Source organism: Urocitellus parryii, chromosome 13, assembly GCF_045843805.1.
Source record: "Urocitellus parryii isolate mUroPar1 chromosome 13, mUroPar1.hap1, whole genome shotgun sequence".
Lineage (NCBI taxonomy): Eukaryota > Metazoa > Chordata > Mammalia > Rodentia > Sciuridae > Urocitellus > Urocitellus parryii.
This window is the reverse complement of record NC_135543.1, coordinates 61139599-61204998: the sequence shown is the minus strand read 5'-3', so window position 1 is coordinate 61204998 and position 65400 is coordinate 61139599. Positions and strand designations below refer to the sequence as shown.

The window sequence follows — 65400 nt, the reverse complement described above, 5'->3', positions numbered from 1 at the left end:
GCCAGAACATAATAGAGCTGTCCTCCTCTGAAACTTCATGAGCCCAGTCTTTACTGTCCATAGTCCTGTTGGCATTCTAACTTCTGAGCTTCCACCAGAATCACCCGTTAAGCTCTGCGTATAGCATTTCAAGATGGGACCTAGTGCCTGTGTGACTTTTTTTTCACTGCAACTTCTTCTCTGTTGTAGAATACATTTCTTTTTATTTGACAGTCTTTATTGAATCAGCACCAGGTACAATGAATACTAGAATACCTTAAAAGCAAACCCACCTTTGGAGCGTAGCCAGGCTGACCAGGCAGCAGACTGGGCTTTCTGGAATGTTCCATTATGTGTTTCTGGTTGGATGCAGGAACTTCGTTCTCCTGCTGTCATTCAAGGTCCAGGGGGAAGGGCTTGAGTCATGGAGAAAGCAAAGACTTCAAAACAAGGTAGATGGACATTGTCCCAGCATGTATAATGAGAAACTTCTGTGCTAGGACTGAGGAGACCCGTGAAGTGCCAGGAAGGGACCTGAAGGAGTCCTTAAATCTTGCCCACGGCTCCTTTGGTGGAGCATAAAGACAGAGCTGCTGCTGTGTTCCTCCCTCCCCCACACGCCTGCAACTTGATGGCTTCTCCCTCTTTAGTTTTGGGACTTCGCTGTTACATTAGCATGACACAAAAGAAGGTTTTCTAGTACAGCAGAGGCGGGAGGAGCATCAGGTGTATCCACAGTATCAAAGTCACATCTGCTGTCTGTTGCGTCCTCTGGCGTCCCTGAATTTGCTGTGCCCACAGGCCCCAGGCATCCATCCTGTCCCTCTTGGCTCCCACAGTGCTTGACTTGGGTGGCTGAGCCGACACTTGGCAGTGCTGCTAAGAGGCACTGAGCTGTGGGCAGTCTTCTGCCAGCAAATGGCTTCCAGAGAAGGGCTGCGTGTACGGCAGAGCCTGGGCCTTACGGGAACCATGTGCCCACCCTTCGCATCCTCCCCAGCTGTTTAACAGGGCAGAGGTGTACACGTGTGTCCCCAGCGCAGGTTGTCAGCATTATCCTCAAGTCGTCCCCTGCGAGACGAGATGTCTGACTTATCACTGTATCACAATGTCCCAGAGCCCGTCAGAGAGAACAAGATGATGGTTAATTTGTCAGCTGCACCCAGGACAGCATGGCAGGGACGCTGATGGTCTGCCATGGGCCATGGCCATCTCTGCAGTCACCACTAGCCCTGAGGTCAGAGCAGGGAGATGGACAGGGATGGCTGAGTGCCAGCTATAAGCGGAGAGGGCCAGGGCCTCCTCTTTGAAAGGCTACCTTTCTGGAAAGCCCAGCCAACTCTGCTTCCCTCGTAGGGACTTTGAAAAACCTTGCCCCACATGACCGCCTGTGGTCAGGCCTTAGGGTGAAGAGAGGCTGCACAGCAGGCGCCATCTGCTTTGGAGAGGAGGCTGGGAGGCGAGGCTGGTGGCCCTGCAGGCTCAGCCAGGCTGTTCTGGGTGTCTGCCCCCTGGAGGGCCCCCGAGGAGGGCGTGGGGCGGGTTCTGGGCCTGAGCCTGCTCACCACGTCGCCCTTCCTAGGGGTGACCTGTCGTGTGGATGCCCCTCACCTGCGCTTCAGCCAACAGGGATGATCTCTTATACTCCTGAGTCTTGGGCGACTGGAACTGGGCCTTGTGTTCTGATTTGCCAGGTCTGACCATCCTGCTTTCTCCACTGGCAGATGGTCCAGGTCAGGATGACCAGGATGACCGGAGAGGCTGGTTGAGAAGAGCAACCAGGACCACCAAGTGTGGGACCAAGTGCAGGGCACCCCAGGACCTGGTTGGAGGGGAGGTCGGAGGGGAGGTCAGAGGGGTCGTCAGAGGGGTCGGAGGGAGGTCAGAGGGGAGTGGGAAGCAGAACCCTCAGTTCTCTGCCCCCAACTTAAAATGCCTGTGTGAACAGCCTGATTCGGAGCCAGGGGCTGCCATGATGTGGGTAGGCAGAGTGGGCCTCCCCAGGGGTCGTGAGCCTCGACACAGGGCCAGTGAAAGTGGTCAGACGTCCTCGTGCTTTGAGAAGTGAGTGCCATAGCAGCACATTCCTCCTGGGCTTGGCTACCAGAGTCTCCCTGGGAACCAGGTCTCAGCCCACCCAGACCTACAGATGGGGTCTGCATCTGAGGGGGTCCCCAGCCACTGACACACAGAAACATGGCCGGACGCTCTCCTCAATCACCAATGTCGCCAGCTTTCAGAACCAGCTAACCTGGGGTGGAGCTGGCTCAGCGGCAGAGCACTCGCCTGGCATGTGAGGCCCTGGGTTCGAGCCCCAGCACCACATAAAACTAAATAAATAAAGGTTTCATCCATCTAAAAATAAAAGCAAACACAACAACTAAGCCACCCAGCAGAGCCTGTGGTCCCGCTGCCCACCTCCCAAGCCCTCCCTGTCCCCTGTCCTCCACACCTTAGCTCCTGGGGCCAGGCTGGCCCTGCACTGTGCTGGCATCTGCTGGGGACAAGTCTGACTCAAGGATCTCTGTTAGGAACTGTGAACTGAGCCCTATTTTCTCATGAACAGGTCAAAATGCTACTCGCAGCTGCCTGGCAGCCAATTAGTGACAATTACTGACATCCAGTGTGGAACAAACAGTCACACAGCACAGGAACTGACTGAAGCTGGGGGTGGGTGGCGCACACCTGGGATCCCAGTGATTCTGAGGCCGAGGAAGGGGGATCTCAAGTTCAAGGCCAGCCTCAGCAACTCAGTGAGACCCCGTCTCAAAATTAAGAAAGGGGGCTGGGATAGTGGCCCAGTGTGTGGCACTGGGTTCCATCCTTAGCACTACATAAAACTAGCTAAATAAAGGCGATATGTCCATCTACAACTAAAAATCATCAAAAAGAATTAAGAACAGTCGGGGGAGGTGGCTCACTGAGAAGCCACCCCCAAACCCACGTTGAGCTTGGAGTTGCTCTTTTCCTCCCTTGCCTCATCATCAGTTCCATCCTGAACTGTCCACAGAAGCGTCCCTGCGCACCAGGGGCTGGGCCTGCCCATGTTATCTCTCCACAGCGGTCAGCAGTCTTGATGACCACGCAGCCCCTGAACTGTTTGGGGACTTTTGCCCCAACCTTCCCAGGCCAGGCACAACCTGCTCCTCTGGACATAGACTGGCCCAATGTAAAGGGGAACTTCTGTCAACCAAGAGAAGGGAGCAGGTGTCACACCAATGCCCAGAGAGGATGATAAGCCCCAAGGAGGCGTCCCTGCCCCATGGCTGCAGACCCCCGAGGCAGGCATCCCTGCCAGAGGCAGGCACACTGACCACTGTACCACTCAGGTATGGCTGACCCTGGGAGTCAGAGGGTTCTAGAAGAAACTTGACAGGTACCGCTGGGACTTCAGGACACAGCTCACGCGCCCCTCAAACAGCCGAGCAGGTAGCCTGGCTTCCTGGGGAGTTGGCAAGGGCCACAGGGAACCCGTCCAGGTGGACACACTTCTTCCTCCCAAACAAGGGGAGGGCAGGCAGGTGCTGCCAAGGGAGGCTGGGGGTGGGAAACTGCAGTCACACCAGTTCCTGGGGGACTGAAAGATGTGGCTGTCCTCTCCATCCCCAGAGTTTCTCAAAAGCCCCGAGTGGCTCAGGACGGTCTCAGATTAGCTCCCGCATTAGACCCTATTATGCATTCATTCCCATCTGTATTATTTACATGCTGGGGTTTTTTTTGGGGGGGGGGGACCTGGAGATTAAACCCAGGGCCCTCGACCCCTACACCCCAGCCCTGTTTTGGATTTGATTTAGAGACAGGGCCTCACTGAGTTGCTTAGGCCTCACTGTTGCTGAGGCTGGCTTTGAACTTGCCATCCTCCTGCCTCAGCCTCCCGAGTTCAGGGGTGACAGGCGTGGGCCACTGTGCCCGGTACTATATGCTATGTTTGTTGTCCTTGGTACTGGGGAGAGAACCCCGGGCCCTTTACCACTGAGCTACCACCCAGCCCGTATTTGAGATAGGGGCTGACTAGGCTGCCCAGACTGGCCTACAACTCGCTTTCCTGCCTTGGCCAAGTGGCTGTGATGACAGGTGTGGCCACCATGCCAGCGCAGACAACTGTTATGGGAATGTCACCTTTTTATGTTTGCTGGTGTTTCTGCATCCTGGATGGAGATTTCATGAGCTCTGGACACATGGCCCCTCTCTGCTTGGTTCCATGCTGCTTAGATGCCCAGTTTTCTCTCTCAGCAGAGCCTGTGCAGTGAGGGCTGCACAGTGGACAGGACCCAGCGCCCCTTCCTGAAGGAAGGCCATCCCTCAGCTCACCATACACATCACAGCCACCAGCAGACGAGGGGAGGCCAGAGAGGGGCTCGTCAGCTGGCCCAGCATGGGAGAACCTGGGACGCGCTGATGGGAGCTGCTAAATGACGCGGTGCCTGTGTCCACTCACGTGGGAACTGAGGTCACACGGGGAAACCAAGAGGGGACTGGAGGGCAGCAGCACCAAGCTAGAGAACCGGCCTGGGCACTCTGACACCCCAGGCATGAGCTCTCCACGCAAGTGCACGTCCCCACTGCCACCTTCTAAAAGGCAGCTGTGCAGGACACAGTGCAGTGCACAGGGCCGAGTCCTGAGGGCATCACTGTGGGAATAGCAGGAAGCCCGCACCTCGGATCTCGGCTAAGGTACATCGGGAGGCCCCACTGCGCTCTTGCTCTGACACCGCCCTGGGACCCAGTGGGACCCATCTGCTGGTTGGCATTCGCCTGGACGCCCCCCACCCCAAGGCCCATGAAGCAAGAACAAACCAAGGCCGGTCACACGGGAGGCAGCCGGTACCTCCCCACCCCACCCAGGGTCCACTTCCTGGAGTCCCCACCGTGCATAAGCAGCACCACTACCAGGGAGTGCCGGGCTTTCACCCTGGGCTCGGGGGACGCCAGGTGTACACACGGCACCTTCTAGAAGCACCTCTGATGGCCTCCTGTGGGAAGGGCAGGTACTGACCCTACTTTACAGACGAGGCCGAGACGCCCGGGTTAGCATCCTGTTCTGGTCACCTGAGGCTGCGGAGGGAAGCTCAGGAGGCCTGGCCTCTGCCAAGAGGACACCCGAGCAGACAACACAGGCAGAGTCCAGACAGACCACCGCGCTATTTAAAAGACCAATATTTTAATCTAGTTTCCCCATTTATACTAAATCATTAATACAGGTCACAAATTGCATTTATTTGTAGACATCTAGAAAACAATCCAAAGTGTAAACGCCTCTCTGTATAGATCTTATTAATAAACTTTATTTGGACAAGAGAACTTGTGCCTCGACAGTTCCAACAGCATGATTAAGACTGCAGCACTCCCAAGAGTGGTCACAGGTATGTACAGCATGTGAAGAAAAGTCGCCCCTCGGAGCTGACCATGATCAAGTTAAAAACCCCGACGTAACAATATGCGTGCTAAGAAATCTCCTTCAGTCATGACCAGCATGAGAAACTCCAGGACAGAGACATCAGCAAACGTCTGTAAGTGTGCACAGCAATATGCTGCATCTGAGTTAAAATCAGACTCCACTGCAGTGTCAGCCTCAGCCCTCGGGAGACCCGCCCACAGCCTCCTCCTCCTGCGCCCAGTGGGACTCTTGGCCCAGCGGCAGACAGCAATGCTGAAGGTCTTCCGCCTGGGTGCGCGTGGCCTCTGGCTCTGAGGATCTCAGTGACCAGGGAGAGAGCAGCGCAGCTCTGGGGGAGCCAGTCCCGGCCACAGGGGAGACGCCTGCGGTTCAAGTGTCGTCAGTCAGGAAGACGAAGGAGTTAAGGCTTCGGTGACAGTTATAATCCTCTGAGAAGTTACTTCCCTTGAAGTCAAGATAGTCGTGTCTACTGGACTGCTCTTGACTCACCCTGCTCTCCGTGTGGGCCAGGCGCCTGCGGTGGAGTCTGCAAGGGGAGGGTCCATCCTCCCTCCCTCTGCCCCGCCCAGGGCGCAGCCTCGGGGAGGCAGGAGGACTCGGGCACCTAGTAGGTCGAGGAGGCTGTGCTCGTGGCGTCTTGGGAGACTTTGGTAGTGGCAGGGTGGGTGCTGGCAAAGTACTTGACGTCGCTGTCGTGGTCCATCTGCAGGGCCATGATGGTCTGCTCTACCGCTTCCTGGTAGCAGCTGGCAGAGGCCAGGAAGTACTCTGCAAGGACAGGCGGGCATCGTGAGCCACCGTCAGCAAGGAGGAAGTCCAGCTACCACCAACAGGGCCTGCCTACCAGTGTCGCACAGGCCGTGCGGTCACGCACGGCACTCACATGTCCTTATGACATGGGGCATCTCATTTAGAGCAGCTGGGGAGGATGGGGCAGAGAGAAGTGAAGGGAGGGGGTCCAGGGGTAGGAAGGACAGCAGAGTGAATCAGACATTGGCACCTGTGTTCACACTGACCACATGACCTGTGTGACTCTACAGCATGTTCCACCACAAGAAGGAGAAGCTATACTCCATGTAGGTACAATGTGTCAAAATGCAGTCTACTACCGGTTATGACTAATGACAACAAATTAGGGAAAAAAGGAGAAAAAGAACAGCTAAGGAATATGAAAACTAAGAAAGACATGAACACAATATGCCCTTTGTAATCCCAGCAGCTCAGGAGGCTGACGCAAGAGGAATTTAAGTTCAAAGCCAACCTTAGCAAAAGTGAGGCCCTAAACAACTCAGTGAGACCATCTCTAAATCAAATCCAAAATAGGGTTGGGGAGGTGGCTCAGGGGTCAAGTGCCCTTGAGTTCAATTCCCTCCCCCACAGCCCAAAAAACTGCTTTTTAGCCATTAAAACACTGCCAACACCCCCCCCCCAACACACACACATACATTCTCTCTAAAAACCAAGCCAAACCCTTCTTCTCTAGCCATTTTATCCTTTTACATTTTTACGTGTGTGTGTGTGGGGGGGAGGGGGGGGCGGGGTGCAGTGTGTGGTACTGGGATTGAACCCAGGGGTGCTCTACACTAAGCTATATTCTCAACCTTTTTAAAAATTTTAATTTTTGAGACAGGGCCTGAGTTACTGGAGCTGGCCTCCAACAATTTGCCATCCTGCTGCCTCAGCCTCCTGAGTTGCTGGATTACAGGCGTGCACCACTGCATCCAGCTAGCCTGGCCCCACAGCCACACGGTGTGCACAGGCAGCAACTGGAACACAGCCACATGCCAGCACCCGCCCCCATCACTGTTTTCAGCTGTAAAAATGGTAAGTGCCCAAGATTAAAAATTTAAAAAAAGCACAGAGCACTAATGAGGAGCCCATTATGGCTGCGCCCCATGCCCTGCTACCAGAGCACTCCTATACACGTGGGGCTCCTGGCCATCCTGAGCCTGGTGCCCGCTGCACGCTCCAGCCCTCTCCACCTACCCTTCTCCAATAGAGTCTGTCTCAGGGTCTTGGCGAGCAGCACTCGGACGTTGGGGACCCTGTCATTCGCCAGGGTTAGCAAGTGTGGCATCAGATGCACAGCAAACTGCTCCATGGGGAGGCAGTCGTCCTCGATGACAGTCTGGAGGAGGGCACAGGAGGGAGTCGGGGCAGGCTCTGGCGCACAGGGCGTTCGGGAGCGCATGGACGTGGGGTGCCCCACGGTGCAACAGCGTGCATACTGTCACCAGGGAAGGTGCCCAGCTGGCAGGGAGGGAAGGACTGGTGGAGATCAGGAGCCACATAGAGGCCATTGGTGGGCTCTGTCCCCAGCAGTGAGGAGGCAGGGGTGAGGAAGATGGGGGTGGCCAGCCAGGGCGCCAGGCCGATCCCCAGGGGCACCCCTGGGCCTGCTCACCTGGCAGACGAAGACAAAGGCTTGTCGCCCAGACCACTTGGGGCACCTGCCAAAATTCTCCACCAGCTCATTGATGAGGTCCACGCCGAAGGTCGGGGGTGTGGCCATATGCAGCTTCTTCACCATCTCGCTGACCTGCAGGGAGCACGGACAGTGAGGCCAGCCTCTGCTGAGAGCCGGGGAACGGAATCTGCCAGGAAGCCAGGGCGTGCACCCACCAGCTTGTAGGAGATCCAGCGGACCGAGGAGACCTTGTCTGCGCACAGACTCAGGGCTATGGGACGCAGGTAGTCATAGACGTCCCGGGGGCTGTACAGCTCCAGGAGCAAGGTCAGCTGCCTACAAAGACGGACACCAGGACATCAAGAGCCAGCCAATGTCCAGACACAGACGGCAAGTAAACACAGGCCACTCGTCTCAGACTGCACCACGGGACAGAGCCACGCCAGGGACACAGCAGGCCTCCCCACCCAGACCACCACAGCCTGTGGTCGCCAGGATGCACACTCCGCACCACGGCTCGAGGTGATGTCTTCCCACAAAATGCCAGGAGCACAAAGCTGTGGAATTCTGGGCCCTCTGTCCTGTGGCTTGTTCCCATAGGTCCACACTGGAAGCATGGCCCCTAAGTGACAGAGATGAGGTGGCGGCACCTCTGGGAGGTGGCGCCAGGGGCAGATGACCAGGTCATGGTGCGCTGCCCCCACCAGTGGAGGCCCAATGTCTCGTGGGAATGGCCAGGTCTCCCTGGCCTGGTGAATTCCCAGAGGGTGGTCATCACAGGAGTAAGCCTGGCCCCTTGGCCTCTGGCTCAAATGGTGGCTCATTCCCTTGCTGTTCAGTGCCACGATGTGACAGAGCCAGGCAGCAGCACCCACCATTTACATTGACCAGCCTCCAGAATTCTGAGCACATAAACTCTCCTTTACACACTGGCCAGCATCCCGTGTTTTGTGATAGCTACACAGGACAGACTAAGGCACATGAGGACTGAGAAAGCGCAAAGCCCTTCCTGGAGTATTCAGCTGGAGCCTGGCACATTTCCCACAGGACGAGCTGAGAAACCCCAAACATGTGTGCTCAGTAGGAAAGTTCAGCAGAACAGGGGGTCTATTGTGCTCCTGTCACAACAGGGGGCCACTATGCACCTGTTGGGACTCCAGCAGCCTCCAGGGATGACCGCGGAGCCCCCCCCCCAGGAAACTGCATATCCTGTCTGGGGGAACCTGAGGACCTCTAGGACATCAAAGAGCATTACTTCCCAGAATGAAAAGTGGGACACCCCAATAGTCTGGCCTACGTAACGTGTGGGTGGAAGAGATGCCTGCTGCCACAGGTGAGACGAAGCCACCGGAAAGGCAGTCGGCTTCCCAGGCCAGGTGTGGGCTTGCACAGTGGCTGGAAGGTGCCGGACACAGGTGCTTGCCTACTTGTAAACTGTCGCCCACAGGGTCCTCTCCCCTGGGTCAGGAGGGAGGTCCCTCAGGTGTCAACAACACTGGGTGGCACAGGGCGCTCCGGGGCCTTTTCTCACATGTAGGGAAAGCCTCAGGCCCCTGAGGGAGGCCATGGGCATAGGCTCACAGGAAGCGCTAGGGAGGGCGGGCACATGCTGCACCCCAGCGGGGGTGGGAAGCCTTCCTGAGCAAAGGCCCCTGGCTCACGTCCAGCCAATGTCGCCTGCTGCAGGGAGAAGCCCCAGTTACCAGGGGGTGGGGGTGGCATGCTAGCAAGAGGACAGGCCAACACCACGGAAGGGTGACATGCCACAGCGAGCCTGGGGGCCAGGGCGGCTCGCACCTCTCTCACAGCAGATGGAGCCCTACACCCCAAGAAGTGCCCAAGGAACTGCCAGAGACCTGGCCCTGCTCCAAGCGGGAGAGAGGAGGGCAGCCCGACTTACTCAGCCAGCTCCGCACGGAAGCGCCAGTTCCTGCTGTTGTCGGTCACCAGGAACTCCTGCAGCTGGTACAGGTACTCTCTCCTCTTGTCAATGTGAAGGAGCTGCGCACAAAACACAGCGTCTCACTCACCAGGACGAGGAGAGGTGCCGCCCCTGGCCTGCTGCAGAGTGGACTCGAGTGTGGCTGCCCAGTGCTCTAGAGATGCAGGGCCCGCTGGCACCGTGTAGCAGAGGTCCTCGACTCGATTTCCCAAGTGACCCACTTGGCCTGCAGAGCCACTGTTGCTCTGGAAGAAGTCTTGGCTCCCTCGAGGCTGCGGCAGGCCTACACTACCCTTGGGCTCCCCTCACATGCACCCCGAAACAGTGACTACCCCCACATGTGCGACAAGGCCAGTGAACGCCCTGTCGCACAGAGTAGGTGCTTAATGAAGATTTGAGCAAAAAGATAAACGCACCCAACAACTGCTCTGCCCGTGCCTACGGGCTGACCGAGCGCAGACACCCGCCCCACAGGGGCACAGCCGGAGGACCGGTGGAGCCCGAGGAAACGCTGACGACACCTGTGGGCGTTGCTAGAGCCCCCTGACCAGGAGTCATTCCCAAACTATCCCACGAGTGTTGTAGGACACAGGAGCGACCAGCTGTCAGCACTGCACAGAATGAGCCTTCACGCCAGCCGAGGAAGCGATGTGGAAGTGGGAGAAGAAGGGCCAGAGCCGGGCCAAGCAGCTCTGCACCACCTTCCACAATTACAAGTACTGGACAATTCACTTCAATTTCAAAAGCAAACTCAATAATTCAGAGCAAAACAACTTCTTGGCTCCTGTCTCCTGAAAAAGCCCGACAGACAGGTGCCCAGGAGCACAGTGCACGGTGGGCTCGACGCACAGGCCTGCCCACAGACAGCTCCACACTCCGGCCCCCACAGCCCAGGCTCAGACAGACACGGGCCACAAGACGCCGAGTAAGTGAATTCTAAGTCCGAGGCCACACTGGAGAGCGCTTTGAAAGGGAGATGAAAGGACCGCGCATCTTTTCTAGGGAAAAAGATGTCAAGACTTCAACAGCATCTGCTCAGCAATTTCTTGCTGATCCCAAGGGTGAAAGGTTCATAATGCAGGAATCGAACGGACGCCATGACCAGACACGTCACCAGTAATACAAGGGCCGACACCATGTCACCCTAAGGCAAAACATGGAAAATAACTGGCAACTCACCCAGGAAGACCAGGTAGACATATGCCTGTGAAAGCCCCGGCTTAATCAAAATCAAGCTGCATGGCAACACCTAGACAAATCCAAACCAGGGGGTAACATGCAGAACACCCAGCTGGACTCTCACAAAATGTCAGTGGCACTGAGAAGTCATGTGACCAGGCACAGAGGCACCCACCTGTCATCCAAGCAGCTGGGGGGGGCCAAGGCAAGAGGATTCCAAGTTCAAGATCAGCCTCAGCAACTTAGCAAGGCCCTAAACAATTTCTCAAGACCTTCTCTCAAAATATAAATAAATAAATGGCTGGGTTTGTGGCTAAGTGCCCCTGGGTGCAACCCTGGTACCCCACCAAAAAACAAAACAAAACAAAAAAATAGGGAAAATGTTTTGAGGAAGAGCTAAAATATTTAAATTCAACATGTGCTTTCTAGTTGGACTTTGAATTAAAGGGATAAAAGCTATAAAGGACATTATTGAAACAAAAAAATTTCAGTCTGCTCTGTATAAAATAGTATAACAAAGTCAGGTTTTTTTTCCCCAAAAGCAGGATTATAATTTCTTCCATATACAATTACTTTTCTTTCTTTTTTTTTTTTAAAGAGAGAGTGAGAGAGGGGAGAGAGAGAGAGAGAGAGAGAGAGAGAGAGAGAATTTTTTTTTAATATTTATTTTTTAGTTCTCAGCGGACACAACATCTTTGTTGGTATGTGGTGCTGAGGATCGAACCCGGGCCGCACGCATGCCAGGCGAGCGCGCTACCGCTTGAGCCACATCCCCAGCCCCTACAATTACTTTTCTAATTCAAACTACTTTAAGATGGGTGGTGGCAGAGGGGCTGGCCCTGGGTTCCATCCCCAGGACAACTAGTTCAAGGTGACAGTCTGAGAAGCAGGCCATCTGTGAACCCAGGCCCCCACCCAGGACAGCAGAGGGCCAGTGTCAAAGGAGCAAGCACTCCTGGAAGGCCACAGAACACAAGCCCACGGTTCCTAAGAGGTTAAACGTGTATCTTATTCTACAACGCCAAAAAAGAAAACGGTACATGTTTGTACACATTTGTTTAAAAATGAATGTTGGCATAAATTTGAATGAAAAAGATTAAATGACATGAGCAAACTTTATCAGAATGAGGCTTTTTTTCCCCCTCAAGTCACATCTTACCACCAACTCAGGGGTTGGTTTCCTTATAAAGGAACACACAAAAATCCTGCTGATCACCAAAGACACAAAACATAAACAAAATTTTAGATTTATATTGGAATTTCATTATGTTTTATGTGAAAAATTTTAAAGTTACCTTCAGAAAATCATGCAAGTGTTTAAGGACACCTATCCTGACTTCATCGAGGTCTTTTAAAAATCCATTAAAAATTGGAACCAGATCCGCAGCTGTCAACTGATCCCCAAGAATAACCGCAAGTTCATGGATGGAGAATGCTAAGGTTCTTCGGACTTTCCACTGCAGAACAAAAGCTACGTTAGCAAGTTAAATACAAGTGCACAGTACTTTGAATATTAATCTAAAAATATAAGAGCAAACACATAATAGTAGAAATAATGGATGCTAAATTTTAAACATCTATTATGAGAATTAAAAAAAATATATATTTTTTTGCTTTCCATTTCCCTTTCATTTATGAAGAAAATGATGCTTGGGGGAATCCCTAATGGACCAGTTTTGCCACTCTGTGACCATTAGGTCCTTGATTTTCTGATGTCCACAGGACTCAAAGGCTACCTGGCTCCATCCCACTTGAATCTTCAGAAGTTATTTCAAGTCTTAGATAAAAACCAATAAAAATTGTTTGTATGGAACTGACAACTTAAATACAAAGAATAGGAAAATCTTTTGTGTACAGCCCTTGGAAAAGAACTCAACAGAAATCTCATTTGCTAGGAAACTAAGTTAAAAACATCTTTTCCTCCACATGGCCTTAATTTAAAAACTGACACTGTGACTTAAAACTTCACCTACAGAAGCATTTCCACCAACAGCTTCACAGCAGCCCCTACACTTGACTTATACCCATTCGCTCAGGTTCACACATAACAGGTGGAGGCAGAGATGTCTGATGAGGAGAGGGGACAGGCGGGCACAGGAGCCCCGGGAATGTTGTGGAATGGAGACCATCAACTCCAAGGCAAAGGACCTAGTACTCTACGGAGATGGGGCCCCTGTGGTTCCATTCAAATGAAGCCCTTCGATACACTCCTGAGGCCAGATGCTGGAATCCTGATGCAAAACACTCTCTGACATGACCTTTAAGCTCACCCATATAAGATTGACTGAAACAGAAACTCTCTAGGCTTTAAAAGCCAAAAAATGTGGGCCTTGTGTGTATAGGGTGCCTGGTCCCACCTCAGCCTCACCCACCTGCATGTCCGAGGCCAGGGTCTCATAGGTCTCTCGCAGGCAGTGCCAGTTCTGCCGGCCAAGGGTCAGGGCCACGCCCGGGAGGCTGTACGCACAGTGCTTAGCAATCTCAGTGTCAACCGTCTGTGCACGAGAGGGGTCCGTCATAGACAGATACTGATCTAGCAAAGCCTGAGGCACAACATCCTAATGAATAAAGAGGACAGTAACACATTTTGAGCATTTAAATGTACTTTCAGCAGTTTAGATATAAATCAGGTAAAAATTACTTATTTTTTTAAGGTACTTTTTTGGTTGTCAACGGACCTTTATTTTATATGTGGTGTTGAGAATCAAACCTAGGGCCTCACGTGTTAGGTAAGTGTTCTACCATGCCACTTTTAAACACTTGGATTTTAATGTTGAATTTTAGGCTATTAGTAATTGCAAAGAGATAAGAAACACATACTAAGGAAAACGTGTGTGTGTACTAAGCAAAACTAGAGCTAATTAAGATCTTAAACAATAAACAGCATAAAGACCAGTTAGAATTAATTACTAAATTTAAAAGCTAAGTTACAGATAAGGCCACACTGTGGTGGCCTGGGATGATCCTGCTTCTCTTGAGAGGTGAAAAGGGGTACCCGTGTGCTCACAGACCTGTGAAGGCCTGTGAGGGAACCTGGCGGGGATGGCCCTGGGGGAGGTTCCTTGCTGCGTGTCCTCGCCCAGCATGATCCCCCCAATCCCACCCAGCGGGGCTCACCTGCACTTTGGCCCGCCTCTCCTCCTCAGGGCTGAAGCCACTGCTGGTGCTCATGTCCGAGTCGTCATGGGCATAGTGAGGAGTGGAGTCCACGCCCTGCTGAGAAACAGACATGCTTAGAGAGCCCTTCTCCTCCAAGTTGTCCTCATTAAAACCATTTTACTAGGCTACTTACCTCTCAAGGCTGCCATACAGATAGGAACACATATCAACTCTTGAGGTTTTTAAGAGTCTCTACACACATGGCCTTGGGCTGGGTGCAGCTCAGCTCCGTGCAGAGCGCTTGCCTCGCACGCCCAAGGCCCTGCTTGATCCCCAGCACCATGAGCACACACAAGCCCAGCCCCAGGCCCGTGAGAACCTCCTCTGCTTTAAAAGCAAGCTTGCTAAGAAGCTGCTCAATCTGTGAATGTTCACTCCAGGAAAATGAGAGTGATTAAAAAGTCCATCTGAGGGGCTGGGGCTGGACTCAGTGGTAGAGCACTCTGCCTAGCTTGTGTGAGGCACTGGGTTCCCTCCTCGGGATCACATTGAAAAAAAATCAATAAACAAATAAAATAAAGGTATTGTGTCCATCTACAACTAAAAAAAATACTTTTTAAAGAAGATTTGAAAATAGTTTTGCAATGGACTAAATATTTTGAATTAGCTCATTCATAAAACAGTACTCCGAGGCTTCTTTCAGTCAACTGTTCGAGAGGCCACTGGGTGTCATACACAGTGTCTCTTCTGTTTGTTCTTGGCTCTTTAATATCTAATTCAGAAACATCTTCTTTTAACCACAGAACTCCCCTTCACACAAAGCCAACAAATAAAAAACCATCTAAAATGCAGATATAGCACAGCAGTCAAAACTCCAACAAACAGTTGGCATTTCCCTCCGTGTTCTGCAGATCTCTGACACACCAGACATCACCCGACAAACACTAAAGCAAATGCACCAGAGCTCCAAGAACCTGCCGTCCCCAAAGAGTAAGAGCGCGCTTTCCTGAGCTTATCACTGGAGCCACTAGGACCTGGGGCCACTGGATTCTGGCAATGAGTGGCATATTCCCTCTCTGCCTTTAAACCACCCAGGGAGAAGGGACAGAGCAACTGCCGCTGGCTGCTGGGGCTGTCGTGGGAGACCAGGGAAGGACCATGTGGATTCACAAGAGCGCAGTGATGACGAGGCTCGTAACAGTACCCACCCTCACACTCGAGTCCAGACAATGCCACTGGCCCTCCGCAACGTGGCCTCAAGTCCCGATCTTCTCAGAACACTGTGTTGCTTGCTGCAGTGAAATGGTCCGACCAGAAACAAAGCACCTCTCCAAAAAGAAAAGGGAAGAGTTAATTATTCTTAATAAAGGGCTTTGTTTCCAGTAAGACTATTTCACTGCAGTGAGCTACGTTAGCATGAAGCCCACCATATGGCCCCAGGCAGGACTGGGGCACTCCCCAGGCATTCACTACGGCACAGCGTCACAAGGACAGGACGTGGACAGTCGCTTTTACTCTGTGCAAGAGGACGTGGTAAACCGGCAGCCCCTGAACGTGCTAACTAGACGTGATTAGCCACAGCCATCCCCACCAAGGCCGCTGAGGCAAACCGCTGTCGCGCGGTCAACACCTCGTGGTTCGTTACCTCAACGGCATCGCAGATTAAAGGCACAGAATCATCTTGAGTTAGTTTACAATTTGGTAGCTCATTTATACCCGGTTCATCTTGCAGGTCACTTCTCTTTTCCACGCTGCCGGTCTCCTCGTGAGCATCCAGACAGGAAGCGCGCAGTGCAGCCGACAGCACTTCCACTTGTGCTGCAGGCAGAAGAGGGAGACAGTAAGCGGGGCAGGCTCTGGCGTGCTCCTCCTCGGCACAGCACGTGGCACCATCAAAGGATGGATGTGTTTTTACACCGCATCAAAAAGCTGAAAAAAATGTCTACTATTATAAATCATTAGTCCCTCCAGGGGAGACCACCAATATGCCAATAGGCCTCCACGGGTCAGACGCGCCACCCGCTACCGCACACCGCTACCTAGGTGCTGGAGGGACTCGAATCTGACATGAAAGGAGTCAGTCGAGAGAGTGGACCACCTCTGGTAGTGTGTGAGCCCGCTGGCAGGACAGCAGCCCGCAGACTCTGCCAACATTACAGCGGGCACTACATAGGCCCCTGCGCATGCTCCTCAGAACATTGAACACCTCTCCCATCTCATTCCTCTTCACTCTGCTCTAGTTCTTCTTGACACTGAAAAAGAAGCCACATGTCCCAAGACCAGGGACCCTGTAGAAACGCTGTCTTCCTCGCAGCAAACCAAGAGGACAACTCAGCAGCAGCGGTTCTTCAACCTGGCGACCGCAGTGCCTCCCTCAGCAAGGGATTCACAGCCACGGAAAGGCATCCTCACTAACCCCCCACTCTCGCGAGGGTCAGCAAATGCACTGCTCAGCACCTACTCCAAGTAGCACTCCACTTGAATACAAAGTTCGTGTTCAAAAAAATGATCAACAAGCATGTGACATGGCCTTCTAGCGGGCTGCAGCACTTGGACAGTGTGCCCTGTCAGTACCTGGCAACAGGGATGCGAGGTGCGCTCAGAGGGAGCCCTGTTCTCGCAGGTTGTCATGGGCTAAGTTAATAAACCGTGGTGCTGACTCCTGCAAGTTCTATGGGAGCATGCTCTCGCTCACTCTTCTCAGAATCTCAGTGGCAATTTGTAGGCTCTCTTTACAGACGTTTCTGTTCCTCCTGGCGTCTTTCAAGATTCCCCAGCTGAAGCACAACAGCAGCACAGCAGGCCACACCATATACCATTACACGGGTGGCTGCTGCCAAGTGAGGCAGGCACACACCTGGCCATCGCCAGCACCCTGGAAGTAAGTGTGACACCAGCCTCTTATGGAACATCCGACACAGGTCCCTTATCTAAGTGCTCTGCATCCTTCCCATTGTCATGTGCGTGTTGGTGCATTTTGTAAGTTTTTATGTTCATAAAAATGTAAATGAGTTACACTGTGAACTTACCTTTTTCAGAAAACTGAAATGGAACCTAGAGCTGCATCCTCAGAATTGAAGCTTAAATTCTCCAACCAGAGAAAAAGGCAGAATCTTCAGCTTCGCTACTGCTGGGATTTTAGGAGGATCTAAAGGGCCATGGTGAGGAACTTAAGGAGACTTTCACCCAGGTTTGCCTCTCACTCGCAGTGCAGACTGAAACCCCAGGACCCAGAATTAGGGACTCAGAACTAAGAGTCTGTGAGCAAAACTGAAATCTATCTGTTGCTTGCTTTACCAAGAGTCTCAGGCTGCTGCTCTGAGAGACAGCTGCTGGAACGGTGTCTCTCCCCCCAGGACTCTGGAGTTACTACAGGGACAGCCGATTCAGTGTTCTGTGTCACCCACACCCAACTACTGTCATTCCCAATGGAAATGATCACTCCAGACTATGAGGGTTTAGCACATCTAACTCCAATGACAAACATAGAGCACTCCGAGAGGGGAACGGGGCCATTTAATCACACGCCCAGCAGGTTTTTAGGTGGCACGAACCATGAATCTATGAAAAAACACAATCCCCAGAGACACATCAAAGAGATGGGGACCACCTGAAACCTTCAAACTTTGGTCTTTTCCTGAAGGGACTGGCACAGCTGATCTAATCCTTTGGGATCTCCCACTCTCCACAACCATGCTGTGATCATTAGAAGTTCCTAAGGCCAACAGTAATTTACTGATTTTAAACAGTGAACAACACAGCTTTTCTGATAAACTCTCAATGGGCCTAATTCTTCAGTTGGACCCAAACTAGAAAGAAATCAACAACTTTGTGAGCAGATCTTATGCAGTGTGTGGACCTCATTGTGGCAGGTCCAGCCAAGGGAGGCATTCTGCTCAGTGGCTGCTCCCTGTTCCACCCTGGATCTGCCTAGCCACCCTGCAAGTCAGGTGTCTCACCATGTGGGATCTACACAGAGATCCTCCCACAAGGATCTATCTGCTCTAACCAATAAAGGGTTCCCACAAAACAGGACTCCCAATGTTATCTAAGAAAACAAGCTAAATGTCATACCCCAAATCCACAAGGCAGCAAAAAATATCCGTGCTCACAGGAAGGTAAGATGGACATCAGTGAGACCGTGAAGTGAAAGCTGCCTTAGAAGAAATCCACTAAGTCTTGCTGTCCCCAGAGCACAGCTACAAGGAAAGAGATCAGATGGGACTGAAGCCGAGTGTCCATGAGTGTCCTGAAAGGGCTTCCCCGGCAGACAGTGGACAAGCTCTGTTGTGAGAGCCCCTACAAAGCCCAATAAGAAGAAATTCACAAGGCCACCAACTCCCAGGGTGTGCTCCCTGGTGAGAACTTTGTTTTCAATCTCAGATTAAGTTCTACCTTTGGAACACGTCACTGTTTTCTGACAGTTTGAAGGAATGACTGCCCTACAAAGGCATAAGTAGAAAATAAAAAGCACCCCAAATTAACATCCATTCTTTTAAGGCATTATTTAACACAGAGTATATGTGCCCTCAGATCTCAACAAAATCAAGCACTCAAAAATTCTGCAGCCTGGAGCTGGGGTGCAGCTCAGTGGCTGAGCCTCTGTGCACTATCCAGCACACTCAGGCCCTGGTTCTACCCCCAGCACCACACCATCTGCTCCTCTGCCTCAAATCCCAGGATCGCTGTCTGGTTTGCAGCTGCCGTCTCCTAAGTCCTGATACAGTGACCATCTCAACAGGTGCTCGGTCAGTACTACTGAAGGAAGGACCAACCTGCCAAGGAAATATGTGCAGCAATCCTTGCCACAGTGGACAGAACAACATGATAACTGTTAATCTACCAGGTCACAGAGCTGAATTAGATTAGATCACAAGACAGTATCTACACTGAAATCTCTCAGCTGTAGCTTATAAAGTTACAATGTAATGTTAAGTCAAAAAGTACAGTATTAGCCATCTTCAGAAACGCGGATCATAAGCTAGGCTCAGGAGGCTGAGGCAGGACAGTCACAAGTCCAAAGCCAGCCTCAGCAACTTAGTGAGACCCTGTCTCAAAAAAAAAAAAAAAAAAAAAAAAAAAACCCATGGGACAGGCCTGGGGTGTAGATCAATGGTAGAGCTCCCCTGGGTTCAACCCCTAGGACCAAAAAAGAAAGGAAACAAAGTCATATCCTGGAAGGTGCATTTACCCAAGTCTTTTATTTTATTTTTTAAAAATATTTTCTTAGTTGTAGTTGGATACAATATCTTTATTTATTTTTATGTGGTGCTGAGGATCAAACCCAGTGCCTCACACGTGCGAGGCGGGTGCTCCACCACTGAGTTACAGCCCTAGCCCTTACACAAGTCTTTTTTAAAAAGTGAACTATGGAAGAAGCTATTTTATTTGTTGAAAAATTAAAATTCATTCAACACTTCAATTAACAATTTAAAAGTGCCTGCGAGTGTCTGAAAGCCAACAGGCACTGTAATAAAACGAGAACTCCCAGGACAGGCTCGAGGACCAGCTGGCAATTTTTTTTCATAAAAATGGAGTTTAAGAAAATGAAATATGAGGTACTGAAGTTTAATACTTTATCAAATTTAAGTGGGTAATTAATAAAAAAAGACAAATGAAAAGCGGGAGAGAGTGAAGGCACTGGTGGCTCCCGCGGCCCTAGTCTGGGGTCTAATTCTGTGCTTGATTCTCACTGGGGTAGACAGGAAAGGAGGGGGACACAAGTGAGATCTGGGTCAGGATTTGTGTTTGGCAAACAAAATAAAATCCTCAGCCCTTGCTACATGGTGAAACTCCATAGCAGGAGCTGCGACTGAAGAAGGAAGCAAACAAAGTAAAGCTCCAAGGCTTCTGTGGAAATGACCTCCTGGGAGGGAAGACCATAGCACCCTGCTAACATTCAGTCTTCCGCTCGTGCTGGTTTCAGAAAATAAGAGGAGTGAACTAGTGACATGCCACAGGGCTGATCCTGGTCAGACTCCAGGGCTCCGTGCCGACTTGGCAGCATTCTGGAAAGGGCAGAGCAGCACCCAGAGGGTGTGGAGGGAGCGAGACTCACCGGGGTGTGGCGCTACCTGCCTGTGCTTCCCCATCTAACCCCGTCCAATCAAAAGCATGACTTTTACTGATAGAAATTACACCCCCATAACTCTTATAAAATAAATGTTAAAAAAAAGAAACTGATTACTTTTCAATTAATGTTCAACCACCAAGTGCAGGAGTTAGCCTTTAATCATATTCATTTTTCCCAAGTGTAAAATTATAATAGAAAGTTGCTTAAAAAAAATCACAATAAATGAAAGTCAAATAAAGACAATTGCTAACTTGACCATGCCAATGCAATTTTCAAAGTTCAAACATAATGTTTTCTACATTTTAAAAGGATACTGATGCTATCATTTTATCTGCTTCAGAAATGGACATTTTTCAATATTGGGCAAACTGACAGTTTAGAAATTTTAGTTTTTGGAACAAACAGGGAAATAAAAAAATTCAGAAAGTAATATAAGATCCGAAGACTTGTACTTATGGGATCTTCCAAAATCACCTTTTGGTTTAAATAACATTTTGGCTTTCCCCAAAGGGCCCAGGAATCATCAGGAAGGCCATGTCTTCCCAGGGGCAGGGAACGTGCCTCTTCCCTCACTGGCTGGGCCCACTTGCTCCACCCTCTTCCTACATTCCAACAGGCAGGGCAACCGGCAGAGCAACAAACCCTGCACACTCTAATAAAGAACACGGTGATGAGCCTACCTTACCTGAGAGCTTCGTAACAAAACAAAACAACAACAACAACAAAACCCAAACACACCTATTGATCTTAAAAGGAGGGAATTATTCTAGAAAAAGGTTTTGAAAAGTCACATTTTACATCAATTTTAGAATAAAGAAGTAACCTAACACCTGCATACCTTTAACATCTGGATCATCTATATGGGGCTCCAGGTTTTCTATCATTTCTTCAAGTTCCCTCCTGGTGGCCATGGTGATATTTGGAGAACATGACACAGGGACTTCGGGTGCTGCTTCTGGGCTTGGGCTTTTCCCAGAGTCCTGCTCTAGCTCCGTATCAAGGTCTATTTCAGGAAGAGGAGTCCTCCAGAAATGGAAGGAGTTGTACAACTCCTGATCTAAGAGAGCCGAATCCTGCGAGCTGGTGCCAGCCTCTGGCCGGAAGGTGGATTTGTAGTGACCAGGCTTTCTGTCATTCTCATTACTAGCTGCTTCCTGATGAAGTTCTGAGGACAAAGTACAAAGTAAAGAGCTGTCCGCTGGAACACTGATTTCACCTGGAGGTTTCCTGGATGTTTCCGCAGCAGGACCTTCCAGCAAGTTTTCCAGGTTAATACTGGAATTAGTGACTCTGAGATCTGAAGGAACATCTTCTGGCCTGATTTGTACATCCTCTAGGACATCTTGATTTCTGATCCTTTTATTGTTTCATTTTGGGGGAAAAAAACACACACAAAAACATGAAAGTATAAATAAAACAATTACTGGAAAACAAATCCAAGAAAGATATTACATATAGCCTTTTGACAAGTTAAATATTACAAATTATCATCCATACAAATTGAATTGTTCATGTCCATCACTTAGAATGCTTCTTTTTCCATTAGTTGTTCTTTGTTCAGAGATGTAAACACCTATTAAGCATAATTCTAGCTATTCAAGTACTACTAGTGGGAGAAGGTAACATTAAAGAATCCTGGGCACCAGGCACAGTGGCACACGCCTATAATCCCAGCAGCTTGGGAGGCTGAGACAGGAGGATCACAAGTTCAAAGCCACCCTCAGCAAAAGTGAGGTGGCTAAGCAACTCAGTGAGACCCTGTCTCTAAATAAAATACAAAATAGGCTGGGGATGTGGCTCAGTGGTCCAGTGCCCCCGAGTTCAATCCCTGGTAACCCCCCAAACAAAAAAATAATTCTAGGATTCTACAATACCATACTAATTTCAATAAGCAACTATAGAAAAATAGGAAGAGGCAATTCCTACATGCATTTGATGATACACATGACTTTTAATTTATAGGATTTTGGGCATTATTTGTATTGCCACTCTGCTCCAATGACATGCTGAAAGCTGAGAATTAAAAGCTTTTTTGCTTACACAAAAAAGAAAAAGAGCTTTATATAAATAGTAGAAAATGTACTTATTAACCGTCTCATGAGATATATGAATCTACTTAAGTGCAAAGAAAGAATTATTTTTATTTCTTCCATAATTTCCATCTCTACTCCCAAATTTTTCCAAATGGAAGGCAAGATTTAACTGGTAAGCAAAATTAACAGTTTCCCAACTGATGTCCACTAACTACTGCCATCTGTCATCTAAACCAAAGTACTATCTTAAGTTTTACTGTTTATTGCCTGTTTTATCTGTCTCAATTAAATTTAGTAAGCATTTACTGAGCACCTACTTAGAGTCAGGAAACAAAATGAGTTTTGAGGATCTGAATATTAATGTGATGTAGATCTTGCTCTTGAGATCATAGTTAGAAGCAAATAAAAGAAAGGATCAGCTGGACACCGTGGCAAATGCCTGTAATCCCAGAAGTTCGGGAGGCTGAGATAGGAGGATCTCAAGTTGGAGGCAAACCTCAACAACTCAGGAAGACCCTGTCTCAAAATGAAAAACAAAAAGGGATGGGAGTGTAGCTCAGTGGTTAGGCACGCCTGGGTTCAATACCCAACACCAAAAAAAAAAAAAAAAAAAAAATTAAAAAGATCAAAACAAGAGCCAGCTGTAAGTGGAGAAGCGGGCACACTTAGCACAGGAAGGGGCAGGGGAGGGCACCAGGAAGCCATGGAGGAAGCGGCAGGAGTACTGAGAAGAGCCAGTCAGTGCTTTTGAGACTAAGGAGGAAACGTCTTCAAAGAAGAACTGGCACACAAAGGCAGGAGCCGAGGAGAGGGGCAACAGCCAGGAAAACCACCAGACGGTTCTGACATGGAGAGAGGAAACGGTGTTGGCAGGCTGAGGACGAGGACACTATCAGACACGATCCTCTCCTAAGACCACTCTCAAAGAAGGAGGTCAGAAGGACACAGTGACTCCAGACCTGTCCCCAAGTGATGATGTGTTCTGAAGAAAGGTAGCATCTTTGGGGTGAGGGATGGATTAAACTCTAGGGCGGACTAATGAAGGAGAGCAGGACAGGGTGGATCAATGTGTGTGTGCATTTTTAAAGTGAAAAGGAGGGGGACAATAAGGGCATTTCCTTAGTACATCCTGTGCTTTTAAATACACACAGTGAAAGACATCCCCAACAGGAGGCTAAGGGAACTCTGCAAAAGGAGGGTCAACACCACACAAAGTCACAGTTCAACAGCCACCACTAGCGTCCTCATGAGGTAGTGAAATTCCCTTTCACCATACTGCTCACCATGTTTTAAAAAACATATTTAAAAACACGACTATTGAAGATTTTTTAAAGAGAAAACAAAATTTATAAACGTTATCTGACCACACACCACACAATGATAGATTTTACATGTGGTATTTCTCTTCCGTTCTGTATCTATAAACAGAGCATGCACATGGAGCCCAGATGTGTCACAACTGAAGAACCCGGACTACCTGTTTTGACCCGGTGCTGCTAACATATTGACATAAAGCCCCACAAGGCTCCTTCCTTACTTCTACTGCATCAGCATGAGGGACCTGCCTAGACAAGCCATGAGATCCTTTCCTTCTCAAAAGAGTTTCTGAAGCTTGTGCTATTATTAAAAAACAAGCATGTATGCTGAATGTGTTCTTTGGTCATTTTGTTCTTATTAAAATGTGTTTTTTTTCCCTTTTGTTATTAAGAACTTTAGTAGGATAACTGGTGAAATCTGAATAAAGTCTACAGATTAGGTAATAGTGTTTTGTTAATTTCCTATGTTGGTCACTGAAGTTATGTGTGTTTGTGTGTATTGGTTTTGGGGTTATTTTGGTACTGGGGATTGAACCCAGGGGCACTGAGCCACATCCCCAGCCCTTTTTATTTTGAGGCAGGGTCTCACTAAGTTGCTGAGGCTGGCTTTGAACTTGCGATCCTCCTGCCTAGCCTCCTGAGCCGGTGGGTTTACAAGCTTGTACCACTGTGCCCGGCAATGTGTGTGTTTTGAAAAAATACACAGTAAAGTGTTTAAGAAAAGTAAAAAGAATATCATGTCGAAATGAGTTCTAAAAATAACCAGCAGTAAGGCAAATATGGTAAAACATTAATATCCAGAGAATTTGGATGAAGGATATGTGGGATTCTTTGTGGTATTTGTATAATTTTTCTGAAATCATTCAAACCAAATTTTAAAATTTATATTAACAGGATATTTTTCAGCAATTGAGACAGGGAGGAACAAACAGATAAACATAAAAAGCTCCTAATAAAAATGTCATTCAGAATGTGAAACTGTCCTAGGTCTGAAGTTCTCTGATTACTAAGATGAAATTTTAATATTCTCAACAACAAAATCAAATAAGGGACAACGGGCTGAACCATCTACTTGTCTAGCAAATGTAAACTAAACAGTACATCCTAGAGAGACTAGGAGACACAGGAGTTTTCCCTAGTATTAAATCCTGGGAGGAATTATTGCGAATGCAGTATAAACTCCCTAAATTCCGTTTTTCCTAGCTGGGTAACAAAACCACACTGCTCAACGCCACAATTCTGACACGCTCACTTGCCAGACTTCTACATGCTACTAAACAAAACAAACATGGTTTTGAAAACTGAGGAGACTGCTTCTGCACCATGGAGGGAGGGTCCCAGTTCCCAAGAGACTTGGGTACAAAAGTACCAGAGGGTGGGGGGGCAGGAATCCATCTCTAAAGAATTTTAAAATTTCTTTTTATGCTCATGTAAGTTTGCAAGTGATATCCTTAGAGTTCCTCAGCATGGGATATGGGGCCTGGAAAACTGTGAGACATCTGGTTAAGGAGCATTGGGTCCCACAGAAAGAGGAAGGAGAACCCTCCAGAACACACCTTCCAAAGACTGTGCTGTGCATACACTTCACTAACCGGAGTGAGTTCTAACATTAGAGAAATATTCCCAACGGCGCCAACAACAACCCGTCTCACGTTTACACAGCTGACCTTAAGCTACACCAACACGTGGCAAAAGCAGTTAGGGAAGATTTCTGAGATCAAACCCATGTTTCCTTAGAACAATTCATTCAAGCTTTCCTCTGCACCAAATATGTACCAGCCCAGGGAAGGCACCAGCACAAAGGACAGACCACTCCACTGGAGGCTTGCAGCCACTATATGTAGGCGAACACATAGTTAAGATGCAATTAAAGCTTAGTGCTCCAGCGTACAAGCAGATATATGGAAATCTGCTCTACAAGTGTGATGGAAAAAAAATAAAGATGAGTGCTCCAACTCCAGTGCTATTAATGGCAGATACACAAAGCTCTGAGTTTCCTGGAAAAGGTCAAGAAGGGGTTCTTGCTGGTTCTGAGCCTGGGGACAGTGTGCATCACGATGCTCACTCTGTTAGAAGAAGGTAAGGGGGACAGACGGTTTCCCACGCAGAGAGCAGCCAGCAAGAAAGCAGGGAGAAGCACCAGGACCCACTTCATTCACAGGACAACGAAACATAAAAGAATCCTGTATTACATACTTTTAAGCGTACATGTAAATGTTTAATTCTGCTCTGGAGGGAGACTTAACAGCACTTTCAGAGAAGCACAAATGCTTCAAAGAAGCCTGATGAGGTGAGTGAAAGACAAAGCCAATGAAGTCACACTTTAGTCATCAATGAGTCTTCACAGTACCATGTGGCAGTGAATGTTTCCAGAGCTACTACACAAAACACATTATTAAAAAAAAAAAAAAAAGAAAAGAAAACACAGCATTGGAAAGAGGTCAATACTTCATAAGATGTTGTGTAAGAAATCTGGATTCTTCAAAGCCAACCTCAGCCACTCAGTGAGGCCCTAAGCAACTTAAAAAAAATATTTAAAAGGGGCTGGGGATGTGGTTCCGTGCCCTTGGGTACAAAAAAAAAAGAAAAAGAAAGAAACAAAGACATCCGAATTCTCAGTAACCGAGAGAACTAAGTTCTATATTTCCATTTATAGCATGTGGATCACAGTAGGTGCTCAGTTAATTTTTGCTTATTAATCTTAACGGCATAACAATTTTAAAATGGCTTAAAAATAAGCCAGCACAGTATTTAAGGGGAGCAAGCAAGTTAATGGTTCTGAGACTTAATACTTCTCTACAGAGCTAGGAAGTCAAACTATGCAAAAGTATTTACATTATTTGACAGAACTCCCGCCTCAGCCAGGGGAGTCTCTTCTCTCCACCATACCATTACCATAATTTAACATCCAGCAATGCAGTGAAAAGCTGACGCTACAAGTAGTACTGACTTGACGATAAGACGTACCTCATCACAATGGAAGAGGAATCCATGAATTAAACTGTCTTTACATGGCTCTTCCAATAATGCCACATACTAGCAGTCAGCAAACATGGCCATGAGAGGCACAACAGCTGCTTTTATCAGCAAGAGTGCCCTGACATAGCCGAGGCACATGGCTGCAAAGGCAGAGCTGAGCAATGTGATAGGGAAGGACATTCACTAACTGGCCTCTCACAGGAAGTGTGCCCTCCAGCACTGGGTGCAGGGGTGCATGCCGGTAATCCCAGCAGCTTGGGAGGCAGGGGCAGGAGGATCGAGAGTTCAAAGCCAGCCTCAGCAAAAGCAAAGCACTAAGCAACTCAGTGAGACCCTGTCTATAAACAATAAATACAAAAAATGGGACTGGGGATGTGGCTCAATGGTTGAGCGCCCCCAAGTTCAATCCCTACCACCAAAAAAGGAAAAAAACAAAGACAAAAAGAAAGAAAAAACAAAAGTGTGTTGTCCCACCCAATTCAATTTTTATAAATGCACACCTGCACTTACTAGACTCCTTCCAGATTTTAAAGTAAATGAAAGCTATGTAACAGTCTTCAGTACGTTCAGGTCGACAGTGAGAGAGCTTGCAGTGGACATCTCCACCCCGTCAGTCATTTTGTCACACTCCTCCCAGAAGCTCTTTTCAAAAGAACGAACAGGCTTTGCATGCTAGGAGACAGGTTCAGAGTGATTTTTCTTCCTTTACCTCGGGTTTGTTTGGCTACTCAGCAGGACAGTAGGAGAACGGGCAAGAGGTAAAACAAGGCGGCAGAGAAGAAAGAAGAACTGCCAAAGCAAAACACCAAGAAAGCAACACCATAGTACCAAGACCTATAGAAGAAAAGGCCCGTTAGCACCATGACCAGGAAGACAGACCTGCGGTGACTCGGCCCACTGCAGGACTGCCTCCAGCACACCTCCCAGGCACCAGTGGGGCTGGGCAGCCCCCCAGCATATAGCATGATAAATTCTAAAAACTAAAACTCAATTGAGCTTTATAATGCAAAAAAAAATCTTAATAAAAATCAAGAGTTGATTCTTTAAGATTTTAAAAATTGGTTAGCCTATTAGGCTAATACACTTAAAAACTGACAATCTAGTACTAAGTACACTAGTTTAGGATTAATCATTAAAATGCTTTCCCCTCAATTCAGAGTTTATAATTATTGCTCTGTTGTAAGAGAATCCAAGATCCATGAAAGGAAAAATAGTCAGAAATGGACTATATATATATAAAAAAAAAAAGTATTCTGTATTTTTTTTTACTTATTAGTTCTGGTTGGTCATATACCTTTATTTTACTTATTTATTTTTATGTGGTGCTGACGATTGAACCCAGCGCCTCGCATGTGCTAGGAGAGTACTCTACCGCTGAGCCACAACCCCAGCCTCAAGATATACTCTTAAATTAGGTTTTACTCCTTGAAAACTCATTAAAAGAAACAAAAAGCAAACTCTTTATACTGCACAAGCATCACGCTATATATTCTAAATATCAACAGTTTACTAAGAAAATTATTTACTAAATAAACTTATTTAAAAATATTAAAATCTACCTTTTAGTTTTCTATGTGCCAGGTAAGCTAAGTGTGATATATACATCTTCTCATTTAATATGTACTAAACTGATGTTTAAATAATATAACAGATACATACACTTGAAATAAAACTATTATTTTTTTAGTAAATGCTCCAAAATGAATGTGTATTATAAAATATTGGAAATGATATTCACAAACAGTAAAACTGGAAAACAAAGTTTTAAAATCATACCTGTTTTTGTCTTCTACTGAAACATCTTCTGAACTTTTGTTTTCTTCTTTAAAATACTGGCCTGAGCTAGATGGATTAGCAAAAGTAGATATGAAAGGTCCCAGGGACTGAAAAGCTGCTTGGCGAACCTAGGAAAGAAACCAGGTGGTGAGCCATAGGAATGAGGAGGAGCTTCTGCCACAGGCACATCTGACGGCCTGCTTTCCCAGAGGATGAACTATAAAAATCACTCTTCAGCTAGGATTCTGAAATTTTGTAGATTAATTTCTCCTTTTTACTTCCAGTTTCTTCTTTTCTATTCAAACCAAGATAATCTGAATATGAGAACCTATAAGATATTTGCGAAGAATAAGTCTTTAAAAAGTCTTGTTAAGGGGCTGGGTTGTGGCTCAGAAGTAGCACAGTCTTTTGGCATGTGTGAGGCACTGATCCTCAGCACCACATTAAAAAAAAAAAGTAAATAAATAAAGATATTGTATCCATCTACAACTAAAAAAAATATATTTTTTAAAAAAGTCTTATTAAATTTTCAACAACAAAAAGAATAAAGAAAACCAAGAGTACCAAAAAAATTATAAAGTAATAATGTCAACAAAATGTAACAAATACATTTAATGTTTTCAGGTAGGAAAGGCTGTATAACTTGTTTACTACAAGGAGGCAGGACAGATGTACCACAGCTGTATACAGACCCAGTAGAAGACAATACTGGGACATAGTCCACAAAGATCTGAAAGCAAACACTCGTGTTCTTTCACTACACGCTTATCCGTGCATTATGGCTGGGCTCACTCAGACATGACCACACGCGTGAACCTTCCTTTGCTCCAGGTCAGTCCTGGCACCTCCTTTTCCCCTACCTCCATTCCCGTCCGCTAGTGTACTACACTTCTTCATGTCACTTGTGTGTGGGGTTACAGAATTTTACCTCATGGATTTCTGAATTATTTTTCAAAATCAGGATTTTTGAAAACACAACATTTGAAAAGAAGAGTTTCATGGGAGGAAGGATGGATGAACACAATCCAACAACGGCAATGCGACAGCAGAGGAGGCGTGTCATACCCTCGATGGCACCACAGACCCAACTCTCTCAGGATGGCACCCTTTTTCTAGAGAGTTTTCCAGAAGGTTTTGCAAGTTTTAAAGTGAGGACTGTATGATTATATGGATTTTACAAAGGCAAATAAATGTAAGTTATTTCTATTAGTATTTACCTACTTGGAGAACCCATACAAGAAAAGGGTTTAGCTGGTTTTCCTAAAGGCTGGAATTATATGCTTCATGGGAAAATGTATGTGTATATGTGTATATGTGTGTGTGTGTGTGTGTGTGTGTGTGTGTGTGTGTGAACTCAGTGTGTTCCTCTTTGTAAGACAGTAAGCATTATTTCCATAAAAACATAAGATGTTATTTAAAAAATTATATGTCAAGAGTTTACCTTTTCTGGATATTGGAAATCTCTAAACTTGCTCCCAATAAATGTCACAGAAAATTTATTTAGTAATTTTAAAACTACCTACAAAGAAGAGGCCAGACCCAAAAGGTTTCTCCACTGAATTCTACCAAACATTTAAATAATTAATACCAACTCTTCACAAACTTTCTGAAACAAAAAACAAACAGACCATTTCTCCAACTTAAATTATAATAAAATTAAACAATGACATTACAAGAAACCTACAGACCAGTGGTTTTTTTACAATATGGACACAAAGCCCCTCAACATAACATTAGCAAATGAAACCCAGCAACACATCAAAAGCAGTATATAGCCAGGCATAAGGGTGCATGCCTGTCATCCCAGTGACTCAGTAGGCTGAGACAGGAGGGTAGCAAGTTTGAGGCCAGACTCAGCAACTTAGACCCTTGCCTCAAAATTATAGAAAAAACAAAAATTTAAAAACTGGTGGGGGGAGCTGGGGTTGTGGCTCAATGGTAGAATGTTCGCCTAGCACATGAGGCCCTGCATTTGATCCTCAGCACCATATAAAAACAAACAAACAAATAAATAAATAAAGGTATTATGTCCAACTGCAACTAACTATATATACACACACACACACAAATATATATATAGTTTTTATATATATATAAACAAAACGGGGATGTAGCTCAGTGGGAAAGCACCCCTGGATTCAATCCCCACTACAGAAGAGGTGGCTTGTATATGCTACAACCAAGTGGTCATATCTGATCACATTTAACCTATTACTTATAGAACACAAGGTTCTAAAAAACAAAAATCAATGAATGTTATACATCATTGTCAAGTGAATGAAAACTAACATGATTTTTATTTGTAAAGAAACACTGTACAGTTAAGAAAAGTGCATTCTTTTCTTTTTAAAAATATTTTTTCATTGTAGATGGATACAATACCTTTATTTTATTTATTTATTTTTAATAAAATATTTTAATATTTTTAATTTAATAGCTCAGTGCCCCTCACATGCCAGGCAAGCGCTCTGCCACTGAACCACAGCTCCTGCCTGAAAAGCATATTCTTAATGTAGTAGTCTTTTTATTGCCTACTCTTAGAAGTATGAATAACATTATAAATTGTTTCTTAAATTATAAAATCAAGTTTATTTAAAAACAGGCTCAAATATATTTTTTTACCAAAATGATAAAGCCATACCCAACGTGAAGGATCACTGATCAAATTAATAAACAGTGCTGACAATTTGGTCCGTCGGATCTCTTGACAGGTTGCGCAGGACACGGCCATGAAGCACTCGGCACACGCCTTCCGGACGCCCCACACATTGTCAGAGCAAAGCTGGAAAAACCTGGGCAGCTGCGCAAGAAGGGTAGGTTTTAGGCAAACTGAGGAGGGCGCTATGTCACTTTTCTCCCATTTTCTGCTTTCACAGTGTTTTAAACACTAGATTTTCTTAAAAAGTACCAATTTTTTTAATATTAATACTCAGTAGTTTTTAATAAATCACATCTAATTCATAACTGACTATGCAAACCCCAAAACACTCAACAAATGCAGCTATTATCTCAGGGCTTGTTCTGCACGAAAGATCCTTCCAGAAATAAGCCACGTGAACCTAGAGCACACACATCTCACATACTACTGTCTAAAACTAATCTGTAGATTTAAGATGCCACCAAAATACTGGAGGACCATAATAAAATTAATTCAATGGAATAAACTAGAATTGATTTACTTCATAGAAATGGGAATGGTAACAATGAATTGAAGACTGTCACATGTATTTAAATTTTTAACAAACTATCCTTACCAAAACACAATTTAAATGCCCAGATTCTAGGAGGGAAGACATCTAAACTCAAAGTCATGATCATCTTCCTGGTTTACATTCATGGGATTGTGTTAATAAAATTTTGGGACAAATGCTTCCATTTCAAGTTTCACATGTTACTCTGTAACACACCATTTATTCTTCTATATTTGTGATACTTACCAACATTTCCTCAGTAGCTTGTTGGCCAACTACACTGCAGATATCTCCAAAATTGGCAGCACAGACCTGACAACAAAAGCATTGGTGACATTTCAATATACCACAGACAGAATTCCCTAAAAATAATCCATTAAATTTCACATATCAATATGTTAACCGCTAAAACTATGCATTCTTAAACAGAAAACAACTGACTGTAAAGGTACCTTCCGCACATGGAACATCCTGCAATCACAGCACATCTCACAGAACCTGGGGAGGATGAGACGTTCCGTAATGTCCTTCCCAACCATGGGAGCCATCTTGCACATTATCTATAAAGTAAGAAAAGACACACTGGAAATATCTATAAAAAGAAAGACTTTCTCAGTTAAGTTTGATAACCAAAAAAAAAGAAATAATGTAAGGAAATATAAAATGATGTGACATCATTATACTGATTACATCATAAAGAATATTCAAAGCAAATGATAATTCCAACCTATTTATCCAAAAGGAAACAGAAAAACAGGTATTAACCATTATTGATAAAATTAACCAACAAATACTAAATATACAATAATCCCACAGAAAATTTTAAAACTTTAATTTTCATCCATATTACTTCATCATTGTTATTTAAATACCTAATCATTTTAATCTTTACAAGTTTAAAAAATAAAACACCCTACATTTTCCTAGTAAAAACAAGAGTGACTGTCCAACAGGGAGACTGTCCCGGCAGGACTGGGTGCTAAGCACCTGTGTGTTACTAAGGAAGGTTGAGAGGCAGCTCTCGAGCTGCCAAGCACTGTGTTCACAGAGGCTCCTGGATGCTGGACTCATCATGGTTCTGCAATGTGTGCTTCAAGGAAAGCCAGGACAGTCCCAATATGCATGTTTCAGTTGACACAGAACACCAACCAAAGTGAGGCCTGCTGATTCAAAAATGGGCTTTCTGGGCTGGGGCTGGGGCTCAGTGGTAGGGCACTTGCCTACCATGTGTGAGGGACTGGGTTCGATCCTCAGCACCACATAAAAAAATAAGTAAATTAAATAAAGATTTTTTTAAAAAGAAAGAAAATGAACTTTCCACTATAGAAGTTGACACAGAAAGAAACCTGATGGTCTATCATCATTTAGCAATGAAATCCCCTCTGACACTACAAACATGACAAAAAGTAAAAGGTAGATATTGGAAAGACAGAAAACTCTTTATTCATATGATAGTTGTCATGTATGACAACTATGCACCTCTGCCTAGAGGGAAACAAGCACCACTCACACCACTTAAGGCGTGGTTTGTAGGACACATGTCAGAATACAAACATCTATTGTATTTCTTCTACAAATTACAAAGAATGACTGGGCACCTTTAAAACATCATCTTTCACAATGTTAAAAAGACATGAAATCTAACAAAATACAAGATCTTCTGCTGATAACTATATTGACCAGGTCGATCAAATGCTTCAGTAAATTGACAGATCTATCATATTCATGGATTGTTAGGCTAGCAATTCTTCCCAAACTGATCTATATAAAATAATTCCTGTGTCAAAATCCCAATATCATCAGAACTGGAGATAATGCCTGCGACTCCTAGAGGCCATGGCCAGCTTTGTTTCTCAAACAAGAATCACCAACCCAAACTTTGGATAGAAACCCCAGGTTACACTGTATCACTACTCATCTAGGACAAATGAATTTATTAGAATGAATCATTCCTAAAAGAGAAAAACTGGGAGCCAAGAAATGTAAAACCTGACAACTAAGCAGGAGTGAGTGAGTCTGAAGAGGCCAGCGCAGGATTCCTACCAGTGCTGGAGACAGTCCTCAAATCATAATGACCTCCTGATTCTAGATCCCATCAAAAATCATGACTCAGTACACCCTGCTCATGTGAGCCAACAGTCACACCAAGACTGATGTCCTTCACTGAGGAACTCTGAAGGAAGGAAAAAAATGCTTTGGAATAGGTAGTGGTGGATGTTGTGTGACACTGCGAATGTACTAAATGCTACTGCATTACACATGTACTAAATGCTACTGCTACTGCATTACACACTTTAAAATGATTGTTATGTGAATAAATATAATTGAGAAAAAATGAGTTAATTACTAGCTGGTGAGTATTTAAAAACAAAATAATGAGATGCAGCAACCACGGCATAGAAGTAGCACTAGCCAGGGACGGCATGCATCCCAGCCAAGGCCCGGGCAGGCTGTCCTTCCCTGAGGGGTAGGAGCCAAGCACGTCCTTATAGAGTGCCTGGAGAAGGGCTCCCAGCAAGGGAGGGCTCCCTGTGTTTCTTCCTTTACTACTTTTTTTTTTTTTTTTAATTTAACTGCACTCTGTGATAACCATCTTATTTTCCCATTTGACACAATGAGTTTACGGTAACTTACTGCTTTACTGTATGAAGATACACCTGTTTCCTCAGTCATTATATGTCCCTTAGCAGTTGGCAGCTACTTTAACAATCATGTATTAAATGAGACAAAGCAGCCAAGGTCTGATGGGCACTCTACAGGTACCTCTGCCTAGATGGAAACGAGCACCACTTACAGCCACGGCCTCCGTCTTCACGTCGTCATTGCTGTCTGGGGCAGTCAGCTCTATCAGCACCGGGCATACTCTGGTCTCCACATCAAATCGCTCGATCAGCTCCTGCTCCAGCAGAGCCAGCAGCGCTGCCTGGCTTGTCTTCCTCACCTGGGCAAACCATAAAGACAAACATGTGCCTGATGTGACAAAACTTGACCACTCCACGTTTACAAATGTGAAGACTTCTCATAAACTTAAAGGAAGACATACTCGCAAAAAAATTTTTTAGCTATTTTCTTCAACTATTACAAAGACGATGTGATAGACTATGTTGTAACAGTGGAACACAAAAGCCATCCTTGTAAAGATGTCACAGAGGTGCACTGACAAACACCTGGGAAGGTACCAAGTGAGCACAAGTACTAGGCAGAAGGGCATTCAAGAGACCTAACGCACTTGTCTGACTCTCAACAATGTCTTATCTAAAATAACTGGGCATTTCTGAAACACAAATAATAAAATTAGGAAAAATAATCCAATAAAAACCCAGGCTGGGCTATTCTACATACATTAAGCTACATAAAATTCCTTTAAGATCAAATAAATGGAACTCTTACCTGATTATTCTGATCTGCAAGATATCTGACCACAATAGGTAGTAAGTATTTGGAAAAAGCATATGGTATGGAAGGGCGATTTTCTTGACAAAACAATGCAATATGAGGCACCTGTTCCATCAGCTCTGCTCGCACTGTTGGTTCTGTTGAAATAACAGCAAGGTGAACAAGTGAACTGTCTTTGCACTTTCATCCTTAGCAAGGAAAGGACTTACAAAATCATCTTTTCACCCTGCAGTCCTCCTCCAACCACCAGCAGGTCCACCGAGAATAAAGGAGGGATCTACCCAGACCCAGGTGCTACACTTCATAGCACGTACCAAGCATACAACAATTCCTTTCTTTTTCAGTACTGGGTATTGAACCCAGTGGTGTTCAAACACTGAGCCACATCCCTAGACCTTTGTATTTTTTATTCTGAGACATGGTCTTCTTGCTAAGTTGCTCAGGGCTTCAATAAATTGCTGAGGCTGGCCTTGAACTTGTGGTCCTCCTGCCTCAGCCTCCTGAGCCACCGGAATGACAGGCAGGTACCACAATGCCTGTTAGATTCCTACTCTTTCTGCACACTACACATAAACTCCAGATGAAACACAAGTTTCAAACTTGGGAGGGAAAAAAACTCAAAGGACTAAAAGATAATATTAGAAGAAACGTACAATCTTAAGGTGGAGAAGCAAACACTACCAAAAAACTAACTAAAAAATCAACTAATTCACTTTATAAAAACTTCATTACAGCTGAGTGCAGTGGTACACACCTGTCATCCCAGTGACTTGGGAGGCTGAGGCAGGAGGATTGCAAATTCAAAGCCAGCCTCAGCAACTTAGTGAGGCTTTAAGCAACTAGAAAAGACCCTGACTCAAAATAAAATATTTTTAAAAAGGGCTGGGGATGGATGTGGCTCAGGGTTTAAGCATCCCTGAGTTCAATCCGGTACCCAAACCAACAATAAAACAAAGTTTGTTCTCTGTTTCCTAAAATATACAAAAATAAACACTGTATTTACATGATAAATACTGTACATGATAAACATGTCAAAAAGAGTAAATTACATGTGGAATATGAATCTAAGTATCAAAGGCAAAAAAAAAGGTAAAGTTTCTGTATTAGATAACATAGGAAAATATTCTCATGACTTTGGAGTCAGGACAAGCTTCTCAAAGAGCACATAAATAGAAAGCCCATAAAAAAGAACTTTTTCTTCCCCAGTACCCTGGATTGAACCCCAGGCCTCATGCAGGCGAGGCAAGCCTAGGACTTCTCTTCTTTAAGAGGCACCATTTAAGAGTAAAAAGTCAGCCAGAGTAGAAAAGATACCTCTAAGACACATAAATGGCCTAAGGATACATAATGGGTATAAAGAATTTCAGGGCTGGGGATGTGGCTTGTGTTAGAGCACTTGCCTAGCATGTATGAGGCTCTGGGTTCCATCCCCAGCACTGAAGGAAAAAAAATTCACTTTATAAATCTATAAGGAAAAAATCTATAAGAAAAATCCTGCCAAATCTATAAGAAAAATCCTGCCAATTTAAATAAAGGGGAAGAGACTTTATATTACAAAAATCAAGGTGTCCAACTAGCCAGTAAGCACAGAACCAGCACTCAACTTCACAGGTCACTAAAGAAATGCAAGTTAAAGCATGCCCTCACACACCCGAACTCTGCACAGACAGGTGATGCTGCAGGCGCAGACCGAACACATGCCCAGGAATCTGTAGACAGCTATGCCACTCTGGAAAACACCAGGGCACTTCCATCAGGGTGAGGCTACGCATGTCTTATGACCCAGTGACTCCGTTTCTATGTATCCACGGAGATGTGTGCCTGTGTTCAAAGCAGCACTAACCTATTCTGGAGGCAACCCACGCGCCCACTCCAACCACAGTGGCACTTTGCTGCAGTGTACTCGCAGAGCACACCATTGGTTAAAAAAAATCCACAACAGTCACAAGCAGCAACATGGAGGAGCTTCAGAAACAGAGGCCAGACACAAAATAATCAATGCCCTTAGTGGTCAGATGGGGCCTACCTTTAGGAAAGTGGGCAAGACAGAAATTAGCAGGATACACTGAGGCAGTTTCTAGGGTACTAACAGTTTTTTTCTTTTGGTAGTGTGTTATTCTAGGTATTGAAAAAAACAACAACAAAAATCTGCTCTAAACGTGTTATTTCTAAAACCCTGGGCATGTGCTTTGGACTGGTCTGGATTCCAGATTCATACATGCAGGCACAGAATGAGAACTGCTGCTCCCCACCCAGAATAAACATACTTATCTCATACACACAACACCACAGAATCAGTGCAGAGTGATTCCTAGCTGCTAAGGACCCTGGGCCTGGCAGCACAGCTCTGAACCACAAGTGACAATGCCACAATGAAGGTCAAACCACAGCACCAGATCCCTACAAAGACCCATTAATGATGAACTCACAATCAGAAACTATAAAAACGAAATGATCCCTCAATGGCAAAGTGATGAAGACACAACAGAAGGATAGTAGCACCAAGCACTGCAGCTACACAAGCAACCTGCAGAGGCCTTCACCATTTCAAACACTCGGCTAACATGATGAAAGGAAGTGTAACTGAAAAGAGAATGTAATCAATAGGACAAGAAAAACAGGGTCCTGAGAAGAAGTACCAAGTCTCCTGAAAATGAGAAAATGGAATTAACAGCAATGAAACATTCCAATTGGACAGCAATTGGAAGAGACTCTGCTGAAAGACATTGTCACAGTGCAGATGGGAGACAAAGGACTAAAAAGTCAAACAGTCAGAACCCATGGGAAAGCAACACACTGAACTACGGAGAGTGTTACATCCTCAACCATGTGGAAAACACCTATGTAAACCAGAAACTAAAAACTAAAATCACACACACAAAACTAAGGGAGGCAGCCCGGGAAACACTCCCAGCACTACATCTTTTCTGACCACTTACCCAATTAGTGCTCCCTGCCCCCCACCCTTCCACCAGCTGGGCTCCAACTCCCTCTGAACAGCCTCCCCTGCTGGCTGCAGACTAGCAAGCTCCTCCTTGGGGACCAGGGGCTACCACCTCCACTTCTCAAAACTCTGCACCCCTTCCCCTCTCTGCATCTCAGCTTTCTATCAAAGCCAACACAACCCGTCTCAAAACTATTTCATTTCAGTGAAAATTAAAACTAAAAATCACACTTAATGAGGGCCTCCTAACACCACCCTAAGGCAAGCACATAAGAACAATCTATACACAGATTATTAATAAGCTTAAAAATGTTCTTTCCACCCAATAAGACAATTTTTAAAATGTAATACTTATGTAAATAGTTAACATATCCTCATTAAGTAGAGCTCATCTAAAAATTAAAAGATGAGACTTTTAAGACACCAAAAAAGTTTGTCAGAAATTAAAAACGTATGTTGATAGCATAGTTTTTTTTAAGTTTTAAAATTTACTTTTGGATTGTTTGTAAAATCAAATATAAAAACTACTTAAAACTAAGTATTTACTTAAAATGGTAAGCTTTATGTTATGTATATCTTATCACAATACAAAACACATTTTGAAAAATTTCAGCATGACTATTTTCTAAAACTCGAATCAAATTCGCCTCTTGTGCAAACTCCTGTCTTTACTGTAAAATACACCAGCCTTAGTTTTACGAAGGGTATTTTACATTTGCCCCAAAATTTTACAGCACCTTCTATCTCTTTTAATTTATTCTAAATTATTTTTTAACATTTCATTAATTTAAAAATATTAAGACATGATGCAAAATAATATTCTTGGGGCTGGGATGTGGCTCAAGTGGTAGCGCGCTCGCCTGGCATGCGTGCAGCCCGGGTTCGATCCTCAGCACCACATACAAACAAAGATGTTGTGTCCGCTGAAAACTAAAGACCAAAAAAATTTTCTCTCTCTCAGAAAAAAAAGAGACACACTCCTGAAAAAAAAAAAATAATATTCTTATTTTGATAAGAAATGTCCAAAGTTAAAGTAAATGGGTAGAGTATGAACTTAGTAATGGACTTTTTTTTCTTGTTACTGGTGGGTTTGATAATTTACTTAGGAAATCTTCTAACGAAATCTCATATCACTTTAACTTTTCCATTAGTTTTAGAAACACAAATTTGGTAAAAGAAACCTTTCTATATAACCTATGTCTGTTTCCTCTGCATACACAAACATACCTGAGTCGTCAGCTAATCTGTTAATCCTTTCCAAGACAGCAATGCAATCTCTTTCATCATCACACACTTCCCTCAGTGTATCCAGCAGGCTCCGGGCGACCATTTGTCTACAAAGAAAAAGAGAAGCACATAGTGTTCAGGCATCAATAGTTATTATTTAGAATCTTAAAAGACAGAATCCGTATGGTTTCAATAAGCAATTTTTTCTTACTACATTTTAAAACATATGAAACCTGTAATTTCCTAAGTGGTAAATACCAGTATTCATTTCATAGATGAGACTGAATATTTCCCAATATTTTTCATCTTTAACAGAATGGCAAATTTCTAAAGTCAACTGAAAATTCACTTCAGCTATCCTTCGATTATCCTAACAATAAGAAAATATATTCAGTCTTCATTACATAAAATAATATCTTTACTAGCATGGATTTTGTACATCTATGTTCAAAAATTTGGTCAAGGACTTCTTCATTTCCCAGAAAAGTTTGGCGAAGCAGTCTGGACAGCACAGGTAGACAAAGCAAGTGCAAGAAAGAGTGCTCACTGGCAGTCAGGGCTGGGCCGGTGCCCTGAGTACCAACTGGCACAGAGCAGGCTACGTGGTCTGGTGACGCTGACTCCCAGTAAGCAACCTGCAGGATTCCAGAGCATGCCAGCGGCAAGACGGTCTGGTCTTGGCAAAAAGCAAAGCAAGAGCATTGTGTGTGTCCCAGGATCAAGAGCAACACCTACAGCACAGGTCAGGACAATGTGATCGCTGCAGCCTGGTGGCTCGGACTGTGCCCATTATACTGCAGGCTGGGTGTGCTGTCCTCCCTGCTGACACACCCCCCCCCCTCCACTTTCAGGTTAATGGAAAGAAGGTGCACACACCTGTTGAACACGTTCTCACTTGCAGCATACTTGTCCAGTCTCCCCAGTGGCGTCAACATCTCATCTTGTGAGACAAAGTCCAGGGCTGAAGGTATAATAATCACATCAGACTCTGAGCTGTAGTCATCCACACCAACTATCAGAGACATCAGAAATACTCCTTACACACTCAGAAACCACAAGCACCCCTCACCTGTGTGCAGCACGCACACCGCTGGAGTGGTGAGGAGGATCCCAAGGGACCCTCGGCATCAAGCCAGGAGCTGAAGGGTGCCCCTTCTTTCTCCAGATGCCATCTCACTACCGCAGCCACAGGGAGCACAAGGCCAACAGCTACAGATCACGGGAGGGAACAGGGACCACAGGTGTAAGGACTTACATGCTCGATGGGAACATGTGTACTTGGAAGTGATACACACACAGTCAAACGGGATATGGTGGATTCCACAACGCCAAAGGTACAGCTGAGGACTTCGCTCACTAGAGGTAAGCTAAAACCAGCAGTGTACTTACTGTCACTAAACAAGTGCTCACTGAACAGCCTATGACCAGGACCAGGTTTACGCTGAGGAAATGACCATGGGAAACACCATAGCTTCTGCCCTCAAGCACTGATGTGCCACTGAGAAGACAACCTACTTTAAAATGCATCACAAAGAAGGCAAGTACTGACTGCAAGGCCAGAAACTGCTTACACTGCCAGAAGAGGAGGGAGAACCAGAAGAGAATGGATGAAACTAGCAGAAGGTAAGGGCTTCAAAGATACCAGGCAGACAGAATCTGAAGGCACGACTAACTGGCACCTGCCCAATGAATACGGTACTATCACCTATCAGGTGTGATTCTTGTGCTATCAAAGTGGAGGAGCCAGACCACAGTCATGGCTGAGAAAAACAATATACAGAGGAAGACAACCAGCTCAAAAGGTGCCCTGCAGAACTGTAGCTGTAGAACAATTAGCCAGGACACCCAAGGCTCAACGAAGATTACTTTTTATTTTGTTTAGTTTCTAATATTTTAAAAAGAGAAAGATTTGAAACATGCTTATATGATAAAAGTAAATAGTCAACAAATAAATATAAATCCAAGTGCTGGGGAAAAGGGAATATAACTGATGGGAGAATCTTGAGGCTGGAGGAGATGGAAGCTCGAGATTCCAGTAAGAGCTCCCAACACCAGGAGGTCAGGCCCTGCCTGAAGCACAAGCGCTTCCAGACATCCCCCTCCATGGTGATTAACACCCTCCATTCCTGCCTGTCACCACCTCCGATGTGCTAGCTTGCCTTAACTTTCCGTCTGTCTCTGCAGAGCTAGATATGGGCTTCCAGGAGGACAGGAATTTTCACCTTATTCACTGCTTTATCTCCAAGAATATTTCCTGGCACAAAGAAACACTTAAGCTTTTCTGCAACCAATCTGTTCATCACTCACAACCAGATTTTATCTTTGCTCCAGGTCTTTGCTCAGGAAAGCAAAAACACCACAACATGAGAAGCACCACAATGCTGCCATATGAGGAATAGAAAAGGCCTCTCATGTCCCAATTAGACCCCACTGTCACTGCTCCGACTGGGCACACCCTCAGTGATGGAGTGCGGCCCATCGGTTCAATCCCCAGTATGGCCCAAAAAAGGCCTCTTTAAAATGTGAGTGAGTCCATGGAATGGGCCCATCTTGTGGCACTGTACTCTGAGCAGTGCACTAAAAGAACTATTCCACCCCCAAGAAAATGCCATCAGAAAGCCACTACAAAAGGCAGCACTGCCACTTCCAACTATTCCAGTTTGCTAAAATGAAGACAGCTTTTGTATTTAAAGAAACACCCAAACATGCTCTTCTACTTCTGACTAAGGTGGATCATCTAGGACCAAATTGACCCTAACACTTTAAATGGTTTAAAAAAACAAACAAACAAAAACAAAAAACTAGCCATAAGAAAATAGTTTTTGATACATTTAATCAACCAGGGGGAAACTCACTTTATTTATAGAACAAAGAATGACAGATTACTTATTGATAAGCCAGATGGCAGAGCAACAGACAACAGGCCAGGTGCAGTGGCGCACACCTGTAATCCTAGCGGCTAGGGAGGCTGGGGCAGGAGGAGCACGGAGTTCAGAGCCAGCCTCAGCAACTTAGGAAGGCCCTAAGCAACTTAGTGAGACCCTGCCTCTAAATAAAATATTAAAAAAGGCTGGGGATGTGGCTCAGTGGTTAAGCACCTCTGAGTTCAATTCCTGATACCAAATATATATATATATATATATATATATATATATATATATATATATATATATATATATATATATATATTACTAGACAATAACAACTTCCCCATTCTATACCCAACAAACAGAAACCTTTCAAATACAAAACTGACTCTTCTCAGACATGCAAAAGCTGATGTCCTCAATGACAGACATACACCATTAGACACATTTAAATTCTTTAAGCAAAAGGAAAATAATATCACAAGGAAATCTGGATCTACTTAAAGGAACAAAGAGTATCAGAAATGGTTAATATATGGGTAAATAAAAAGCGTCTTTATTTTTGAAATCTCTTAAATTAAGATAAGCGTTTAAGGCAAAAATATGTACTGTCAAGTAAACAGATAGAAATGCCCTGTGGAGCTCAAGGCCAGTGGAGGTAAAGCAGCTCCAGCAGGGGAAGGGCAGCAGGGGGGTGAAGCAGAGCGCCATTCGCCTCTGTGAAGAGCAGTGCCCCAGGAAGGCAGACGGGCAAGTTAAGGACCCACGCCAGTCACAAACTCCAGACAAAAATCAACAAAGACAACAGCTAACCAGTCAATAACGACTGTAAAAACTCAACCCAAAAGAAAAAAAGGATAAAGGAAAGAAGCAAGAGAGGGACAAACAGGGGAGCAAGATGAGAGATTTAAGCCCAACCTTAGCATTAAGTACGTTAAGTGCAAATGGTCTAAATACCCCAATGAAAAAACAGTGATTGTCACACTGGATTATGAATAACCCCTAACTGTGTTCATCATTACTTACGGTAAATTTTACACAGCTTCTGATCTGCAACTCACAGCAAAGTACCAGCATTATGAATCAGAGTTGTAAAGGCCACTCAGACACACTCATTCAGGTAAGTTTCCTCCTTTGCACCTAAGACTGTGGAGCCAGCATGACATCAAAGGCACCTTTATGCAGGCTCTAGAATTCTATGACTATGACCAAATTGTTTCATCAGAGTCTCACATGTGTTAAAGACAAACATTAATAACACTGATTCTGGTCATAAGCTGGGGTGGGGGGGCAGTGGGGAAGCCGCCTCCAGCAACCACTGTCAGCATCACTGTGTTTAAATGCAGATTCTGAGACCCACACACTGATTGTGTGGCTTCACAGTGAGGCCCTGAGCATTTATTTTTAATAAATACCCCATTAAATTCAAATGTGAACTGCTCAACTACATTTGAGAAACACACTCCTAGATGTAACGGAATTGTGCTTTGCTTCAACCTTTTTGTCACAGTCTGTCAATCATGGTTGACCACTCTTCTATACAGGAGCGTTCCACTCTGGCACAGACCCTGGTGACAAAGGTCTACTTCTACTTCCCAATACATTGCCCCTGCCAACATCCACAGAATCACAGAATCACCCTGGCTTGACATCCTTCCTGTCCTAGGTCAAGCTGACTAAGACTATGGACCTCACCCCTATGGAGTCCACAGGCTTTGATCACCACTGCTACAGAATGTACCTGTAAATCTTACCCAGCCTCAATCAAACATCTGCCCCAGGTTACAAAGAGAAATTCAGAAATAAGCAATTAAAAAACTATCGTCACCACTGAGAAAACTCTGCAGCACACATGCCTTAAGGAAGGAAGGAAGCCCTGTGTAGCACAGAGGGAAGACACCATTTGCAGTAAGGTCCCTGCAGCTTATTCAAAGTACATGTTAATTTCGGGGCTGGGGATGTGGCTCAAGCGGTAGCGCGCTCGCCTGGCATGCGTGCGGCCCGGGTTCGATCCTCAGCACCACATACCAACAAAGATGTTGTGTCCGCCGAGAACTAAAAAATAAATATTAAAAATTCTCTCTCTCTCTCTCTCTCTCTCCTCTCTCACTCTCTCTTAAAAAAAAAAAACACAAAGTACATGTTAATTTCAATGAATTAGAGATGCAGATTGCAATCTTAGGACTAATCTCTAAAACATGCAAGAAGTATAACTAGAAAGCCAACAGAGGAATTAAAATGAATACTGAGTTAGAGAAGGTTTCCAAGTCAAGACAATTCTTGGAAGATACACTAGAGCTTGCCAAGCAGGACAGAGGGCAGGAGGAAAACATTCTAAACAGAGAAAGTCCAAGATAGAGTCGAGGAGAACCATTTCATGTTTGAAAAATTACAAGGAATTTGGTATAGATTTTTTTTTCTTTCTTTTTTAACATTCCCTATACAAGTTGGTATAGATTTTTTCTAAGCAACAACTTAACTAATGTCAACCTTTTTTGAGCAATAGACAATTCTGGATAACACATGTATTCAACTAAGATAAAATTTCACTAAAATCATCACTTTTTTCAGTTGCATTATTTTTATTTGTTCTTTTTAGTTACACAAGACAGTAGAATCTATTTTGATACATTAATACAAGCCTGAAGGGTCTTGCTTGATATCTTATATCTTATTCTAACTAGGATCCTAGTCTTGTGGATATAAATGTTGGTGATCCACTGTGGTGGATTCATATATGTACACAGGAAAGTTATCAGATTGATTCCACTGTCCTTCCTGATCCTAACTCCCCTCCCCTTCCCTTCATCTTTTATTTTTTAAAAATTAAACAAAGATCATGTATTTTCCAAGCCAGATGACTATCTTTCCACCACATTCCAAAAGGATTCCAGGCCTCATTTCCCAACACTCCTTTCCAACGGCCTTGCCAAGCAGCAGAGGGCGGAAGGCAGGACCTCAGGAAGGCCTGACTCCCCCACCACCCTCCCACCCCCGCGGAACACACACCATCAGCAGCACCACAGCTCTGCATGAGCATGCCTCTTTCTCTCCCTTGCCAAACGTGCCCAGATAGATGACAAATTCAAACTGGTGCTATGCTCACTCAGTGAAAAATTTCAATCCACCATTCTTAAATCTTAAGAGTTCTTTTAGAAGATGGTTCCAACGATTCTGTTAAAAGTGCCCAGAGCTGCATCAACAAATCCACTTTCCTTCCTACCACACACACACTTTGTGTACTCCACAATGCCAAGTGGGGGAGAAGGGATGCCAGCTACCATGAGAACAAAGGAGAAAATGGGACACTTGCCCCATCTCACTAATGGTGCATGTGCTTAGGAGCAAGAGGAGCACGGGTGCCAAAGGGGTCTGCCCTCACAGCTTCAGTCCCTGCAGTCTCCTCATCTGGCATGACGGGCTTCTGTCCAACACTTACGGCTCTTACGTCTCACCTACTTCATCCACTATTTCTGACTCAACTACAGAAACAGTGCTACAGAGGTGACATGAAAAATGGGCACAGCACTCATGAACACTGCCATCTATGCTACACTTGGAGCAACAGAGGGCACGGGGCTTTTTCCTGTCACACTGAACTTATAGCCCAAGCTACTGGTCCTTGAAGCAACTGCGCAAAGGTGCCAAGACAGCTTTACTCTGCCCCGTTCTCTCTTGCTCCTATGTGTGGGTATGTGGGTGGGTGGGAGATGAACCTAAAAGTGCTCTATCTGTGAGCTACATTTTGGGTTGTCTTTTTTTTGGTACTGAGGATTGAGCCCAGGGGTGCTTAACTGCTGAACCAAATCTTCAGTCTCTTTTTATATTTTATTTAGAGACAGGGTCTTGCTTGCATTGCTAAGGGCCTCACTAAGTTGCTGAGGCTGACCTGAACCCATGATCCTCCTGCTTCAGCCTCCCAAGCTGCTGGGATTACAGGAGTGCACCACAGTGCCCAACCTTTCTAAAAATTTTTTGAGACAGGGTCTTGAGAAGTTGCCAAGGCTGGTTCTGAACTTGTAATCCCTCTGTTTTGGCCTCCCAAACTGCTGGGATCCCTCTTATGTGAGTCTCTTCTCAAAATTATTATTCACCAAAGTTAGAAGTTCAAAAAAGCCCTTCCCATTCCCATCACATTATTTATATCAATACAATTTCTCAGTGCTTATAACCCTTAAAATGTGAAGTTAAAAACTGATGCTAAATATTGTCTCATTCTAAACAGTAAATCCTATTCATCTATCAATTCATAATTAATTTTTTAGAAATCTTATCCATTAGATGACTTTTCAATAAAATTTTGCTTTCAACAAAATTATGTGTAATTTGTATATGTTCTGGATGATCAACTTAGTAGTAATGGAAGCTTAATAAAAAGAAATTTTAAGTTCAATGGCTACAAGTACATTCAAATGTTAAATTTTCCTCTGTATACCTATTTTTGGTACAAATAAACAAGGTAGGCAGTCACAAGTCTCGGCCTAAGCAGATTAGGGTCAGAGTGTGAGTGGGTGGGAAGGGGTCAAGAAGAAAGAGAACAACGGGAGGTGGCAAAGCAGGGAGTGTGCTGGGGACCGTAAACAAGGTAGGCAGAAATGTGCCTGAACCGGCTCTGGAGTTTACATCTCGTTTCAAAGGGACACTACTGTTATTTTTACAATATCAATATTTGAAATACACTGAAAATTACATCCTTTGTGAATATAACCTTGGAAAATCCTGGGTATCAACTTGACAATGTATGTGTGACACAGAGTTTTCAGATGGTTTAGGAAACATGCAGTAACGTTTGGAGACCACTGTCCTAGGACAGCAAGTGCCTGCTCCACCCATCCCCAGGCGCTCCTCATGCCAACCCCACTCACTCCCACATTCCTGCACTCCCCAGCCCTCCATCCCACCCACTGGCTGAGTAGGACAGGCCTCCTCAAGCTCTCTCTCCTGCTGGCGTCAACTGCCTTCTGGCTTTGTGTGGTGTCATCCATCCTGCTCTGGCCGCTCTAGCCTCTTCTGTTTAAATGTACCTATTACAAATACCTCACAGGACATTCCTACTCCAATTAAGACTTTTCCTCTGGGGCTGGGGATGTGGCTCAAGTGGTAGCGTGCTCGCCTAGCACGCATGCGGCCAGGGTTCGATCCTCAGCACCACATACAAACAAAGATGTTGTATCTGCCGAAAACTAAAAAATATTAAAATTTCTCTCTCTCTCTCTTTGAAAAAAAAAAAAGACTTTCCCTCTGCATTCCTGCAGCCTTGAGAGCCCTTGAGGTTTACTTTGCCAGCCACAGCAGTGTTTAGTTTGTTTTCTCTTTTTCTTCTGCCACCACTAACCCACTCCTCAACACAATTCCCTAAAAAAACCCAATTTAATGTTTATTACAAAAGCAGCAGATTCATTTAATATCAATGGAAGATGCCCACAGAGGTGCTGGGAGAGTCAGGGTCTCTCTAACACACTTTAACCCTCCTGTCACTCACAAGTGCATCAGCACATTATGCCTTTGATAAGTACCACACTGAAGGAAACCGAGGAATCTGTACACGTCACTTTCACCATGCTTGATCAGAACACCCCTTTATCCCCCACATAATGGCTGATGATATCCTATCAAACAGGAAAAGGTTGAGGCTCTGTCCTCCCCTTCAATTTTTTTGCCTTGATACTGATAAGACAACAATCAATCCATCAAATGTTCTCTTTCTGAAGTCTTTACGAATAAATACACCAAGAAATGAATAGGGAGGAAGGACAAGCTCTCCTGCAAAGCAGAAGGACTGGGGCAAGATTCACTGTAGGAACAGGGTAGTCCCCAGTGTTGGAACCTTCACAGGGGAGAAGGGTGGCACCTCAACATCGCCAGTAACAGAGAAGCAGCCCTTAGTGCCTCTGACCAAGGGAGACTACTGAGAAACAACTACAACACTTATACCTGTGCTGTCAAAAAGTGAAAAGAGGCACAGCCTAAATCAATTCTGGAGGAAACACATAAACCCAGAAGACTTCAAACATATCAGTATGAGCCAGGCGTGGTGGCACAGGCCTATCATCAGGCTCCTCAGGAGGCTGATGCAGGGGGATCTTAAGTTCAAGGCCAGCCAGGGCAACTGAGGGAAAACCTAAGACTGGGGATGTACTTCAGTGGAAGAGTGCTCACCTAGCAAGAGAGGCCCTGGTGCCAACCCCTGGTACTGCCAAAATAAGTGAATACATTTTTAAAAAATTAAAATTTCATTATTTAAAATTAAGTTTATGGCCTTACCTAATGTGGCCAGAAAAAAACAAGATTCATTGAAGCAAATGTGTACTCAAAGTTCACTGTTTGCCGGGCACTGTGCTGTGGGTAAAATGAAACGTGGAGGCCTGGATTCTCCAGTATAGGGAGAGCGGGTAGATCTCGGACAGCAGGACAGCTGGCCTCCTGTTCTTGTGAATAAAGTCTGACCAGAAGACACGCAGGCTACTCATTTACATACTGCCCAGAGCTGCTCTGGCCATTCGGCAGATCTGAGTAGTTACAACAGAAACCATGTGGCCCACAAAACTGAACTATTCATTCTCTGTCCCTTTATAGAACTTTCCAACGCTGGTCTAGTGTTGTAGCAGAGACCCAATTGAGTCTTTGCTAGGGGAAGAAAAATTAATAGAAAAGACAAAAATGTGAAGATCAGTTCAGTCCTCACCAAACACAGCCTTAAGCAACAGGCATGTCAAATTTAGTTTGTACTTTGGAACAAATAATGTTTACTGGAATTCCTTCCTTCAAATATAAATGCTAAAAGTTACTAAATCCTTAGAAATTATCTTTATAAGCAAGTACAAAATTGTCCTTTATGTTCAATCTCACAAGTAAATTTATAGCAGAAATCTTTTTTTTTTTTTTTTTGATTGAACTCAGGACACTTAACAACTGAGCCATATCCTTTTTATTTTTTTGTTTTGAGACAGGACCTTGCTAAGTTGCTGAGGCTGGTCTTGAACTTGCAATCCTCCTATCTCTGCCTCACAAAATAGTTTCCTATGGTATAGTTTACCTCCTTGTCCAGATGTTCTGAAGTATGATTTAGTCAAATATTAAGTCAACCTCAGATCCAAAGTACTAAAAACAAACAAAGAAAACTGGCCTGTGTACTAAACCACACAGATTTCATTATTTCCCAAATAATACAGCCTAACAACTATTTATATAGCATTTACATTGTATTGGGCATCGTAAGTCATCTGGAAATGATTGAAGTCATATAGGAGGATGTGCACAGATAATGGGCAAATCTGGCATTTGATAAAAGGGGCCTGAGCATTCACAGACTTGGTATCCAAGGGGGTCCTGGAAACAATCCTGATAGATTCTGAGGGACAAACATACAATAAGTAAATATAAAGGGCAGTGTATTTTCCAACTGGTTACCAAGGTCATGTTTTCTAAACCCCGTGATACAGAAGTATGCAGCCTATCAAAGGCCTGTACATGTGGATTTTACAAGCATGTCCTTCGTTCCCTTCAGAGAGAATGGTTTCCTTATAGTCTTAATAATCCAATCATTTTGGTTACAAAGACTCTTTCTTCTTTACCTTTTTGTTGTTGTTGTTCTGGAGAACCGAGGGCACTTTATCACTGAGCTACATCCCCAGCCCTTTCTATTTTTTATTCTGAGACAGGGTCTTGCTAAGTTGCCAGGCTGGCCTTGAACTTGTGAACCTCCTGCATCAACCTCCCAGGTTTCTGGGGATTACAGGTATGTGCCACCACATAAACCCTTTCTTCCCTAGTAGTTCAAATATAAAATTTGAACTATTCAGGACCAAATTACCATCAATCCCCAATAAATAAAGTCTTGAAAAAAATGAGCTATTTCTACCAAAACAAATTTTATATTTAAAGAAAAGATGATAATGAATCTTAATTTAAATTCAGATCCTAGCAGTAACATTTTGGCATGATCACTTAAAGTAAGTACCCTACACTGCCTCTTCTTTCCCCTAAAAAGTTCATGTTTGAGGGCTGAATGAAGCTGCAGCGTTGCAGGGTGGGTATGCACAGGATGCTGTACCTGCTGTGGTGGCTGATGAATAATTAATAATACTTATTCAAAAAGCCACTGTAACTCATCAAACTGAAAAACTAAAAGAGAAAAAAAAAAACATCGAATCCTCTCAATAAACACAGAATAAAGTATTCAACAAAATCTAACACCCATTCCTACTTTCCTTAAGCTATCAACAAAGTCAGGGAAACTTCTCAGCCTAATAAAGGGCCTCTGTGATAAAACAATAAATTAAAACAGAAAACTCAAAACTTCTGCTCTTCTAACTGCACCATTAAGACAATGAAAAGACAAGTCGCAGATATGGAACTTGTCTGAGTATCTGAGAAAGGGCTTGTATCTGGATATATAAACAACTCTAAAACTTGGGAAGGTGTTCCAACAAAACCTGGAGCTAAAGATGTGGAAAGGCACTTTACCAAAGCAACAGACAGCAAATGAGCACATGAGAAGACAGACATCATTAGCCATTAATGAGAAGCAAATTCAAACCTCAAAGAAACCTCGCACTGAGCAGAAGGGCTGGAATGAAGGCTGCCAGAGAGAGCAGCCAGGGAGGGAGGACCTGCACACTGCCCTGCGGATGGAATCTGGCGTGACCATCATGGAAACAGTCGGACAACTTCCTAAGATACTCCTGGATACAAACCCAAGAGAAGGAACACACACATCTACGTAAAAAACTGGACATGAAATGTGTACAGCAGCTTGATCTGTAATAGTCAAAAACCAGAGCCAATCCAAAATCCATCAACATTTCATGATATAAAACAGCTGGGGAACATTAAGCACCTTGTTCAGGATTATAAGAGATTACACAGCAGAGCCAGAATGTGACTCCCAGGTCTAAAGGTCTAAAAAGCCAGTGCCTTTTCCTTCCACAGACCCAGACTGCGATAGCGCCACAATTACTGCCTGGAAGACGCTCACCGCCAATCTTGGTATCAATCAGGCCAGCCATCAAGCTTGTTCCCAAGTCCAGGGAACTAAGAAGCCAAGACACTGAAGACAGCAGAGTCAGGACACGACTGTGGGAGGAAGAACGGTCAGGTGATCAGCCCACTCAAGGACCTCTGCTGAAAGCAGGCAGGTGCCAAGCCCTCCTAAGAAGCTATAGGGAATACTGATCTTTCACTGCGCAGGTCCAAAAGCCATGTGTCAACCTCCTTTGTGCGTCCGACATCACATTAGCGTCATTCTCAGATACAAGGGAAAAGCAAAGTAAAACTCTAGCTCAAGCTGAGGGACTTCTTTCTAACCCATAGCTGACAGCAAAAATTCTTCACCATCAAGAGAAAAAAAAATCCATTTACAGCAATTAAAAAAAAAAAAAAAGATGTAGCCAGGTAAGCTGGTACATGCCTGTAACCCTAGCTACCTGGGAGGCTGAGATGGGAAGATCACAAAGTCAAGGTCAACCTGGGCAATTTAGCAAATCCCTGACTCAAAATAAAATTAAAAAGGACTGGGGATATGTTGTAGCTCAACAGTAGAGCACCCCTGGGTTCAATTCTCAATACTGCAAAATAAAAGAAAAAAAAAAAAGAAAGGTTAATGTAAATGTAGATATAAGGTAATATCAGTTTAATTAAAAAAAATACAAATTCTCTGTTTCGATGAAAGACTGAGGCAAAAGAACCAGAAATAATAAACCAGTAACCAAAGAAATGTGGCGACTTCTGAACTTCACCTACAAGATTGATCATTCACAGGCAAGAACAAAATCTCTATGTTTAGTTTCAGTATTTTCTTTGTTTTTTTTTTTTTTTTTGGGTTATTTAGCTACAAACCCATGTATAGTTACAAAAGTTTCCCCCCCTTTTTTAAAAATTTTATGTCAGGAATTATAAGCCCTTTAAAGCATCATTAATGATTTTATACACAGATGGACACCACTAAACCATTTTTAAATTTTTTTTTTTAGGTGAAGATGAACCCAATAACTTTATTTATTTTTATGTGGTTCTGAGGATGGAACCCAGTGCCTCACACGGGAAAGGCAAGTGCTCTACCACTTGAGCCCAGCTCCAGCCCCCACCACCACTAGACCATTTTTAGAGCACTCTTTCCTAGGCCATCAATCATATTACCTCTAAGACTTCTCCTGTCTCATCTTTTAGCAGCAAACAAAACATGTCACCAAGTCTCATTGCTCACTCTCTCAAATCCCTGCCTAAGAACCCCTAAACATCATCATGCTCAAGAGCACCTCTGAGAGTTTTGGTGATTCTCTGGCCACTACTGGACACAGTCACGTTTTTCTACTTCTCAGCTCCTCCCCCAGTGGCAAGGACTGTAGGAAGTTTTTTGGAACTGTTTTCTAAAAGTAGCTGGAGGGCTAGCCAGGCACGCTGGCGCAGGCCTGTAATCCCAGGGACTCAGGAGGCTGAGACAGGAGGATCATAAATTCAAAAGCCAGCCTCAGCAACTTGGCGAGGCCCTAAGCAACTCAGTGAGACCCTGTCTCTAAATAAAATACAAAAAGAGAATGGGATATGACTCTGGTTGAGTGCCCCTGAGTTCAATCCCTGGGGGGGTGCAGGGAGTAGCTAGAGGGCTAAAGACCAGGCACTGGATCAGAGCAGTGACCTTCAGTAATTTGTCATTACTGAAGGTAATGACCTCGGGATTTGTCATTCCTGTACTCCAACATTGCCCTCAAACAAGAAAATCAGAGCAACATAAAGAGATTCCAAAACTTCAACAATAAAATAGTCTGTGGGATGGCATGTTCCATAAAACAGCTTCAAAAACTCATCAACATCATGCCTAGTTTCTCTAACATAAAAGTTAAGAAGGACTAAATAAGCTGTATTATTCCCAACCTCCATTGACTCTCTTCTCTCTAGGTAACTAAACTAAACCCCACACAACATTTTGGAATACTTCATAAGGGCCTTTAAAATATGGCCTCAAGCAAACTGCCTATGTGACAGGTTTGGGCTGCTCAATGTTGTAAAATGTGAGACTTGAGAAGGGATAATATTTTAGATACAATATTTAAAATCAGAAGGCCTGGATTACAATCATCTGAATTTAGGAGTTTTGTTCCTTGAGAAAATATTGTAGTCCCTTTGGGTATTAATTGACGTATTTACCAATATTAGAATACCACAGTCTATACATCACAAGATGGCGGGAAAAAATAATCTGTGCTTGAAAGTCTCCATAACTACTAAGTGTTAATATGACCATTCTTCTAAAGTTTTAATTTTAATCAGACTCCTTCAATGAGATTATTTTATAAACATCAGCTCATCAAATCTTACTGTATGTTAAGTCCTAGCTCTATCACTTTAGACATCTAGCAACTTCAATATAAACTGAAATTGAATTTTGAAAAGCTGACAATAGAAATTTGAGTATCTTTTCTTAAAAGTCTATCTACAAATTTGTATTGCTTCCTATTATTCAAGGAACAAAAATCATAAAAATGACATTTTATCCAACATTGAAATTTGCTGAGACATGTACTTAAATGAAGTCTCTGGCCTGCTTTCACTTTGAAATTCAAAGTACATTTCATGATACAGTACTGAAAATAATCACTTTAGGGTTTTGGGGTTTTTTTTTTTTTGTTTGTTTCATTTGTTGTTTTTCTTCGGTGCTAAGAACTGAATATCCAGTGTCTCAAGCATGGTAGGCTAGTGCTCTACCATCACTTTTCAACTTTTACTATGCCTAATGATAATTTTACTTAATCTTTATGGCTTTTTGGAGGCTGGGGATATAGTTCAGTGGTACAGCATTTGCCTTACACCTGTGAGGTGGAGTTCCATTTCCAGTACCACCAAACCACAAAAAACAAAACAAAACTTCATGGCTTTTTGCTATATAATACATCCATTTTTTTGCTTCTTAGGATTGGGGGACTTTTTTTCTTCACAGCTATCAACCAAGCCAGTCTTTAACCAACCCTCTTCCCCACTCCAGACTTTAGAGACTTTAGAAACAAATCAAAACACCTGACCTGAGGCTAACTCAGGCCTAGCAATGCTTCCCCTGTCAAGATCTGGACTCCACCACGTCCTTTTGGAATCCACAGCTACAGTGACCTGTACAACAGAAGTGTTCTCTTCCACTTGCATTTAAGGCAGGTGACCAGGCTCTAGAACTGGATCAGACAATCATTTCTTTCCAATCCAAGGGTCAACTTAGACCAGGCCTGGCTGGATGGAAGAGTGAAACACATGCTACCTTGGAGGCTGGCCTCCCCCCTGGCACTGGCGGAGAGAAACTCACCCATGGGCTCGAAGCCAACTCCACTCTCCACTCTCTGCCTCTGCTTTCTATGGCTCCTCTGGGTTCCCAAGCTGTTTTATCCCCTTACCAACCATCGTGCCCTCTATGCAGACACTATGGCCTCTTTCTATCCCTTTACAACAGGAGGCAAGGGGTCCTGTAAACCGCCTTAGGCTCAAAGATCCTCTGCCCCTGAGTATTCTGGGTAAAGGTATTACCTGTAAGAACTTTAGCAATTGAGAAAAATGAGCAATTTCTCAAACAATTTTCAACAAAATTGTAAATATGCAAATAATTGGTGCTTTCCAACAAATACCTAAATTTTTATCCTGAATTAAAGTGAACATAAAAACAGAACCTAAAAAGAGTTCAGTGCAAGCTGTGGCAGCATTTATATCAATTCTGTTAAGTTTGACATCAGTAACTCCTTCTCTGCTTTTCCTCTATGCTAACCTTGCTCTTTACTCAGAATGGCAAACACAAGAGTCGCTATTTACCCAGGTAGTTCTAAGTGCCAAAGGCGTTAAGTCCAGTCCTGTCGTGAGGACTCTTACAATGTAGGGGATATTTATCATGCCCACTTACAAGAGTGAAATCTAAGTACAGTGAGGTTGCCTGAGCTGCCCAGTTTGCCCAAAGTAGCACAGCTCAGACTGCAACAAGGCTGTCTAGCTCTAGTCTGTGTGGTCACTGCACAGCCTCTGGGGTCTTCCTGACAACCGTTTGTAAACCACTAGGGGCTCAGGCCGTGGCCATCCTGTTCAGGGCCCATGTTTCCCAGGACAGCCTTCCCCTCTAGGCCGGGCGGAACTGCACCTCATCCTTCAAAGGGTGCATAACCATGACCCCTGAGGTCAAATGAACACTGGGAAGTTCTCGCTAGTGTCAGTCTTAAATACCTGTTGAATGAATGAATCTTTCACTTATAAGGTCTCAACACGAGACTAAAAAGCCCTGTCTTGAGGCAACATAACGCGGGCCCCCTCTCCAGTCCCCACCTTGCAAGATACCTGAGAGCATATCTGCCTGGGCTCACCCGCAGGTGAGTGACCAGGGAGAACAGCACCGGGACCGGTCCCTCCGCTCCCTGTAAGAGGCCATCAGGGAAAGGCCCACCCACCAGCGGCTTAGCACGGGATTCCCTTTCTTCAAAAAAAAAAAAAAAAAACCAACTCTTTGCTGGGGTCTCTCTAGACGGTAAAGCTCTCCCTTACCGCACTTTGACAACCAGAGACTCAGGAGCCACGGCTAATGGAGGCCAGGGAAGCCTAGGAAGGCCAGGGCCGACCCGGGCACCGAGGGCGCGGCAGGACGGCGACCTCTTTGGCCTCGGGGACCCGCACGGCGACGCCGGGCGTCCCCTGGCCCCCATCTGTCGCGCACCTCGACGGCAACTAGAACGCCCTGCGACAGCGCGGCCGGCCCTTCTTTGTCCCCGCTGTCATCAATCCGGACACGCCGCGCGGCTCGGAGAGCACGAAGGGCGGCGGCGCCCTCGGCCGGCTCCGCCGTGGCCCGGAAGCCGCGTCGGGACCCGGACCCTCCCCACACGGAAAGCCACCCTCAAGCCCGAGCCCTGAGGGGACGGCGACCGGGCCAGGCCGCGCTGCGGGCGACAGGGCCAGGCCGCGCTCCAGGCCCGACCCAGGCTGAGGCGGCGGCGGGGAGGCGGCGCCGGCCGCGGCGGGCGGAAGCGAGCGCGGCGTCTCCCGTCTCCCGCCGCCGCCCCGGCGTCCCAGTCCCCCGCGGTCCCCGCGTCCCTGCCGCCGTCCCCGTCCCCCCGCGTCCCCCCGCGTCCCCTCCCGCCCGCCGCCCGCCCGCCCGCCGCGCTCCCCGTCCCCGCGGGCCGCGCCACTCACACGCGTCCGCGTCCTCCGGCAGGTCCTCCTGGAGCAGCGAGAGGTCTGCGAGGAGAGAGAAGCCGGTCAGCGCCGCCCGCCGCCCGCCCCCGGCCGCGGCCCCGGGACCCGCCCGCCCGCCGGCACGTACCCGCCATCTTGCTCGCTCCGCGGCCGCCCGGGGCCCGCGACGCGGCGGCGCGAGCCGGAGCCGGTGGGCGCGGGCAGCCAGGCGGCGGCGGGGACGGCGCGCGGGGCGGGCTCGGGCTCGGGACGCCGCGCCGCCGCCTCCCGCCCGCTCGCGCTTGTGTGCGCGCTCCCGCTCGCTCGCTCCCGCCGCCGGCGGCGCGCACTCTCGGCCTGGCGGCGCGCGTACAGCTGCGAGCGCGCGAGCTGCCGCCCGGCGTGCGCGCCCTCCGCCCGCTGCCCCACGCCCCGCCGCGCGGGCTTTGTTGGGTCACGGCCGCGCCGTCTCCGGGCCCTGCGGCGGCTCCCGGGCGGCTTCGGTCTGCGGGCCGAGGAGGCGCCGCCCTGTTAGCCCGCCCCCGACCCCTCCGCCGGCCGGCCCCTCCCCGCGGAGCCCCTCCCCGGCCACCCCAGCTCCCTGCCCTCCGGAGCCCCCTTCCTCGATCTCCCTACTGAGCCTGGGTCCTTGAGGCCCTGCCGCACGCGTCCGCCAGGCCTGCGGGAGAGCGCAGGCGTGCTGCCCAGTGCTGCCCGTGGGCCCCGCGAACCTGCTCACGTCTGCTGTCCCGGAGATGCGCATGGAGCTGTGATTCCCTTTTTTTTTTTTTTTTTTTTTTTTTTTTTTTTGGTCTTTTAAGTCATTTTGGCAGCACTTTCTCAGCTGAAACCTGTGTCCTACACTTTATTATTCCTATCGTTTTAAAGGAGCTAAGCGACGGGCTTACACTTGGTGGCACAAAGTAGGCTAAAACCAGGTTTGCTGACTCCTTTTCACTGCCCTTTCTTTGACTCTAGTCTAAATCCGGCTCCGGAGGTTTCCAAAATGGTACTCCGCCAGAGTGGAGCACAAAACCCTGCCCGCCCTTCAGGGGGCCTGTTCTCTTAAAAGAGAGAATTCTAAATCATCAGTGTGCGCTTTTCTGCACTGTAGCCTTAACTAAGGACAGTGCATTGGCATTTAGTGGCATTGAGGCATCAGATACTAAGGAACGAGATCCTCTGAAATGCATAAAAATCTGTCTAATAAAAAAGGGGTTCCGCACAGCTATTTCAAAAGATTTCCTCTCAGCTGTCGCAAGATAGAACACAGATTGTATGGTATAAAAGTTCAGAGTGATAAAAATGAAAATGGACTCAACTCCAAGTATAGAATAATTAAAACTAAAGGCCAAACTTTCATATTTCTCTCCTTCCTTACAGAATGCCCTTATTGAATTCAGCTGATGCTAACTCAAAATGGCAAGGACTTGGAAATTCAGGAACTGTCCACAGCAGCCAGCGGAGGGGGACTCAATCCCTGAGAGTTCCCTGCTACCTAGGAGAGGCCAGGGAGAAGGAGAGGCCACCTGGCTCTTGACACTACCTAGTGATCTTGCATAACACAAACTCCACAGCCTACTCTGCTTCAGCCACCAGGTGGTCAGGAGACCACCACACAGTCTTGATATTCTCCCCAGCTAAGCCAGACTTAGAATTCTCAGTGATCAAGAGAAAATAGAAACTCTGTGCCAAGTGCTAGCCCAGGATGTGGGGTGGCTGGCTCTGCTGTGGGAGCTAGGCCTCAGCAAGTCTGGCCTTGGTGACCTCCAGTAAGGGGGCAGCAACGGCAGAAAACAGGGGTTACTTCCCTGTCCCTTGAAAGAAAGCTCTGTGTTCCATTGCCATCCTAGCTGAGGTGCGAAGTGCCATAGGTCCCTGACCCAGTGTGGTTAGTAACATCAGTGAGTTCAGCACACGCCCTCTCACTCTTTACTGCTTTCTCACAGATAAATGGCTTTATCTCTATAACATGTACTTTATTCCTTCCTTATAAAAATTATATTTGAGCTGGGCACAGTAGCACACACCTGTAATCCCTGGGGGTTTAGGAGGCTGAGACAGGAGGATTGCAGGTTCAAAGCCAGTTTTAGCAACTTAGCAAGGCCTTAATTAACTCAACGAGATCCCGTCTAAATAAAATAGAAAAAGGGCTGGGGATATGGCTCAGTGGTGAGGTGTTCCTGAGTTCAATCCCCAGTGCCAAAAAAAAAAAAATTACATTTAAGCAAATAATAGCAATCATTATCCTGTGTACCTTTAACCTAGTTTCACATACAGTGTAGTCAACAGTGTTATCACATGCCCTGTTTTGTTAATGGTCAGGGCACAGTATGAGGTTGAAATTCTTTTCTTTCTTTTTTTTTTGTAATACTAGGATCAAACTCAAGGGTGCTCTACCAATGAGATACACTTCCAGCCCTTTCTTTTTCTTTTTTTTTTTTTTCCCAAGGGGTACCAGATTTTGCCAAGTTGCCCCGGCGGCTGGCTTTGAACTTGAGATCCTCCTGCCTCAGCCTCCCAAGCCCCTAGGTTACAGGAATTCTTACCCTGCTCTGACATAGAAATCTGTAAAGTAGGGAGAGTGTCATAAGTGAATTTTTTTTTTAAATGTATTATCTGGGGGCTGGGGATGTGGCTCAAGCGGTAGCGCGCTCGCCTGGCATGCGTGCGGCCCGAGTTCAATCCTCAGCACCACAAACAAACAAAAAATAAATATTAAAAATTCTCTCTCTCTCTCTCTCTCTCTCTCTCTCTCTCTCTCTCTTTAAAAAAAATGTATTATCTGGGCTGGGGTTATGACTCAGCAGTACAGCACTTGCCTAGCACGTTAGAGGCCCTGGGTTCGATCCTCAGCACCACGTAAAATAAATAAAATAAAGGTATTGTGTCCAACAACAACTAACAAATATTTTTAAAAAATGTATTGGGGCTGGGGCTGGGGCTCAGCGGTAGAGCGCTGGTCTCGCACACATGGGACCCTGGGTTCGACTCTCAGCACCACATCAAAAAATAAATGAGTGAAATAAAGGCAAGATGTCCAACTATAAAATATTTTTTTAAAATATATTATCTAATTCTGTGGCCAGTAAGCCCTGATTTTGTTTTTCAGAGAGAGAGAGAGAGAGAGAGAGAGAATTTTTTATTATTTATTTTTAGTTTTCGGGGGACACAACATCTTTATTTTATTTGTATGTGGTGCTGAGGATTGAACCCATTGCCCCCCAGCATGCCAGGGGAGTGCGTTACCACTTGAGCCACATCCCCAACCCAAGGCCTGAATTTTTAAGAATAAGTCCTCTTCCAAATGACAGTGAAAACTCTGATTAGCTGCCCAGGAGACTTACAATTAGAAATTAGATCCTCAAACACAACATACAAAGGAGTACGTCCTGCTAGAACCTCGACTGTAGACCAAATATCAAGCAGAATAAACGCTTGTTCTTATCCACCTTGGTGAGTACACGATAAGCATCAAGGGAAGACCTTGTTAATCAACAACAAAACCCACCTGACACGGTAGGACACTTATCCCACATATCAATTTCAGTATCAATGATGAAGCATTCGTTTTTTTCCTTCAGAATAGTCATTCCTGAAGCTGAAAATATTTAAAAGGCAGAGCTGTGTTTTAAATGGTAAGAAAATTAATCTGAAAATGGAGAAATGGATAAAAATGGTTTTTGAACAATGTTTTTGACATTCATTTTTATTTACCTCTGTTTTTTGGAGCAGGTTGCTGTGGTGGCCCTCATAGGCTGCCATTTCCAAGTAGGAAAGAGCACTTCTTACAAAACCAGCCACCAGCCAAAAAAAATAAAATAAAATAAATAAAATAAAAGTAGTCGCCCTCTCTTACCTAGCGCCACCTCTATGTCTCCATGAACTGTGTGAAGGTAAATATCTACGCGAAGTTTTCTTGTCCTCTCCCCTCTGCTTCTTCTGGCCCCTGTCACAAAAAACCCAGGTCAAGAGGATGTTCCAGAATGAAATCTGTCTTTCCTCAAGCTTTCAAGTTTGGCTTTGATTTTCAAGACATTTGATCTCTTTTTATTCACATCAGCTGAAGATACATTTGCTTCCACTATCAAGAAGAGGAAGGAAGGTGGGGGCAGGAGGTGCAGGATGAAGAAAGAGAGGAAGGAAGGGAGAAAAGGAAAGGAAAGGAAAGAAGAGAGGGGAAAATAGTTAAGGAATTGAACTCCATCCGTTTCCCTAGGGGACCTGCATCTTCTCTGCTTACCGGCCCTAGAAGCTGCCTATAATTTCAGCAGGACACCAGGCCTGTCCCTTGGTGGGCAGCCTTGTTCCAGGTTGTGCTAAACAAAGCAGCACATCCTGCCAGGAAACCACAGCTGTGAACTGAGTGTGGAGGAGCGTGAGCACTCACCACCATGGGGATGCTCTAGTGCTCTCCACAATGTTCCAGGTTCGTGGAGACAGAAGATTCTCCCCTGAGGAAATTCGTGGCCACCCCAGCCTAGGTACCTGTATCCCCCTACGGTTTGTTCCACACATTTAATTTCATTAGGAAAACCAAGTCGTGTAAGCAGTGGGCGTTGCATGGGCTACCTCTTCACACATCCCTCAGGATTCAGAAAGCACCAGTGGTGTCAGGTCGTGGAAGAGCTCCCACCAGGCCTGGTAGAGTATGTGCTGAGGAAATGTTTATGATTTGGGATCCCAATGGATGAGTCAGGTTGAGCCAGCAAAAGAAATGATGCATGCTCAAAGCCATGGAGCTCTGTGGTCAGACCAAGCCTCACCCCAGGTTATCCACACACTAAGGCACCCCAGGCTTGGGACCCAGGGACTTTACTTCTATTCCAGTTTCGCTTCAGTGTGCCTGGTCCTAGATCCTTCCTCTGGTAAGAAGAGGTCCAGCATGAGGTATATATAATTGGTAAACAAGAGAGCTAGGACATTTTCTTAACTTCTTATTTTGAAATTATTACAGGTTTATAGGAAGTTGCAAAAATGTACCCGGATGTTCGGTGTGTCCCCTTTGCCCAGTTCCCCCACTTGAAATGTGGCACATTTGGAATATTTTTGAGGGGGGCGTAGAGGTATTATGCTAAGTGCTTTTGTGTATTTTCTGTCTTAACTAATGACACCTGAGAAGCAGATTTTGCTATTAACGTTTTTTACATAGAGGAAGCCAAGGCCCAAAAAAGCATTTTGACAAAGGTCAGGTAACAGGTAGGGGAGTTCCCAGTGCTGCAGTCCTGGGTGTGGTCTTGTTGAGGACCACCCGTCAGTCGTCCCTCAGCCAGCTTCCCGGGTGTCCAGAGCCGCCTCCTCCAGGGAGGGACCTGGTGTCTCTCTCTCCAGAAGCGCTGCCCACGCTTCCAGCAGCACACTAGCAACTTTCTAGCAAGTCATTTGCAGTCTATTCAGGCCAAGGATGCAGATTTATCTTTTCTGAGTGATAACGGCTCACCGTACCCAGTGAACATCCTGAGCCTTCACCCCAATCTCCCACCAAAGGCCCTTGGCTGGTGTAACCACGGTTTGCCACATTTCATTTTCCTGCCCAGACCTCAGCCATGTTTTTGGATTTTAGGAAGATATTTTGGTGTTCCTGTTTGGGGTTATGGAGGGATTCTACATCTTTGTAAATTTACTCTTTTCTGGGTTTTCCTGTTGTAAAAATATATGCTCTGAGAAAATCCAGAAAGTATATAGAAAAACTTAAATCCCCCATAATCTCCAAATTCAGAGATTATACTCAAGAACATTAGTGTACCTTTGTCTCCTTTTTAAAGTTTCACAGATTTACATGTATCATATATGATGCTGCATTCTGCATACGGGGTAAAAATGGGAGTTCATAACCCACTTGAATCAAAGTATGAAATATGATATGTCAAGAACTATGTAATGTTTTGAATACCAACAATAAAAATTAAAGAAAAAAATAAAAATTAAAATTAAAAATTAAAAAATAAAGTTTCACAGATTTACATGTATCATATTTGTATATGATCATATGTATCACATTTATATATACACACATATCATACATATATATCATACACGTACATACATATATACATACATATGTATCATATTTATATATGTATATATAAAATTTTAATTTATATACATATAAAAATTTTTGAGATATAAATCACCCTCTTAAAGTACACAATTCATCGGGTTTTAGAATATTCAGAGTGGAACAACCATCACATATGAGAACATTTTCATTACCTTAATACATTCTAAAGTTCTATTTACCACCGAGTATTGACATGTAGGCAATCAATCAACCTTATAAAAGAGACAGGTATCACGAGCGGTCCTTCCACTGCCACCCACACCCGCGTCACAGTCAGCGACTTGTCTCCGTTGGCTGGATTGCTTTGAGTGCTCCATGCAAACATTCATACGGTGTGTAGTGGCTTGTCACATGGCTCCTGTGTTCCAGGTGGTAGCATGAGTCAGCCATCTCCTCCTTATTGAGGAATCACGTTCTATTGTCTGGCTGTCTCACTTCTCATTTATCCACCCGTCAGTTGGTGGGAATTTGGACGGGTGGATCATTATAGCTATGACTATCGTGTGATGACTAGTAAACACCCACCTACGAGGTTTTTTGTGGATGTCATCTTTCAGTTCTCTTGGGCTTATTCCTAGGAGTGGAGTTGCTGGATTTTTTGGCAACTCTGTCTTTAACAGAGGAAATGCCTACTATTGTCCAAAGTAGTACACCATTTTATGTTCCCATCAGCAGTGTGTGAGGGTCCGATCTCCTCATGTCTTCTTACATGAAATGTGCCTCTTCCATAGCTATGCTGTCATTGAGAAACATGTCACGTCACAGAAGACATGATTGTGGGTGGAGAAAACACAGTAGCCTACTGCAGACTGTTGAAAAATCAGAGGCAAATTTAGCAAAGTTGCTGGACATAAGGTCAATTGTATGTCCACAATATAAACAACCAATAAATATAAGCAGAATTTTAAAATGTAATGCTATTAACCATAGTATGTGATGGTTGTTCCACTCTGAATATTAGATATGTCCAATTAGATATGTCCAATGATTATATTGGATAAACATAGTACGTATATGCTCATTTATATACACATCACATTACCTATAGCTTATTTGTATTTCTCCTAAATAATCCCCAAATCAATGTGGGTTGATAAAGGACTCTAGCCTGAGGTGAGATGAAAACACACACACACACACACACACACACACACACACACACCTTCAGAACTATAAGAAGTGAGTTCCCTTTAATGACAGTAAAAATTTCTTACTTTTGGCCAGCCAAGGACTTGAGTAGAAATTTCTCCAAAGAAAACATATATATGGTCAAAAGGCGCAGTACCATTTATTAGGGATCCAAATCAAAACCACAACGAGCTATCACATATCCATCAGGGTAGCTATATTTTTAATATTTTTATTAGTTGTTGATGGACCTTTACTTATTTACTGATATGTGGTGTTGAGAATGGAACCCAGGGCCTCACACATGCCAGACAAGCGCTCTGCCACTGAGCCACAATCCCAGGATAGCTATTATTAAAAACAAACAAACAGATGGAAAATAATGAGCATTTGGGAAGATGTGAAAAGATTGTAAACCTAGTGCACTTTTGGTGGGAATGGGAGGGGTCAGGCCCGTAGGTCCTCAAAAACCCAAGCACAGAATCTGCACTGGAGCCAGCACTCTGGGTATGCACCCTCAGGGACTGAGAGCCAGCTCTCTTACACACCTGGGCACCGAGTTCATAGGGGACACTGTGAATGGAGAGCAGATGCGTTCAATACGCACAGCACAGTGCTGTCCAGCACAGAGAGGGGACTCTGATGCACATGCCACTGATGAGCCTTGAGGTCATTATGCTAGGGACCTGAGCCAGACCCCAGAGGACCCATAGTGGGCTAGGGAAGGAGCTCACAGTAGAGTGTGTGCTTGGCTGGGGTGTGACCCCAGCGCACAACGACAACCACAACTAGTTGATGATTCCACTTCTGAGGGGTCCTGAGGGTGGTCAGATCCGTGGATGTGGAGTGGGACTGTTCCGTGGGTGGCGTCTCAGCGGGGACGGTGGAGAGGTCCTGGAGGTGACTGAGGCGGCTGCACAGCCATGTGCATGAGCTACGTGCCCTTGAGCTCTGCACTTACAAATTTTGAAAACGGCAAGTGTCATGCTATATACGTTTTTACCACAGTTAAGTGCTTCTTCTGTATTTTAAAAATCCGTATGTAGGAATCACGTTTATCTGACTACAACCTGCAGACCTAGAGAGGGGGGAAAGAACATTGGCGGGGCGTCTGACCTCACAAGAACTGTGTCCCTGGTGCGTGACAGCAGACAGCGAAGAGGGCCTCCTGGGACGTGCAACACCTGCAGCAGCCTAGCGCTGGCGCCAGGGCCCAGGACATGCAGGCTACTGCTGCTGATCCTGGCCTGGAAACTGGGGAGGCTTCAGGGTCAAAAACTGAGCCACATGCATTTGACCCGACAGCCTGACCACTCAGGGGTGAGGAGCGGCTAAATCAGAAATGGCTGGGAGATGGCTGAGGAAAGCAAGCCTTTCCAGGTCTGTGGTTCATGCCAATGCTGCATCGACTGTGTGGCTTTCCATGGTCCTGGAAACACGGCAGATACTGAGTTCATTCTTGGAACAGAGATGGGGTGTTGTAAGGAAAAGGGGTCTCCTCAAGAACCTGGTTAGCATGCCTGGGACCTCATCCAGGGGTCAGCATTCTGAAAGGCTTCTGCTTATTAACTGTGGTCCTGTGTTCAGGTGTGGCCCATCTCAGGGCCGAACAGAGCTGCTCAGTCCATCCAACTGAGGGAGCATGCAGAGCACCTGACATGACTCTCAGGCTCTCAGTGTCTGGGGGAGCAGTGCTTGGCTGAGCATTTTAGGGACATGTGAGTTCCTGCAGGCCAGTAGCCCACCCTCTGCTTGGCCCTTCTGTGTCTCCTGGCTTCCCTAGTCTTCATCCCCTGGAGTCTTCCTCTCTTGCATAGCTCCCGAGGAGGCTGTTCTCCTGTCTACACAGGCCTCTGGACACAGGCCTCCACCACCGTACCTGCCCCCACAGGCCCAGGCCCCACTTGTCCCATGGAGAGGATGTAGCTTCAGCCTGGGTAAGGAGCACCAGCGCTCACTGGAGACCCTGGAGGCCACCGACAAACCTTCACCTCTATCTTGTTTTATTCTCCGCAAGTCCTGGCCTTCCGTGGAGGCAGAGGTCCAAGGAACCAGGCTCATGGCATATGCATGCTCTCATTCAGAAGGGTATTCATCGAGTGCCTTCCATAAGCTCTGGCACTGGGCTTCCATGGGGAGAAAAGGTGCTGAAGGAGCTTACTGTGGGAGACAATGAAGATAAAGAAGACGAGTGCTGGTGGAGGGAGCAGTGCGGACCAGAGCAGAGAGAGCCACGCTCTTCTCCGATCCTGAGAGAAGGTCCCTGCGGCATCTC

General features: G+C 45.5%; 1 protein-coding gene across 3 annotated transcripts; it reads right to left on the bottom strand.

Annotated features, from left to right (window-relative positions):
• Nucleotides 1-5158: 5158 nt before the first annotated feature.
• Ppp4r1 (protein phosphatase 4 regulatory subunit 1) lies at nt 5159-56165 on the bottom strand. 3 transcript variants are annotated; one of them, XM_026412436.2, is made up of 20 exons: nt 56085-56165; nt 55955-55999; nt 39816-39951; nt 38940-39046; nt 34763-34905; nt 34167-34313; nt 31825-31932; nt 31619-31684; nt 30823-30981; nt 28182-28309; nt 20916-21433; nt 15650-15822; nt 14023-14118; nt 13278-13463; nt 12201-12362; nt 9685-9785; nt 8000-8120; nt 7782-7916; nt 7364-7505; nt 5159-6145 (listed from the first exon to the last, which is right to left on the bottom strand). In XM_026412436.2, the coding sequence occupies exons 1-20, from the start codon at nt 56089-56091 to the stop codon at nt 5982-5984; spliced, it is 2844 nt and encodes a 947-aa protein (XP_026268221.1). In that variant the 5' UTR covers nt 56092-56165; the 3' UTR covers nt 5159-5981. The 3 variants fall into 3 exon arrangements, with proteins under 3 accessions (XP_026268221.1, XP_026268224.1, XP_026268222.1); XM_026412439.2 differs by lacking the exons at nt 55955-55999; nt 56085-56165 and adding an exon at nt 55310-55357 and having other exon boundaries at nt 14023-14121; nt 39816-39900; XM_026412437.2 differs by lacking the exons at nt 55955-55999; nt 56085-56165 and adding an exon at nt 40009-40127 and having other exon boundaries at nt 14023-14121; nt 39816-39900.
• Between the last annotated feature and the right edge of the window lie 9235 nt (nt 56166-65400).

Excerpts from the sequence above, each read along its gene's own strand:
- Ppp4r1 (XM_026412436.2), bottom strand. Across the intron at positions 31,685-31,824 it reads GGATGTTCCATGTGCGGAAG|GTCTGTGCTGCCAATTTTGG; the intron begins GTACCTTTACAG and ends TTTTGTTGTCAG. Across the intron at positions 15,823-20,915 it reads AGATGATCCAGATGTTAAAG|CACAAGTGGAAGTGCTGTCG; the intron begins GTATGCAGGTGT and ends TTCTGCCTGCAG.